Source organism: Diceros bicornis, chromosome 3, assembly GCF_020826845.1.
Source record: "Diceros bicornis minor isolate mBicDic1 chromosome 3, mDicBic1.mat.cur, whole genome shotgun sequence".
Lineage (NCBI taxonomy): Eukaryota > Metazoa > Chordata > Mammalia > Perissodactyla > Rhinocerotidae > Diceros > Diceros bicornis.
In genome coordinates, this window is record NC_080742.1 from 90,507,313 (window position 1) to 90,568,260 (window position 60,948).

At 43.0% G+C, this 60,948-nt stretch overlaps 4 protein-coding genes across 11 annotated transcripts; all 4 read left to right on the forward strand.

The window, feature by feature from the left end:
* Positions 1–1,193: 1,193 nt before the first annotated feature.
* Positions 1,194–2,162, forward strand: TAS2R40 (taste 2 receptor member 40). Its single transcript, XM_058569652.1, has one exon. The coding sequence runs from the start codon at positions 1,194–1,196 to the stop codon at positions 2,160–2,162; it is 969 nt and encodes a 322-aa protein (XP_058425635.1).
* A 21,721-nt stretch (positions 2,163–23,883) lies between these two features.
* GSTK1 (glutathione S-transferase kappa 1) lies at positions 23,884–30,465 on the forward strand. 3 transcript variants are annotated; one of them, XM_058531913.1, is made up of 8 exons: positions 23,884–24,004; positions 24,562–24,643; positions 24,864–24,992; positions 25,302–25,402; positions 25,579–25,614; positions 27,472–27,588; positions 27,947–28,040; positions 28,325–30,465. In XM_058531913.1, exons 1-8 carry the CDS (start codon positions 23,933–23,935, stop codon positions 28,372–28,374), a joined length of 681 nt encoding a protein of 226 aa, XP_058387896.1. In that variant the 5' UTR covers positions 23,884–23,932; the 3' UTR covers positions 28,375–30,465. The 3 variants fall into 3 exon arrangements, with proteins under 3 accessions (XP_058387896.1, XP_058387899.1, XP_058387901.1); XM_058531916.1 differs by lacking the exon at positions 25,579–25,614; XM_058531918.1 differs by lacking the exon at positions 24,864–24,992.
* An 11,978-nt stretch (positions 30,466–42,443) lies between these two features.
* Positions 42,444–44,838, forward strand: TMEM139 (transmembrane protein 139). The gene is made up of 2 exons (XM_058569665.1): positions 42,444–43,014; positions 43,226–44,838. The coding sequence occupies exons 1-2, from the start codon at positions 42,680–42,682 to the stop codon at positions 43,623–43,625; spliced, it is 735 nt and encodes a 244-aa protein (XP_058425648.1). The 5' UTR covers positions 42,444–42,679; the 3' UTR covers positions 43,626–44,838.
* Positions 44,839–45,161: 323 nt separating this feature from the next.
* CASP2 (caspase 2) lies at positions 45,162–60,373 on the forward strand. Of its 6 annotated transcripts, none has more exons than XM_058531941.1 (11): positions 45,166–45,297; positions 47,841–47,991; positions 48,295–48,462; positions 48,614–48,695; positions 49,294–49,388; positions 49,656–49,832; positions 53,854–53,982; positions 54,142–54,232; positions 57,489–57,638; positions 57,818–57,927; positions 59,882–60,373. In XM_058531941.1, exons 1-11 carry the CDS (start codon positions 45,224–45,226, stop codon positions 59,954–59,956), a joined length of 1,302 nt encoding a protein of 433 aa, XP_058387924.1. In that variant the 5' UTR covers positions 45,166–45,223; the 3' UTR covers positions 59,957–60,373. The 6 variants fall into 6 exon arrangements, with proteins under 6 accessions (XP_058387948.1, XP_058387924.1, XP_058387914.1 ...); XM_058531931.1 differs by having other exon boundaries at positions 45,167–45,297; positions 58,093–60,373; XM_058531965.1 differs by lacking the exons at positions 57,818–57,927; positions 59,882–60,373 and adding an exon at positions 54,318–54,378 and having other exon boundaries at positions 45,162–45,297; positions 57,489–57,553.
* Positions 60,374–60,948: the final 575 nt, after the last annotated feature.

Genomic DNA, 60,948 nt, shown 5'->3' on the forward strand with positions numbered 1-60,948 from the left:
GACACAATATTGCCAAATCTTCTAATTTTTCAAGAGAAGACAGATTTTTTATGCATACATGCAATCTCCTAAATTTAAGTGTTGGCCAATAAAAAAAATTAAGCACTAGTGGACTAATGATGTCCAACAATAGACAGTACAAGATAAAACACAACTGCAGGCCAGATTTGGCCCAAGACTCATTGGTCTCTAAGATTTGGTTCTCAATCCTGGCTATGAGCAATATGACCTTCTAGCTTTTTAAAAATACTACATGCCTGGTTTATCTCAGATTTTGTTTTACTAGGTTGGGAATGAGTCCTGAGCATCTATATATATATTTTTTAAGTGCCAGAGTTCATTCTGTTTCACAGCCAGTGTTAAGAATTAGGAAATTAAATTTCAAATTACAGTGTTTTGTCACATTTCCCAACTTTAACACCATGTTCAAAACACTCTGGAGCCTTCCCAGGCTAACTCTACCTGGTTCTGAGCTCAAATAGTGATGGGGATATCAGTAAATTATAACTGATGATATACACACAAACAATGAAAATGTGACTATCGAGTCTTTCTTGTCTCTAATTCACCCAAACAGTATCCAATTTTGGCTTTTCTGTGTACTGTTTGAGGACATCATAATAGCTGGCCTTTCTAGAAGAAATTGATTCTAAGTAAAAGATGTTCATATAGGAGCTGATGGAAATTTATTCACAAACATGCTAACTATACGAATAAAAACTCTCCCAAAATAAGAGAGACAACAAAGTAAGCAGGAGAAGGCAGATCAAAGAAGCCATATGCATTTTTACAGATAATTTAGCAGGTAACAGGTCTTATGAGACAAGCAGAAAGGCCAGGAGGACACTAAGATTCCTAACCTGGGACTCTTGCCCTGTTAGGTGAATATGGACTTAAAGTAAATAAGTTAGGAAGGTGCTGGGATAGGAACCTGTCTCAAATTTTTTCCAATGAGCTCCTGAAAGCCCAAGACAAATGAGTATGAAAAATGGAGATAGCCAGTAACCAGATCCTGTCATCATTTGCATTTCAAGCCTCTAACTTGTAGTCATGTGACAAGCTAATGAAGAAAAATTGGAAATAAACCATTAACTGGGGGAAAAAAGATTATAATAACATTGAGCAACGGCCAGAAGAATGCAGAGCAAGTACCAGTTCTCGGCATGGACATCTGAAAGTCAGGGTCAAAGAGAATGGCGATGGTGATCACAGATGCCACAGATAAAGACATGTCCAGGTTTAAAACTGTCTTCACCTTGGTAGCCTCCGGATTAGAGTGCATCACTGGCATCATTGGGAACGGCTTCATCACAGCCATCCATGGGGCCGAGTGGGCCAGAGGCAAAAGACTCCCTGTTGGTGACTGCATTCTCTTGATGCTGAGCTTTTCCAGGCTCTTGCTACAAATTTGGATAATGCTAGAGAATACTTACAGTCTACTATTCCAGGTCATTTATAAACAAAACACAGTGTATATACTTTTCAAAGTCATCATCATGTTTCTGAACTATTCCAACCTCTGGCTTGCTGCCTGGCTCAATGTCTTCTATTGTCTTAGAATTGCAAACTTTACTCACCCTTTGTTCTCCATGATGAAGAGGAAAATCATGGTGCTGATGCCTTGGCTTCTGAGGCTGTCACTGTTCATCTCCGTATGCTTCAGCTTTCCCTTCTTTAAAGATATCTTCAATGTGTACGTGAATAGTTCCATTCCTATGCCCTCCTCCAACTCCACTGAGAAGTACTTCACTGAGACCAATGTCTTCAACCTGCTTCTTCTCTATTACCTGGGGATCCTCATTCCTCTGATCATGTTCATCCTTGCAGCCACCCTGCTGATCATCTCTCTCAAGAGACACATCCTACACATGGAAAGCAATGCCACTGGCTTCAGAGACCCCAGCATGGAAGCTCACATGGGGGCCATCAAAGCTATCAGCTACTTTCTCATCCTCTACACTTTCAATGCAGTTGCTCTATTTCTTGCTATGTCCAACATCTTTGCTGTCAACAGTTCCTGGAATATTTTGTGCAAAATCATCGTGGCTGCCTACCCAGCTGGCCACTCAGTGCTACTGATCTTGGGAAATCCTAGGCTGAGAAGAGCCTGGAAGCGGTTTCAGCACCAAGTTCATCTTTACCTATATGGGCAGACTCTGTGATTGGAACCCACGGAATACCACAGGACCTGGTCCAGCCAGCTCTGCCTTTTCCTCCCTAGACCTCTCTCCTCACCCATCTTTTCTCCCCTAATCTTGCTCTGACACTTCTCCTTAGGTAACTGGATCCTTTCATGAATGTGAAGCTGAATTTTTAACTTGAGATCCTAAGCACTTCTGCTAAGCTAAGCAACTCTAAGACAGCTTTACAAAAGCTCTTTGATCTCTGCTCATTCGTATCCTGCCCTGAGCTCCTCTCTACTTCCTCCTCCCTGGAACCTTAAGGAGAGGGTGACCAGATGTCTCTGCTTGGCTAGGATGATCTCCGTTTGTGCCTGTTGTCATTGAGCACCTTTTAATTCTCAAGGATATCTTGATCTGGATGAACAATTGTATGGTCACCTGTATTTTTTTTTTTTTTTTGGCTTTTAGGTAATATGACAAATTTTTTAAATTATTTTATTTTTTAATTGAAGAATAGTTGACATACAATATCCTATTAGCCTCAGGTGTACATCATAGAGATTTGATATTTGATATTTATATACAACCTTCTTAAGGCACCCTACTAACCCACAGTTATGAAAAAAAGAGGGCTAGTGACGAATCCTACAGAGAAAAGAGATTCAGGAAAGAAAGTCTCGCCAAAATTACCAAGTGTTGCAGAGGTTTCAGGAAAATGAAAAATGAAGAGAGTCTTTGGACTTGACTAAAAGGAGACCACATGTCCTATTAGTGGAGTGATGGGTGGCATTCAGATTACAGGAGTTTCCAGAGAAGGTGATGAAGACAGTGAGGGAGTATGGAAAGGCCAATAATTTTGGGAGGTTGTTTGGAGATAAAGAAGAAATACAGGGTGGTAGGTGGATAAGTGGATGGTCAATTGAACGCTTTATTTTTCCAAATGAAAGGGGACAAAGTGACAAGAGAGGAAAGGAAGAATGAAGGAAAAAAAGTGACATGTGCAGGAAGCAGAAAGGATAGAAAGAAACCAGAGTAAAGGCACTTCTATTTTGCTTCGCTCCTGACTCTGTGACACTGCAAGTGGCACCTGTGCTTCTGGCTTTACCAGTTCTGGGTCACCTCAAAGTAACAAGTGAGGCAAGGTCAGGTTACCTGGGAGTGGCTCTTTGAGAAGAAGGAAAACATTGTCACTTCACTGTCACTCTTCAGAATGATACCGTCAGCACTGCCTCAAAGGGTGTTCAACAAATAAGACACCCCACCCCACCCCCAGATACCTTGGAACTAGAAAGTTAGGAATTTGGGGTTTTCTTGTATTTTGTATTTTTAAAATCAGAATTACTGAGGAAAATATGAAAAGAATGATACTGATCACACCAAGCTTAAGTAGCTTCCAGAAGAAAATGTAAGGTCAGCCGCACAGACTAAATTCTGAGCTCCTAGCTCTCTAGCACATACTTGAGAGACAGTCCCTTACATCCATAAACTGCAAAAAAATCACACACATGTGCACACACACCCACATACATCCCTTTATAGTTCAGACAGCTTGGGACTTATTTAACTGGAAAGGAATGTATTTATGAAAACACACTATTTTTATAGTTTTCCTAAGCAATATTTATTCATATGACTATTTAAGGTTGATGTAGTTGTTATAGTAAGACAAATTATATTTTGAGGTTTCATTCCAATTCCTAAAGAATAGACAAATATATATTTTTATCCAAATAATACATGCAAACATACCCACTGAGGGTGCTCTCATAGATCACAAAGAAAAACAGAAAATTGATTTAAAGTCACCATTTCATTAATGTGAACCATGCCAAGATAACTGGATAAACCCTCTCCATGCTTCTTATGAAGAAATACTCTCTCATTGTTTGCAACAGCCGAAGGCAGCAGAGGGCTAACAAGAGCTTCAAGGATGATGACACCCTTATCAATAATGTACGCTGCCCCACCTTCAACCAGAAAAAGTTCTCTCCAGTTCTCCCTTCCTCCCTCTCTCCCTTCCTTCCTTCCTTTCTTTTTCTTTTTGCATTAAAACCCACCTAAACTTCCAGAATGGGCTAGAATACCCTGTCTTCGAATTGGTTGTCTCTAGACAGAAATCAGAAATCCTAAAGAATCTGTTTTGCACATTCTATGTGACACCCTTGTCCCCTGAGAGAGGCTGAAAGTTATGGTGTGGAGGATTCCTTTATCCACAAAGTCACTCTGGCCACTCATCCTCCATGTGGCACAGCTAAGGGGATTTTGGTTGCCAAGGGACTCCAATCTGGAAGGCCCAGTACAGGGAGGGTGTCTCAAATCTGGGCGAGTCCTCACAAATGAAGACTAGACTAGCAGCCAGGGCCAACCTAAGGGCTGGGATTTGAGGGGCACCAGATTGTCACACAGTCCAACACCATCTTCCCCTTCCAACTGTGATCCCTGCTTTTCTTTGAGCTTTCTCTGCAGGAATTCTCTTTTAATATTCTCTCAGGAGTTCTTTACTTTGGGCTCCTAGTGCAGAAACATCTATTGAATAAGGGAAAAGAAACTATAAGTTCAATCAACCAACAAGGAGTTTTGAGTTGGGGGAGATGAGCAGAAACCAAGAGCAGACATCAGAAGCAATAATGGCAGGAAGGGAAGGAAGAGACACTGAGCAAGAGGGAGCCCTCCCATCCCACTGCCATTTCCCTCTTCCCTCTGGAGAGAAGTGGGATCCTTAGAGGAGAGGTGGGAGGAATGGAAATTTCTTACATACTCAGAGATTGGTTTGTGGAAGAAGGGAGGACAAACAAGCCGGGGAGCCAGTCCTCAATGTTTGAAGGCTGGGGGGCTCTCTAGGAGTTGATGCAGACTGTAATACAGGAGAGGTGAAAGTTGGAGGGAGATTCTTATCTTGGTGTCCTCTGGGAGGAAGTAATGTTACGCGGTTAGAAGTTTCTGTTGGTAGAAGGAGGAAGGAAGCATTTTGGAGCCTGGGACGTGGCCCAGGAGGGGCAGGCCTGGGCAGAAAGCAGCAGCACACAGCACAAAAGACGTGGGGTGGAAGGCTGGGCCAGAAAGGAGTGGGACAGGGAAGGTGTGAAGGTGTTGAGTGCTGAAGATAAATTTCGCCAATCTCAGTTGGGAGAAGCACTCTACTTACAGCTCCTGCCTGAGACTTTGGTGATTATCCCTGCGAGCAAGAAAACAAAAAGTCTCCCAAGAGCTCTCCAGAGGAACATCTCTGGGTGGGACCCTTCACAGTTCAGGGTGCCATATTGCAAAGGTGCTCTGTGTCTGCAAAGCTAACCTGTCAACCAGCCTCACTGAGGGAAAAAGTGGATTTTTTTTTTAAGTTTCTGGTTTGGCTGTCGTTTGGTTTTCCTTATTTTTTTAGTCAAGTGTCTTATGAACGTTCTGCCCTGTCTCAGTTGCATCAGAAGAAAATAAGAGAAAGGTGGTTTTGAAGACAGTCCAAAGAGAAAAAGAATCAACAATCCCCTAGGTCTGGTTTGGTTCGGTGTGGCAGCAGCAGTGATAAGGGATCCAAGGAAAGAATTCCGAGGTGGATGTTAATGGAAAAATCTCACCTCGGGCAGCTGCGCCCTCCTGCCCCGCCCCGCCCCGCCCCCTCTCTCCTGCCATGCAGCCCCTGGAGTCAAGATGACTTAAATGCAGGTCCTGGCTCTGCGACTTACTGGTGTGTGACACATGTTACTGCATCTCTCTGAACCTCAGTTTCTGTATCTGTAAAATGGGAATCACAATAATAATAATAACACCTTCCTCCTAGGATTATCTATCTCATCCTAAGAAATGAGTGAGACAAAACACACTGTCTGGCCCACAGTCAGCTCTCAGTAAATGTTAGCTGTTAATATTCTAAAGGTAAGGGATGTGAGGCTGAGAGGCAGGGTGTCTAGAATGAGGATATTCAAAGCAGGCCAGATGTGAAAAGGCCTGAGCTCAGATTGGGCCAGATGTACAGAGGGCTCCTACTGTAGACTCTGGGGCAGAATATGGCTCAATCTGTAGCAGCTCAATGATCTGAGGGGAGGAGGGGATGTGAGTAGGGGGTACCCTGAAGTATTCAGCTCCTGCACCCCTTCCTGGCAAAGTCAGAAAGACACTAGTATTCCAGGGTTTAACCTCCTGGAGATTATTCAAGTGCCTATTTTGAACAAAGCGGGGCACTAGGCCAGAGGTCAGCAAACTTCTGTCAAGAGCCACAGAGTAAATATTTTAAGCTTTGTGGGCCACATGCTGTCCCTGTCATAGGTACTCATCTCTTCTCTTGTGGTACAAAAGCCACCAGAGACAGCATGTAAATGAATGGATGTGGCTGTGTTTCAATAAAATTTTACTTATGGACACTGAAATATGAACTTCATATAATTTTCACACATCATGATATATTCTTTTGATTTTTTTCAACCATTTGAACATGTAAGAAGCATTCTTAACCCATGGGCTCTACAAAAACAGGCCATGGGTCAGATTTGACCCAAACTACAGTTTGCCGACCCTGCACTGGGTACTTTCTCCAGCCCACAGAGGCACTGAAACCCGCCACCAAACCCCAGTTACCGTCACTGTAAACCAGAGACGCTTACCATGACAACTCTTGCCATATTTCAAACATTGCAACTTCCTGAATATTTTTGCCGCTTTCAATTTCTCCAGGTTTTGTCCACCCCTTTGCAATCTCTGAAACACAATCCTTTAGTTCTTAGTAAAAAAAAAAAAACAACCATGCCCTAGTCCCCTCTCTCTCACCACCACAACGCTGTTAAGGACAGACACAGGGCTCCAAATGTGTTTTTATCTAAAGCTTTGAAAGATACCCCCAGAAGCAATTCAGTAGACAACAAGGAGTAAAAATTGGCAAAGAGTTTCCTACAAGGTCCTTGGGAATATTTTGAAGACGACGTCTCTAGCTCTGAAATGATCATGCTCCTCCTACAAACTCCTGCTGTCACAGTGGACACTAGGCTGCAGTTCTCTTCATGGATCTGACCCAGCAGGTGATGTTTACATTTTCGTGTTCTTTTCAGACGGCTAAGTAACTGGCTGGTTTATTACATGATGATGGGAAATGCCTAGAGTCATTGCAGCACATGAGAAGAACCTAGACTTTGGTGTCAAAGATCTAGATTTGAGTCCCCACTCTGGGTGACCTTTGGAAAGTCACTAAACCTCTCAGCCTCAGTTTCCCCATCTGGAAAACAGAAATGATGGTAATATCCACTTCACAGGGTTGTTTTGAGGTTCAAAGGAAATAATATATACGTGCATAATAAACTGTAAACCACCACACAAAGATGAGTGCATTTGTTCATTCAACAAAAGTATACTGAGCCAGTGGGCTAAGCACTGAACTAGATGCTGAGAACTCAAATGTTAACTCAACAAAAATTTCATGCTCCAAGAGCTCAGAGGCTGGAAGAGAATAACTCATTAAATTACAATGTGGAAAATACTTCAGTGGAGGTCTATGTACTGTTTGGTCAGAGATGTACCTCAAACCTCAAATGTTCACAATTAAAACTCCTTTCCAAAAAAAAAAAAAATTAAATCCTAATCTTCCTGCTTTATTTCCTTCTGGGTCAGAGAGAGGGGAACTCAGAACAGAACCCTTTCCTCTCAGTATCACTGGACCAGTTAAGAAAGATCAGGGTTGAGAGAAGAAATGTTCCACTGAGCATCCTTAGAGATCCCCATCGAAGCCTGAGTTGCAAAAGAGAAAAGGGTCCCATTACATTCAGCCTTCCCTAGGGAAAGCTGCTGTTTGCATCTCCTGCCTAGAGCCCTCAGAGACTGCAAATAAATCTGTGGTTTATTCAAACCAGATGCTAGATAATAAATTATGGCTGGTGGCCCTGAGTGCAGCTGGAACCATGAAGATAGATAGGCTTAGCAGGGAGGGGGTAGCAATTCGAGTCTCAGAGGACTGGAGACCACATAGGATCCCAGTCTGGTTTCTTGTCTCCACACACTTCTCAGTGGAACAGGACCCAACATTCACATTCTATTCAGAAACACAGTGGGTAAAATTTGCTCGCCTTTAGATTCAAAGGCCCAGAAAAATGCCTTGGAAAACTGAGACCAGCCCCTTGGAGGTTGTATCTATACAGGGCCCTGCAGCCACTCTCTGCCATTTCCTCACAGCCACGACCAGTCTTCCCAAGGAACAATGGCATATCTGCCAGGAAGATTCTATGGGGTCATGGATGAGCGAAACTGGATTTTGTATCCTATGCTGAGGTTGGAGCTAGGAGGAACCATGCCTTAGTTCCTGCCTCCACCTCCATATTCCCTGCCCTGCCGCCCCCGATTCCCTGCCCTCACAGCACTCCTATCCAGATTCCCCACCCCGCCTGAGCAGGTCCCAGCAGGCAGTGGCATCAAGAAGTAGAGCTGGGTGAAACGTGTTCTCTGCACTCATGGAATGTGTGGAGATAGCAACAGGGAATAAATAAAGTCACAGGTAAGCTCTGGCCAGAAAGTGACTGAGGTACAAGAAAGGAAAGGCCACGTGACTTTGCGGGTCTCTGGTGTATCTGGGCAGACAGGGCACCACTCCAGTGAATCAGTGCCCAGACAACCTCGGTGAGTAAACCCCAACGTCCCAGCTGCAAACCCGAGAGAATATACAGCCTGGGCTCTGCTCTCCAAGCTGTCTGATGCAGCTTCTGACAATAGAAAGGCACCCACTCTCATAGTGGAAGACTCTAGTTCATCTTTCTATTCCCCAGAATTCTTGGCCCAGGACCTCATTCACAGTGCAGCATAACAAATGCCAGGCGGACTCCATCCATCAGTTATGATCAGCAAGAGGAGCAAGTAGGGCAAATTTGCGTGCTCTGGAGGATATTAAGTTAGCTGTATGTTTATGTCTTATACTTTTGACTAAGATTTCTTCAACTTTATGTGAGATTTATCTTAATATAATAAAAATTAAATACCTCCAAATTCTGCAAGAGATTGCTTTAACCTTTTTGTGAATGAATCAAAATTTTTTTTGAGGGGGGGAGGAAGATCAGCCCTGAGCTAACACCCATGCCAATCCTCCCCTTTTTTGCTGAGGAAGACCGGCCCTGAGCTGACATCTATTGCCATTCCTCCTCCTTTTTTTTTTCCCCTTTTTCTTGCCAAAGCCCCAGTAGATAGTTGTATGTCATAGTTGCACATCCTTCTAGTTGTTGTATGTGGGACGCCGCCTCAGCATGGCCGGAGAAGCAGTGCGTCGGTGCGCGCCTGGGATCCCAATCGGGGCCGCCAGTAGCAGAGCGCGTGCACTTAACCGCTAAGCCACAGGGCCAGCCCTCAAATTGTTAAATGATGAAAATGCCTTTGCCTTTGCAGTTGACCTGTCCATGAGCTATTTTACTAATTAATCCCTACATCTGTAATTCTTATCTTTAAGAGTACTAATAGAATTTACATTTTTGGCACTGATTATTTTAATTGTACCTGATGGTAGAAGTCTTTGTTTCCAAAGGCTACGTAACTGAAGAAGATGTCTGGCAAGTCCTGATCTGAAGAAGTCATTCTCAAAATTCAGGTCCTATGGCCTGAGTCTCCATCCTCTCTGGTCCCACGTGGCATGGGGCACTGTTGACTACCCCCTCTTTACTCTCCACCTTTGGCTTCTGTATCTGCTCAGCTGCCTGGTTTTACTCCTGTTTCCTTATCCATCAAGCACCCTTCAAACACAGAACTTACTCACAATTTGTACACTCTATCCGTGGCCACCACTAAGGTGACGAACCATCCAGGTTTTAAAACTGAAAGTCCTGCATCTCAGAAAAACTCTCCGTCCTGGGCAACATGAGACAATTGGTCACCCTAGCGCCACCCACATAACTAAGGCTACATTCAGATTTCAAGCATTACTTCTCAACTACAGCCATAATATTCACTCCAGTTACATTCCTTTATGAGCAGACATACACACACTTGAATTTCGCACATGTACACACACAAATATACACGCGTGACCTGCTTAAATTCCTCCAATGGCTTCTGTTACCCATAGACCTTCAGCCGGGCATGAAAAGCCCTCCACACTGCATCTCAAGCCTACCTTTTCTGACAGATCTTGATGCTTTATTTTTTTCTCTCTACTGAATATAATAATTTAAAGGGCCTGATAGCTTGGTTCGCTTTGTAAATTTTAATTATGGAAAATTTCAAACACAGCACAAAATTAGAGAAAATAGTATAACGATTCCCATGTACCTCAGCCTCAACAACCATCAACATTTTGCCAGTACTGTCTATTGAAGGCTTTTGAGGAGGATTATTATAAGTTTCAAATATTTCTAGTAGCTTTAGCCCAAAAGATTTTGCAGGTTCTTTTGATTCAAGCTAAAGTTTTAGTTCCTGATAAGATTGATTAGGTTCCAATATACATCTTTGAAATACACATCTGAAATACACCAAAATATACATCATTCTGGTAAAGATCTATATATTTCTCCTAATTCAAATTTGATGATGTCTTAGCCATGGATCATCTGGATGCAGGAAACAGAAATCAACTCAAAGAGGCTAAAGTAAAAGGGAGAAATATTAAAATGATTCAGGGGCTCTCATGAAACCCCATTCAGGCATTTTCAGGAAATATGGCTGGTCTTCATGAAAACTAGAAAACCATCAGGGAGTGCCCCTTATCTCTTCTCCTCCCTCTTCTCTCCTTTCTCCTCCCTTCTCTCTCCCATTTCATCCAACAACTCTTTCGCTAAACAGCTCCTACCTCTGTGTCTCTCTGCACATCTGTTCCAAGCTCCTCTCTTCAAACCACCCTCCACTGGAAGGATGTTCACTAGTCCCTTATAATTCCAGCTTGCCTATAGTTTGAGATTGCCATGGCTCCAAATCTAAATGACCTTACAGTCCCATATGGAATACTCTGTTTTCTGTGTCTTTTAGTTCCAATTTCCAGATGATAATTTAGCACAGCTTGAGTCAGGGGTTGACCTCTGGTCTAAGGAATTATAGCTAGGGGATCAGATGATAGAAATTTTTGCCCCTATTCTTTCAGAAAGGACTATGGAGGCATTTCCCAAAAAAGCGGGGAGGACATGTGGGTTGGAACTCCAAATATATCTTTCCTACCATATTCTGTGATGAATAAATCTCAGGTGTGTTCTTACACATTGTAACATAAATGCAGGTTGATAGTAATTATGCTTGTAATAATAATATCCATTTCAGGTGTTGTTTCCTGAATGTAGTCAATAAGAATAAAGTTCTTCTTCCACTTAGGTGTGTGTGTGTGTGTGCGTGCCTGCACTCACATACAAAAATATTTAGGAAGTTGTAGCAACTTTGTGTCATTTCCCTTAAATAGCCATTGCCATTCTCAGTCTGTGATTTGATTCCTTTCAAACTGGCATACATGTGTTTGTTCTCTGAATTTTAGCTCTTCCAATTCTCCTTTGCCCATTTCAACAATCATTAAGTAGGTCTTGCTGTATTTAGCTTAAGTTCCTCTAAAAATGGTTCTGCTTGTTTTTCCTGACTCATCTGTCTCTTTGGCCATTTTTAACGTGTGCTTTGCAACATAAACCTTGCAACTGTTTTGTTTTCTTTCCTCAGAAAGCAGTTGAGCAACTTCACACTATTCTTAAACAAATCTTTCTTCATTTTAAGGAGTTCTACATTGGTCATAAACAACCTGTTTATGTCCTAATACAAAAAATCTAAAAGAAAAGTCTTAAGATCTCTCTATCCTACTTTTTTTTTGAGAAACTAGGTTTTAATTACTTTCCAAATCTCTCTTCTGACTTCACTAAGAAAGCTTAAGGCTGTGTCTCTGAATTCTCAGTCTTTCTCACCCAGGGTGTGTTGGCAAACTGGCTCTCTGGGGGAAAAAAAAAAGGAATTTTTGATTTCCATTGTGTAAATACTCCCACCGTGATGGAATTCGAACTACCAATGTGATGTCACTGAATGGAAGATGGGAAGAAATGCACATCATCCATGCTCTCTAGCTGGCAGGAGCCAACTCCAGCACACCACTCCCTCTTCCTCTCAGGCAAAATATCAATTCTAGAGCCACACAGTCTAGGTTTCAATACAGTATTAGCTCTGTGAACTTGGGCAAGTTGCTTAACTCCTCTGAGCCTCAATTTAATTTCTTCATATTTAAAATAGGGGTAATAAATAGATCTGTCTCATGGGGTTATTCTTATAATGTGCAAAACTCTTACAATAGTGCCTAGCATATGGCAAGCAAGACAGTGTTTCCTATTATTACTTAGGACTAAAGATCAAGCGGTGTTGTACGGATTTATTGCCACTAGATGGCATCCTCCTCATTTCTGTAGCACAAACCTTTTCTGCAGAGGTATTTGCAACTCAATATTCAACAAATCACTAATCTGAGTATATGAATTAACTGACATTTTTTCCTCTCTTTCATCTCTCGGTTTAAGCTCCATATTTTCCTTTGAAATTCCATTAGGAACCTAGCTAGTGACCCTTGTGTGTAACCACTTCTAAAGTTCCATGAAGAAGCTATTTCCAATCAAAACTTGCTAATCTTGTTCAGTAATTATAAGAATTAAAACTAAAGCCATGTTGACCCTGTTACAGAAGAGGTCAACTCCCTGATCTTGGCTCTCTTCATCTCTCTCCTCTCGCTCAAAAGAAGACAAGACAACTCCGAATGTGACTTTCATTATCACATCACTTGTTTCTCTGGCCAGTCACTGAAAGGAGAGCGTAAGTCAGTTCCACAATTGTTCAGTTCTATAAGTATTTATTGAGCTACCGTATATGTGAGATACTGTGCCAGGTAGAAAGGATATACAGGTAAATAAGAATCATATAGAAGCAAAAACTTTGCCTATCAATAAATCTACTAGATCTTTCCAGAAATAAAATATTAATTCTTTGATGAACCCAACACTTATTCTAAAAGAGAAGAATAACTGTCCTTGAATAGCTAATATTTCTACCAGATATTAAGGCATTCTACTAAGTTATAGTTATACTAACAGAAAAGGACAATGAGCACAAAAATAGACTCATTTAGGGGCTGGCCCCATGATCTAGTGGTTAAGTTCGGTGAGCTCTGCTATGGCAGCCTAGGTTCAGTTCCCGGGTGTGGACCTAGACCGCTCGTTGGCGGCCATGCTGTGGCAGCGGCTCACATACAAAATAGAGGAAGATTGACACAGATGTTTGCTCAGGGCAAATCTTCCTCAGCAAAAAAAAAATATATATATATATAGACTCATTTATCCATGAGGACTGAAGATATGACAAAAGTGAACTCATATGTAAAGTAGGCAAAGGATAGGTTATTTATTAAATGGTACTGAGAATGGGGCTCACTGAAGAAAAAGTTGGATCCCTTCCTCTTACTTTATACAAAGGTAAATCCAAATGGATAAAACACCTGAATGTAGAAGGTAAAGTTATAAAGTTAATAGAAAAAATATAGAATAACTGTGACTAAAGGGCAGGGAATGGATTATTAAACAAGCCCCCAAAAGCTCAAAAAGTAATTGGAGTTCCATTCTGTGAAAGGCAATGCTGACAGTCAGGGAGAAGACATTTACAACATCTAAAAGCTACCAGAGACCACTAGCTAGACTATACAAGGAAAATTGGCACACACAAACACATGCACACACACACACAAAGATACAAATAGGCAGAGGAAACAAATGGGCAATAAACAGAAGAAATGCTCACCCTCACTTGGAACCAGAAATATGCAATTTAAAACAATAAAATACTTTTTCACATTCATCAGAATAGCCCCAAATTACCAAGCGTTGCTGAGGATGTCGATGCTGCTGGCAGGAGTGCGAAATTATACCATCATTCTGGAGAACAATCTGTCAGTAATGGATGAAATAAAATATTTACATACACTTTGACTTAGAGATCCTCTCCTGGGTACGTCCCTAAGAGAAACTCTAGCACAGGTTCATGTGGGGACATAGATAAGGATGTTCCTTGCAGCATTGTTTGTGGAGGTAGCGAGTTGAAGATGCCTCAAACTAGGAGAAAGGGTCAGCACACTTATAGTGGATGCCCAGCGTAGATTACTACGCAGCAGTCAGAAGTGGTGAACTAGATGTTCGAACGGCACCGTGGAGAGGGTGTCAAGAGAAAACATAACAAGATCTACAGCCCAGCACCACTTAGGTATATGAAAAACACCTCACACACAGAACAGCACTGTCCATTTTAGGAGGTGACATTCATGTCCAGGGACATCATCAACCACAACAGCACGTGTGTCTGGGAGAGCGTAGAGCATAGTAGTTAAGAGCTCGGCTTCCGGAACCACACCACTTGGGTTCAAACCCTGGCTCTGCAGCTTACTTGCTCTGTTGCCTTGGGCAAGTCTCTTAACCTCTCTGTTTAATCATCTGAAAAATGGGAGATAATAATAGTAACTACTCTATGAGGTTGTTGTGAGGAGTAGCTGAATTAATATAAAGTACTTAAACAATGCCTGTCGGTAAGTGCTCACTAAGTGGTAGTGCTGTTACTATTATCCAAAATAATATGAGTGAGGGATCAAGAGTGGGAAGAGAAAAATAAAATTAAAAACAAACAAGAGTAGGGACTTGTATATATGATAATAGTGAGCTGTGAATTGACAGGAATGATTAACTCAACCCTCTCTGTACCTGAGGTTAAAATACACACACACACTCTTCCTCCTTGCAGAAGCTTACAGTATAGTGGGAGAGACTGAAAATTTCAATATACTACGGTAAGGAGCGTGATAAGAGAATGCACGGGGCAGCACAAAAGTCCAGAGAGGGCCACTTAGTTTAGCCTGCAAGTTCACAAAGGAATTCTGGAGGATGGGAGTCTTGGGGGGCAGGATGGTTTAGGGCTTAAGATTTGGGACCTGGGTTTGGATCACAGCTGTACCTCTTACTAGTCTGTGTGATTTTTGGCAAGTTACATTCCCAGAGTAATGACCTAGAAAACATCCATGTGCCTAGAACTAGAACTTGAAGACCCTAGCAGAACCGTGCCGTAACCTCAACTATGACTAAGCCTCTCTCAAGGTAGTTCATATCTCTTTAAGAACAATCCGCAAAATTACATATTGTCAATCACATATAAGTTAACCTAAAAGCCTACAGATGCATCTCCTCACGGGTTTGTGCAGAGCATGTCTTGTTCTTTTGTAATCCTCAGCAAAGCAAGAGTGCAGAGGGTGGTGATTACATCAAATCTTGGAAGCACAAGGGAGCAATGACTGTGCTGGCCTTTAAAATCAGGAGGAAGTAATTACCAGGCAGAGGCAAAGGGTCTTTTGAGCAATTGGCCCTAGCGCTGGAAAGTCGGCCCACATGCCATCGTTGGCCTATGCACTGGGGGCTACCAGCTGCTGCATTAAAGAGAAAACCACAGGCACACACATTGAATCCGTAGCTAGCATGTTATTTTGTCCTAAGAAGGTGGTTGTTGGTCCAAGAAAGGGGACTTGGTCACTGGAGAGTTTATAAATCCCAGTTGCAAAACACTCATTAGGTTTGTTCATTTTTCTCACGATAGGGGGAACAGAAAAATAAAAATACTCTTTTTTTTTGAGTGGCCTGAAACTTGCGTAGGGAATGACCTTGGAAGTAAAAAAAGAAAAGGATATCACAGACATTCCTTCAGGCACAATTCCCACAGATAGAGCTGAATAACATGTTCTCTAGCATTTTTTTTTTTTTCCTGAGGAAGATTTGCCCTGAGCTAACATCTGTTGTTAATCTTACTCTTTTTTTGCTTGAAGAAGATTAGCCCTGAGCTAACATCTGTGCCAGTCTTCCTCTATTTTGTATGTGGGTCGCCGCCACAACATGGCTGACAAGTGGTGTATGTCCGTGCCCCGGATCCAAACCCGAGAACCCAGGGCCCCTGAAGTGGAGCATGCCAAACTTAACTACTGCGCCACAGGGCTGGCCCCTCTAGCAGTTTTGAAACCAAAGTCAGGTAAGGGAAAGTAGACAAGGTTCATTCTTTGAAACTGAGAACAATCTCCAACCCAGGAAGTAGCCACTAAAGTTTAGTGTCAAGTTCACGGAGGCCAGCTCCAGACTGCACAGCTTCAATTCCCACCTCCACCACATACAGGCTTTCTGAACTTGTGCAAGTTTCTCAACCACTCCATGCCTCCATCAATACAATGGAGACCATGGTGATAACAGTACCTACCTGAACAGCCACTTTGGTGAACAGTTTGTCAGTTTCTTAAAAAGTAAAAGATAAACTTACCAGTAAACCCATAATTGCACTCCCAGGTATCTACTAAAGAGAAATGAAAACATACGTCCACACCAAGACTCATATGCAAATATTCATAGCAGCATTGTTCATCACAGCCAAGAACTGGAAATAATCCAAATGCCCATCAACTGGTGAGTGGATAAATCAAATGTGGCACATTGTGGCAAAAAACTGTGTATTATATGATTCCATTTATATGAAATCTCCAGAAAAGGCAAATCTGTGGAGACAGAAAGCAGATCAGTGGTTTCCTGGGACTAGGGGTGAGAGTGAGGCTGACTGCAAACTGGCATGAGGGAACCTGTTGAGGTGACGAAAATGTTCCAAGACTGGATGGTGGTGAGGGTTACACAACTCTCTAAATTTAATAAAAATCATTTAATGTTACACATGAATTTTATGATATGTAAATTATACCTCAATGAAGCTGCTAAAAATTCATACCTACCTTGTAGGGTTATTATGACGACTGAATGAGTTAATTGTTATAAAGCACCCAGGACACTGTCTGACAGGTAGTAAGCGCTTTGTGCTTTGTGTGTATTTGATATTTGTGGCTGTGTAATTCATCACATGGGTAAATTACTAACAGTTCTTGTATATTATTCTACACATCTTAAGCAACGGAATTACTTCTTTTCTTGTCACATGACCTGGCCTCTACCTGCCACCTCTCCAGCCTCATCTCTTGCCATTGCCTTCTTCCAGATCCTTCAGTGGACGAGAACTTCTCTCAGCTCCTCAAGACTCTGGACAACGGCACTTTGGTACCTGTTGCTGGCTCCGGGTGCGAATCCACCTGTTCTCCCACTCAATGATAGAACTCCTACCTATGCTTCAAGTCTTCGTTTAGGGTTGCTTTCTCTGGGATACTTTTTTCTGATTCTTTCTCACTGCCCCAACACCCCCCTACACACACACACACACACACACACACATACACTTTAATTGAATTTGCTAACCAACTTTTGGCCTTTGATTCCCACATCAAAGGACACAGTGAGTGCTTGTATCCCAGACACTCAGAACAGTACATGGGACATAAGGGGTCCTCAATAAACACTGGTGCTGTGGTTCTCACTCCTCCAGGGGTGATTCTGACTCCTTGTCCTGGTGACATCTAGCAATGCCATCTCCTCAAAATATTCCCTCATGCCAATTTTCAGTCAATCCCCACTCCCACTTCCAGCCTCAAGAGAAACCACTGATCTACTTTCTGTCTTCTCTGGAAATTTCATATAAATGAAATCATACAATATGGAGTCCTTTGCATCTGTTTTCTTTCACTTAGCGTAATATTTTGCTGTAACAACTGGGTTTGGGGATGCTACTGGCATCTAGGGGGTGGAGGCCAGAGACGCTGCTAAACATCCTACAGTGCACAGGACAGCCGCCCACAACAAAAATTATCCAGTCCAATACGTCCTTAGTGCTGAGAAATCCTGAACTCATGGAATTAAAGCATGAATTAATGGGCAAATAGATCATGTTTTAGACCTGAATTTAAGGATTGTTCTCACTATCCTTTCAAATTTATAAAGAAAGTCTCTAAAAATACTTCAATACCCCTTCCCTTTCCATAATTTGAACTTTATTTCTCTAATGACATTATTTTCAAAGAACTCTCCAGGATGGGAGAAATATCAAAATTATTATATATGGAATGTAGAGGAGGAAGACAACTCCTCTACCCACGCTGGGTCCTTTCTGGCCAGTCTAAGAATTAAATTGACATGACACAGAATAACAGAAGAAAATCAAATAAAGCTTTATAACATATATACATGGGAGAAACCCAGAAAGCTGAGTAACTCACCAGAATGGCCAAGATTGTCACCTTAAATACCATTTTCAACTAAAGACAAAGGAGGATGTTGGGAGTGGGAGGAGTCAATTACGGGAGATTACCAGAAAAAGCACAGTAAACAAGGATAAGGTTATTATTCAGATTTAAGTCCTTGCCTTCCCCATTGATAAGAGTTTCTAGAGATAAGGTCATCTCCCCTCTTCCTAGTACAGAGAGGGAGACATCTGTACAAATGGAGATTTCCCTTACAAATGTAAATGTCTCTTACAAAGGGTAACTTCTACTTGGTTTTCAGAGCTTCTTCAGTTTTTTAAAAAAAAAACAGCCTAAAATAATCCTCATGCCAAAGAGACACATCTTGAGGTGGCAAATTCTGCTCCCCTACAGGAACACTGTGATGCTCTGCACAGATCCCCCTTAAGCCATAACCCTCAGCTGGTGGGGTGCTGCCAGCAGACAGCCTGAAGCTGAGAAGTCACCCCAACCAAGGTCAGGCCGTCTTCCCAAGGCAGCCCACATCCTGTGATTGGCTTATGAGGGGCTGGGAAGGCCCAGCCAACTCATCCAACTCAGGGCAACTCTGAAGGGCCATACCAGCTTCAGAATTCCTATAGGGTTGGCTGAGTCCTCTGTGAAGATAGCACCACAGCCCAACGTCTCCCTCAGCCCCATGCCGTTTCCCTCTCTCCTCTCTCCTTCTCGCGCCCCTTCTCTTCCACAGGTGGTGATCATAAGAATCAATCCCTAATAAAGCTCCTCTTCTCTAATCTCAGGAGTCTGCCTCCCACTGTGACACCAGGAAACAATGGCTCTAGCTCCTAAAATTTATTTTAGAACATGAAGATTTTTAATGTATAAAAAGAAACATAATCTGGGGCCGGCCCGGTAGTGCAAGCGGTTAAGTGCGCACGTTCCGCTGTGGCGGCCCGGGGTTCGCCGGTTCGGATCCCGGGTGCGCACCGACGCACCACTTGTTAAGCCATGCTGTGGCGGCGTCCCATATAAAATAGAGGAAGATGGGCATGGATGTTAGCCCAGGGCCAGTCTTCCTCAGCAAAAAAGAGAAGGATTGGCATTGGATGTTAGCTCAGGGCTGGTCCTCCTCACAAAAAAAAAAAAAAAAAAAGAAACATAATCTAATAGTGACAAACAGATTAGTATAAATTAATCTATAGTGACAGCAGATCACTGGTTGCTTGGGATGGAGGGCAAGCCGGAGTGGGAGGGAGGGATGCCAAGGGACCCCAGGAAACTTTCCGAGATGCTGGATACGTTCACTATCTTGATTGTGGTTTTGAAGATGTACACATGTATCAAAACTTATTAAAGTGTATACTTCAAAATATGTGCACTTTATTGTATGTCAGTTGTACCTCAATAAAGCTATTATATAAAAAAGAAAAGAAAAACAAGACATTATCTAAGCCTTAAGGGGAGTCTGAGAAACTAAGAAAAATTGGGCATAATCCCTAATACTGCTATTTTCATTTTTTCTATTTTATTTTCTTTTTGTCCACATGCACACATATTTTATAAGGCATAATAGCAGAGTATATTATCTGTTCTTGGCAGCGATGTTGTCACACTGGTATGACCTGATCAACTGTGAGATGTTCCAACTAAATTTGTTATTAGTCATATTTAAAATAGCCCAGTTTGCCAAGGTTTATCTCCTTTAATATAGCATAGAATATCCAAGATTGGAACCATAATAATGCCAACTTCACTCTCATGCATTTTGGTATGGTTTCTTAAGTGAGAAAGCCGGCACACAGAATTTCACACAACCCTTGGTAAATCCTTAGGAAAATGTCAGGCATTGAGAATCAGTGATGTAAATACTCAGTTGTGTCTTGACAAAAGTTATATCTTAAAACTGTGTCACATATATTGCTACATGGACTTCATGATTGACATTTTCCTTAAATCAAAGCAAAATATACAAATGGTAATAAATCATGTAAATAAGTCTCCTTGCAATTCCCTCCTCCTTTTCCCAGTACTAGTTCCTAGAGGCAGCTTTCTCTCTTTCTTAATTTTTCTTCTTTCCTGCCTCTATCTATCCTTCTTTCCTTTCTTTCTGGGTAGAGATTAAATTCACGTGGGTCAAAAATCAAAGAAGTATTAAGTATTATATACAAAGAAAACTCTCCCTCCTACCCTGCCCTCAGTCACCTAGATTCCCTCCTCAAAAGCAATCAGTTTTATCGGTTTTTTGTCTCTCCATCCAGCAGTGTCAACAAGCACATATGCGTATGTGTACACCTACACACTTAGAGGGTATTTCAACCCTTAAAAAAAAGATAGCAAGTATTATGCACTGTTTTACATCTTGTTTTTTACTTATCAATATATTAGCCAATATTAATATATAAAGAGCTTCCACATTCTTTTTAAATTTGAAAATATTATACATATTGGTGTATTGAATTAGTCCCTACCAATGAATGTTTAGGTAGTTTCCAATCCTTTGCTATTACAAACGGTACTGTAATAAATAACCTCATAGCACATTATATTGAATGTAAGCAAGCATGTTTATAGTATAAATTCTTACAAATGGAATTGCTAGGTCAAAGGGTGTGTACGTTTGTAAAACAGAAAGATATTGCTAAACTGCCTTCCTTAGAGGTTGTTCCGTTTTATACTCCCACCAGTTACATAGGAAAACGACTTTCTACAAATCCTTGCCAACACCCTGAGTCATCAGACTTTTTGATCTTTGCCAACTTGACAGATGAAAACATATCAGAGTGTAATTTTTCACTCACAATTTAAATAAGTATGTACAAGCAGTTATTTTTATGTTTGAGAGTCATCTATATGCCCATTACTGTGAATGTTCTGTTTATTTCATTGGCCCATTTTTCCATTGGGCTTCTGTTCTTTTACTTTATTTATTTTTAGCTCTTTCTACATTAGGATAAATGGCTTTTTGATTGTGAAATGAACCCAAATATTTTTCCCAGTTATTTTTTGACTTATTGGATTTTTGCCAGATTTTTTTTTGAGTTTTATGTAATTTAAAGTATAAAATCTTTTCTTTTAAGGTTTCTGCATTTGGTTAGCAAGGCTGTCTCTACTCCCAGATATTTTTTTAAAAAAAGTTTTTCCATAAGTTTCTCAGGTACTTTATTAGTTTCTTTCTTTAACATTTAAATATTTGATCCATCTAGAGATGTTCCTTGTGTAAGGTGTGAGGTATGGGTCCAACTACATTTTGTTTAAACCTCCCAGTTGTCCCAATACCATTTATTGAATAATCTGTCTTACTGATTTGAAAAGACAACTTGTTTAAAGCATTTCAGGTTTCAAATATTTAATTCCAAATTCCATGATTAAAGCTCTAGCGATGCTTCGAATGTAGACTATCATTGACTTGTCTATGAAAGATGAGGATTCGGTTTACATACACTGCCCCTTCCCTCCCTCCTCCAAAGTTTGATAATTACATCATGTTTAGTTCCTCTATTAGTTACTTTTGCTACCTTAAATGACTTACACCACTATTTCTTGTTCCAACAACTCTAATCAGTACCCAGACACTTCTCTCAGCAATATGAAGATAACTGTGCATAGAAGTATACATATTTTTTGTTGTTGTTCCCACTCCATATTATCCACAACAGGGCCCAATCTAATAATAATAAAAATAAAAATAATAACAATAATAATAATAGTGTATGGAGGCGGGATGTAGAGACACATCAACGTTTTACCATTTTATGATTCTTAAAATAAGTACCCATGAGTCCCTACTGACATAAATAAATGATTCATTGAATGAATGAATGAATGAATAAATAAATAAATAAATAAATGGGACAATTCTCCTTTCAGAAGAATTCCAACTAACAAGTATAGAAAAAACAAGGGAAATAGAAAATCACCATTACAACATCACATAAATAACTGCTGCAGGTAAGACCCACTGATGAATGATAAAACTGGTGGGTGAAAGCTTAAGGGGGAACAGGACATTGCATAGCCTCCAAGTATCTCCCCGAAAATACTTCTTAATTACCATGGTGGTTTTAACATATGTCCACAAATTCTTGGCTATTCCTCCCTCCAGGAGGTGCCTTTAATTTACCTAACCCCTACCTCTACCCCCAGAGTGGGCTGCACTTAGTGACTCCCTTCCAAAGAACAGAGTATGGAAAGGGGGAAATAGTGAGTTTACAGTCAAGAAGCTTGACAGTTTCTCCATCTTAACCAAGTGGTCAAGGTTAACATCACCAGTAACATGTCATGTTGATAACAGGAACCCCCTGACACAGTTCTAGAAGGGCACTTCACCTCTGTGGTATATTTCCCCAAAACCCATAACCCCAGCCTAGACATGAGAAAACAACAAACCGAAACTGAGGGACATTCTACAAAATACCTGACCAATAATCTTCAATAGTGTCAAAGTCATGAAACACAAAAAAAGGTCAAGAAACTTTCATAGACAGGAGGAGACCAAAGAGACATAACAACTTAATGCTATATGGTGTCCTGGACTGGATCTTGGAACAGAAAAGGGACATTAGTAGGAAAACTGGTGAAAGATGTTCGTGTTATGTAACATGTTCACATTAGGGGAAGCTGGATGAAGGGTATGCAGAAACTCTTTGTACTGTCTTTACAACTCTTCTGTAAGTCTAAAATTATTTCCAAATATAAAGGTTTTTAAAAATAAGTGATGATCTACTTTTAAAATAAAATCTTATATTACCCGGCTAAATTAGCTCTTGGATACTTTTAAGCTAATATTAGTGGAGAAAAACAAAGTATAATTTTTCAGTTTCAGTGATGGTCAAACAATCAGTTTAATTTGCAAGTGGGTGAAGATAATATCATTTCTCATTCCATTTTATATGTTGTGCCCTATGTAAAGGTTTACATTGTGTCTCGGTATTCTAATGGCCTATGGTCGTTTTTTCAACTAATACAAATGAGAAGTGGAATCTTTATTGCTACGGTTTTTCATTAATAAAATTACTAATATTAAAAACAATTTTAATAAAATGAAGTAGAATTTTTAAAAGTCTGTTTATTTGCAGTAAATGTAATCTCAATATAAGACAACATGACATATTTGCAAATGTAAATAGGGCAGACCATTCCCCCTTATCCCTCCAATTATCGGTTGCAGTGAGGCCTCTCTCTCTCCTTCACTCGCTCACAAAACATGTATTGATTGTCAAATATGTTCCAGCATTGTGCTAAACTCTCAGAAAAACAAAAAATGTATAATTTGGGCACTTCTTACTCTGCACCAGTCCCAGGAAGTTCATGCAATTGCCAAGTAACACTAATAACTACAAGTATCAGAGTCCTTTCATCCCTCACAAGTCTATATGAGGTAAGGGTTGTCGTTATGTATTCCCCATTTTTATTAGGGACGAGCAAACCGAGGTTCAGAGAGGTCAAGTGGCTTGCCAAAGGCGCACAGCTAAACGAGAAGCACGGCATGCATCTCAAACCACTTCCTTTTGGCCCCGACTCCACCCCGGGGAGAATAGCGTCTGCGAGGAGCGCGGGTCACCACACCGGCGCGCTCCCCACCCTCCCCGGCTCCCCGCAGGCGCAGCCGCCCCGCCCGCCGGACTCTGCCCGGGGCGGTTTTCCTCCGCTAGGCTGCGCGGCGGAGGCGGGGGCGGGCCTCCCTGCAGGCCGGAAGTTGGGGCCGGGCCGCCGCGCTCCGGTAAAAGGAAACGCGCGCCGTCGCTCGGCCGCAGGCCTGCTCGCTTCGCCTGCCCCGGGCTGCGGCATGGAGCGCCTGCCGCGGACCCTGGAGCTCTTCTATGATGTGCTGTCCCCCTACTCCTGGCTGGGCTTCGAGGTGACGCCGGGGGAGCCTCCTCGGCCGGGGCTTGGAGGGCGAGGGCAGAGGGCAGAGCGAGCGCAGGGCCCAGGGCGCAAGGCCCGCCGTCTCGTGAAATTCCTGGCACAGCCCGATGCGGTTTAGGACAAGCAGATAGAGGGCCAGGGCTGAAGGGCACTTTGTGTTTCTAAACGGGACACGGTCCCTGGCTCTAGGTCGAGTCCTAATATCCTAAGGCAGTGGTTTCCCACGGTGTTTGGAAGAAGAGGGGTAACTCCAAAGAATCCCGGAGAAATCCGTGGCACCGACACCTCTTAGCCCTCCCATGTCAGTTTTAGGAGGTGGAGTGCACAACAGATGGAAACCGTCCCCAGAGCAGAGATTCTGGGGTCAACTTCTAGGAGTGGAGAGTTTTGCAATTTCAAACCAGACAACTTTGGGTATGCGCATAACCCCTGCTCTGCGCTTAGAGCCTCTGGCTAATGCGCTGCCCTGAACACCCTTGTGTTCCCTCAGCGGTTTTCACTCTTTCCGTCTTACACACTGAGTCTAGATCTTCACCTCTGCTCCTGCAGATCCTGTGCCGGTATAAGAACATCTGGAACGTCAACCTGCAGTTGCGCCCCACCCTGATTGCAGGGATCATGCAAGACAGTGGTACGAAGGCAGGTGCTGGGGGGGAGCACCCCATAATGGGGCAGGGATTTGGGGGCGGGGGGCTGATTTCAAAGGCCCAGGGGGGCTGCCCTCAACTGGATTTTTACATTGGCACCAGCAGCTAGTAATTTGCCCTCTGCCCAAAACCCGGGTTGGGGGTCCCCCAAGCCTGGGACCCATAGATCGTCTCTCAGTACCGTGCCCAGCTTTCCACTTGCAGGAAACAAGCCACCAGCTCTGCTTCCCCGCAAAGCCAAATACATGGAAAGTGACGTTAGGCTCCTGGGACAGCATCTCCAGGTTCCCATCCGATTCCCCAAGGAGTTCTTCTCTGTGATCCTTGAAAAAGGTGAAGAGAGTGGAATACAGATGGGGTATCAAGTGGAAGGCAGCGAAGTTGGAGATTGTAGGGCCAGAAAGGAGGGGCTGGGCAACTACATTAAATGAAACAAACCTTGGGAAAACACAAGATCCGAGTTGAATGAGCAGAAGGTTGTGGGGACATAAGAGGAGGAAGAGCAGGACAAATTGGCTATAAACACTTGGGTGGGAGGCTGAGGGCCATGGAGCTCTGGGGGATGTCAGAAGCAGGACAGAGCCCGTGCTCCGTGGGAAACAAGCTAGAGGAGCCCTACCTCTGAGTGCATCTGCCCCACAGGAAGTTTGTTGGCCATGCGATTCCTCACCGCCGTGAACTTGGAGCACCCCGAGGTGCTGGAGAAAGCGTCCAGGGAACTATGGATGCGCGTCTGGTCACGGGTGAGGGCAGGGCTCTGGGAACCCACTTGGGACACTCTGCATGACTTGGTGACCCTTCCCTAGGCCCATTGCCAGAGTCTTGGTTCTGCCCTCCGCTAATGTTCACTGACCTGCTGTCCTCCATCATCCCCCACATGTCACCACCCCCTTCCTGCTGCGTGTCCTCTTCTTCCCAGGATGAAGACATCACGGAGCCCCGGAGCATCCTGGCTGTGAGTGTCCTGGCTCTGCCCCCACTGTTCCATAGAGAATCAGAACAGTTGGCATTTGGGGGTGGAGAGGACATAGGTTCCTTATTTGACGGAAGAGGTCATAGTTACTTGGGGAGAAAGGATGCCTGTGTTTGAGGGGCCAAATTACCGAAAAGTTGAAATTAAGAGGACTCTCGAATATCTCTTGGTTGAAAGGGAAAGTGCAAAATTCTACATGGGTAGATTTTATTTGAGGAAAGAAGTCAGTGAGAGAGAGATGATATGTTGGCACCCCAGAGGGGGAGAGTTGAAGTATTGGCAAGTCTTGGCCCCAAAGACTCCAACACAAACCTCACCTACACATGCAGAGTAGAAAGCAGGAGACTTTAAAAACAGGCTTTAAAAAGACAAAAAGAGATAACTGACTCAAGCCAGAATTCTACAGAAGCCTGAGTGAGAACAAAAGGAAATAGTTCAAAACATTAAAATGTGTGCCAGCCATAGGCGGGGGTATAAAAAGTAAGTTTTTCTTCAGGATTAAATCAGGAAATTCAAAACAATATTTTCCCTTTAGTTTACGAAAGATAGTTGAAGCATATTCAAATTTAACATATAAAATGGCAAATTACAAAAAAAGTTACACATACAGAAGGGCCAACATATCCTCCAGTGTTTTTATTCCTGTAAAGTATATGCATAGGCTTGCCTTTTCTCTTAATATTTAACAGTCATTTTCCATGCCATTTTAAGCTCTTTGAAAGTATAATTCTTAGTTTCTACATAGCATTCCATTCAGTGGACCTATTTTTGTTTACTTAACCAATCCCCTACTGTTGAAGATTTGGTGTGGGACACAATCCTCTCATTTAGCCAAGTCAAAGACATTGTTTCATCAGAATGCATTGCATGACTTTGTGTTTCCCCTCCAGGTCGAGGAGGTCAGGTTGCCATGGTTCTCAACTTTGGCTGTATATTAAAAACACTTGGAGACCTGGACGTGGGCTCTGTCTCTCAGACATTCTGATGTAATTGTTCTAGGGAGTAGCCTGTGAATTGGGATTTTTACAAGCTCCTCCAGGACATTCTAATGTGCAGCCAAAGTTGAGAACCACTGATCCCACACTGTACCAACCATCCCCAAACTGACGCTTTTATCATTCTCTTGAAGCCAGGCAGGTGGCCGTAGCTGTGTGCCCTACTCAAAAGTCCTCAGGAAATTCCATCAGAATTAGAGCTTAGCCCTTGATTCAAAAAAAGCACGAGATTTTCCAGAATTCTGAGAAGTAGGAAGGCAAGAGCCACAGCCTTAACTTCAGGGGACTTGAATTCTGGCATTGGCTCTGCTACTAACAATGCTGACCAAGTCATGTACTCCCTTTGGACTTCAGTCTCCTCACTGGTTAATGAAGAAGTGGGGAAGATGGTCTCTAAGATGCCCTCTGGCATTGAATTTCTGTAACTGTGACTCTTGGCCACCTGCTCTTTCCACCAATCTCAAGATTTTAAAGGAAGAAAATAGCCCCTCTTGGCAAGGATAGACCTCCACTCGTGGTGGGTAATGGCACTGCCAGGAAAACTTGGGGGCAGAAAATAAAAAGACCGGAGTTTTGGAGGCCGGCCCAGTGGCACAGTGGTTAAGTTCACGCCCCCTGCTTCAGCGGCCTGGGGTTTGTGGGTTCGGATACTGGGTGCGGACCTACACACCGCTCATCAAGCCATGCTGTGGTGGCGTCCCACATACAAAATAGAGGAAGATGGGCACAGATGTTAGCTCAGGGCCAATCTTTCTCACCAAAAAAATAAAAAGACCAGGGTTTTCTCCTGGGATCCCCACCCTTGCTAATGCAGACAGTTGTGTTCCCTATCACATCCCCTCAGGCTGCAGAGAAGGCTGGCATGTCCACGGAACAAGCCCGAGGACTTCTGGAAAAGATCTCAACACCACGGGTGAAGAACCAGCTCCAGGAGACCACCCAGGCAGCCTGCAAATATGGGGTGAGCCACTCTCTCTGTGTGTCCCTAATCCCAGTGCTGAGACACAGTCTGAGAATCTCTGCTGGGTCCCCACACTCCTGTGCAAAGTCTGCTCCCCAACATGAGTCCCCCCAAGCTCTCCAGACAGCCCTCATCCTCTCTCTTCCTGTCCCAGAACTCAAGGAAAGGAAAGGAGGGAGATAGATGGTGAGAGACAGAAACAGAAAACTCTCCTTAGAACCGTGGAGCCTCTTATCAAACACCTCTGGCTGCTTTGCATCTGTGACCTCAGACAAGTGTTGACTCGCAGCCTTCAACCCTGGCCTAATAAACACCTGCTCCGTCACCTTCCTCCTTGCACTGTAACTGCTTTCTCCAGGCTTTTGGGCTGCCCGTCACTGTGGTCCACCTGGGTGACCAAACCCACATGTTGTTTGGCTCTGACCGGATGGAGTTGCTGGCATACCTGCTGGGTGAGTTACAGGTTCATGGTGAGCTGCCCTTGACCCCAGCCCTACCTGCATTATATCAGTTGACCAGAAGTACAGATTCAGAGCAAACTATGTTCTAGGCATTTCCCAACAATGAAGCCTCATACAGACACAGGGGTGCTCGAGATTGAATGGGAAGGGGCCACCTTCATCCCCATAGGAGAGAAGGAAACCTTCTGTACCTTGAAGCCAAGCAGAGCTCGTCCTAGAAAACCGTTGGGGGCTTGTGGGGCCAGCTTCTGACGTATGTGTGTTTCTCTATCCAGGAGAGAAGTGGATGGGCCCTGTGCCTCCAGCCATGAATGCCAGACTTTAAGGATGCCCAGAGGAAGCAAAATTATTGGTATAAAAAAGCAGACCAGGGGCCGGCCCGGTGGCGTAGCAGTTAATTGCGTGCGCTCTGCTTTGATGGCCCGGGGTTCACAGGTTTGGATCCCTGGCGCACACCGATGCACTGCTCGTCAAGCCATGCTGTGGTGGCATCCCATATAAAATAGAGGAAGATGGGCATGAATGTTAGCCCAGGGCCAGTCTTCCTCAGCAAAAAGAGGAGGATTGGCATCAGACGTTAGCTCAGGGCTGATCTTCCTCACAAAGAAAAAAAAAAAAGCAGACCATCTCTGTACCCCTCTTCCACTGTGGGGCACTGGGACTCTTTCCTTGTCTAATAGAGATGCTTCTGTGGCCCTGGGGGATGCCCAGAGGGCTGAGTGGTACATCTACTGTTACTCTCATGGCTGCTCTTACTTCTGTGCTTCACAAGTGCCTTTCAAGAGCCCCAAACTCTGCTTTCCCACAAAATAAACCTAATGCCATTAGCTGTAATATTCTTGGGTCTGTGTCTTCCCTGGTATTTGTGTGTTCTTGTTCCTGCAGTCACATCCTGTCCACTCTAGGTGTTTGAGAAGAACAGCTCTTTCCGTACTCCCAGCCCGTGGGCGACTTGCATGGAAGGAGCAGGAAACTGTCCCTCTTTCTTTTCTACAGAAACTCCCTAGATCCCTCTGTCAGGGACAGAGACTAAGCCAGATGGATTTTGCAACTAAGTAGTTTGGCACTTACTGTCTTCTGACCAGCCACGGTGCCTGAGATGGGACTGGGACTAGAGGCCCAGTGGGAGTGAAGACTGGGCATGACTGAGCTTGTGCCCAGGTATTTAAACCAAGTCCAGCTACACTGACCAGCAGAACCAGGGCAAGGTGGTGCAGGGAGAGCAGCTGGTGTTGCCATAGCCTGGAGGAGGGGCTCATCCCCTCATCCATGGTGCAGATCCTGAGAAAGGCCCAGGCCTCTCCCTGGCCTAGAATAACCCCTGATCCTCCCACACAAACCCATAGCTCTCCCACTCCCCCAATTATTTATCCAAAGTCCTGCCTCCATCTGCTCCCACTGTGCAATCATCAGAATACCTGGTGTTTCAATAGTATTTGGACTTCTTTGAGAACTCTCTTTATTCAGAAGCTGAAACCACACTTGGACGCTTGTTGGGAACCAGGTGTGGAGCCTTCAATGGCTCGAGGGGCTTTGGGAGGGGATGCCATCTTCCCTTTGCTCCCTCTCTCTGGCTCTTTCTCATCTCATATCCCATTTTCCCCTTTTGTCCCCCATCACCTCCTGTCTTCCTCCTCTCTTCCATGATTCCAGGATTTCAAATCATCCTGACCAGGTTCATCTGTGATATAATACCAGAAGTACTTCTCCAAATAACCACTCTCTCCTTCAAAGGAGATGTTGTGACGTGTACAGCTAATATAAAAATATAGGAAAATGTCCAACCTGAAGAAATATAAGGGCAAGTTAAAACAAATTGTAACTTCTCATATATCAAAGCTGCCCAGCGTGTGGTGAGTAGAGACAAAGTTTTATGAATAAAGATGCTTGTCTCAGCATTATTTGTGACATCAGATAACTTAAATATCTAAGAGTAGGAGGATGCTTGAATAAATTATGGTACATCCAGGATATAATGTTTCCTAGCCATCAAAAATTGTATTTGTGGTTCCGACCTGGTGGCACAGTGGTTAAGTTTGCACGCTCCACTTTAGCAGCCCAGGGTTTGCAGGTTTGGATCCCGGGCACGGACCTATGCACCGCTCATCAAGCCATGCTGTGGTGGCATCCCACATACAAAATAGAGGAAGATGAGCGCAGATGTTAGTTTAGGGCTAATCTTCCTCAGCAAAAAAAAAGGAAGATTGGCAGCAGATGTTAGCTCAGGGTCAATCTTCCTCACTAAAAAAAAAAAAGTGTGAAAAATTTTAAAGAACATTGGAAATTCTTAGGATATAATATTGATGCAAAAAAGATGAAACTATGTATAGTATGATCTCAATTATATCTTGATGTATAAAAATATATTACACTACAGAGGACATTAGTATATTAATCCTGGAATAAAATATGTCAAAATGTTTCCATTTTATTTGTATACTTTTTTAAATGATCATTTATTCTCGTAAACAAACATATATGTCAATAAGAAAATACAAGGATTTGTAGATTCACATTTGGGTACAATTGTGCGTCCTTCCCATTGTTTTCTAAACGTATCAATTGCTTGACTTAATCCTAAATCTTATCCCAGGCTAATGTGGGATAATCTCTTATTGTAGTTGCATATTTCCCAGCTCTGCCTTGTCTTCTTCAAAGACTCTAGCATCCTATTTTCCTAATCCAATAGCAGAATTTAATCGTGTCTGGAGGGATGAGACAATTTCTGAACTAATCCTTACATACATGATCTAGATCATAATCTCTGAACTCCTTCTGCTAGATAGAATCCAAAATGAGTATATTAGTGAGGGTTTTCCAAAGAAATGGAACAAATAAGATATTTATAGATACAGACAGAAATCAGAAAGATTATAAGGGATTGGCTTACATGATTATGGAGGCTGAGGCATCCCAGATCTGCTGTCTGCAAGATGGGGGCCCAGGAAAGCCAGTGGTGGGTGCTATATTTCCAGTCCAAGTCCAAAGGCCTAAGAACCAGGAGCTCTGATGTCTGAGGCAGAATATGGATGTCTCACTTAGAGCAGAGAGAGCAAATGCAGCCTTCCTCTGCCTTTTTCTATTCCAGCCTTCAATGGATTAAATGATGCCCACTCACTCAGTCCACCTTGCAAATGCTAATCTTCTGGAAATGCCCTCACAGATACACGCAGTTAATGTTTTATCAGCTGTCTAGGCATCCCTTAGCTCAGTGAAGTTGACACATAAAATTAAGCATCACATCAAGAAAGGAAAAAGCCCCCAAATGCAGCTGTATTTTTTAAAATAAAGGAACACTCTCTCTTCTAATCCAAAGAGAGTCTCATACTTATTCTTAGTTTCTTCCTCTTCTCCCCTTCTGATCAACAGTTGTAAGGTGATATAAAATTTGCAATTATATCCAGACTCAGAATTCAATCCTGAACCACTTGCTTACAGTGTAATTCAAATTCCAAGCTTAAAAAATAACATTATGCTTCCAAAACACAACCTTGGGTAAAATTCCTAGAAGTGGTTTTTTTTCTTACAGTGCCAAAACACAAGTGGTAATTAACAACAACAAAAAAGTAATGCATGCACGTGGTCAAACAAACAAAACAAAAACAGAAAAACAGAGCAAGGTGTCAAGTGAAAAGTGAAGTCTCCCCCTTCCCACTCCCATTCCTACTCTCCAGTTTTTTGTGTGCTCCCAGAAATGTCTATATTTTCTAACACGCAGATGTCAGACATAATGCACAGAGATACTGTACACGTTTCATCCAGTTTCCCCAGTGATAACATCTTGCATAACTATGCTGCACTAACACCACCAGGAAATTGACATTGATACCATCCATCAACCTTGTTCAGACCTCACTAGTTTTATATGCACTCATTTGTGTGTCTGTATTTAGTTCCATAAAATTTTATCACCTGTAGACTCCTGTGACAACCACCACAGTCAAGACACAGAACATTTCCAGCATAAGGATCCTTCATGCCACCCTTTTGTAGCTATAGCCACCTCCCTCCCTCCTCACTTCCCTAACCCCTGGCAACCACTAATCTGCTCTTCATCTAGTTTATCATTTCAAGAATGCTGTATTAATGGAATTAGATTGGCTTGTTTTCACTCGGCATAATTCCCTTGAGATGCGCCCAAGGTCCTTCGTGTATTGGTCCTTTGTTCTTTTTATTGCTGAGTAGTGTTTCATGGCATGGAGGTGCCACAGTTTGTTTAACCTGTCAAAGGACATTTAGGTTGTTTCCACTTTGGGCTATTCCAAATAAAGCTGCTATGAACATTCATGTATAGGTTTTTATGTGCAAATAAATTTTCATTTCCCTGGGGTAAATGCCCAGGAGTGCAGTTGCTGGGCCATATGGTAAGTGCCTGTTTAGTTTTGTAAGAAACTGCTATACTTTTCCAGAGTGGCCATACCATTTTACCTTCCTACTAGCAATGCATGAGTGATCCAGTTTCTCCACATCCTCACCAGCATTTGGTGTTATTACCATCTTTTATTTTGTCCTTTCTGATAGATGTGTAGTGATGTCTTATTTTGACTTGAATTTGCATTTCCCTAAGGGCTAATGATGTTGAACATCTTTTTTCTTGCTTATGTGCCATCTGTGCATCCTGTTTGTGAAATATCTGTTCATGTCTTTTGCTCATTTTCTAATTAGATTGTTTTGAGAAGTTTCCATATTGTTTTTAATAACAGATTTTAAAAGAATGTACAAATTGTAAGAACACATTTTTGAGACACTTGGGGGATAGTAACATGGACTGGGTATTAGGCGATATTAAGCAATTAATGTTCATTTCATTAAGTGTGATAATGGCAGGGTGGCTGTGCACAAAAAAGTTCTCATCAGTTGGAATTGCACTCTGAAATATTTAGGGTAGAAGTGGCATGATGCCTTTTAAAAGGTGGCAGAGGTGGAAGGAATAGACGAAACAAGAGTGGCAACCGTTGATAGTTCTTGAAGCTGTGTGATAGGTACATGGGGAGTTCATTATACTATCCTTTCTTCTTTTACATGTTTTGGGATAATCCCCTAATAGAAATGTTTTTAAAAGAGAACGTACTAGGGGCCAGCCCAGTGGTGTAGTGGTTAAGTTCACACACTCCACTTCAGCAGCCCAGGGTTCACGGGTTCAGATCCCAGCTGTGGACCTACACACCACTCAACAAGCCATGCTGTGGTGGTGTCCCACATAGAAAATGGAGGATGATTGGCATATGCTAGCTCAGGGCCAATCTTCCTCACCAAAAAATAAAAAATAAAGAGAATGTACTGAGATTGTGATTCTGTGATATTACATATTTTCACCATATCCCCACAGTACTGTGCACACAAGGTTGGCTTCATGGACTTGCAACCCACGTACTCACACAGGGCCTCACAACTGGTTTAATGCTCTGCTATCACTCCTCAAAATTCTTAATAATTTTGAACAAGGGGCCCCGCATTTTCATTTTGCACTGGACTCCACAAATTATATAGCTGTAGCTGATCCTGTAAGCACATAGCACATGCTAAGTAAATGCTTATCAAATGAATGGAACAAAGAAAAGAGAAGGAAGTGAGTGATAGAAGGGAAAAAGGAGATGGAGGTGGTGCCAGGGAAGGGGAAATTCCCCCCTTCTACCCTTCTTGTGTTCTGATGGCTGGACTAATGATAAAATTGACAAAAGACCAGATTAACAGGAGAAAAACCGAGTTTAATATGTCTGTATCAGAGATCATAGAGAAATGATGCTCAAAGAGTGAATAAAGCAGGCAGTATATATATCTTTTACACAAAGAAACTACATTTGTGAGGAACAACAGGACAAAGAAACTTAGACTTGGGGTATGTAATAAGTGGGGAATTTAAGCAGAGTTTAGGCTTGAGGCAGTAAATTAGCAAGGTTTGTTTACGCAGGTTCTTGGCCCCGAATTCCCTAGCTCTGCTGATAAGGATGAGCACCTTTCATATGAGAGATTTATTTCCTGCTTTCAGGGGGAAAAGACACAGGCTCTTTTTACTTCTGAAGTAACTTTAATTCAAAATAATCAATATGTCCCTGTGGAATATTTTGGGGTAGCCTGCCCTGAACCCCAACAGTAGCAAAAAGGAGAAGGAGATAACAAGGTCAAAGGAGAGATGGATGAAGTTACAAAGTAGAAAAGTTGAATGGAGAATCCAGGAAATGATGGTGCTGGGGAGACAGAGAGGTTCAGAGAGACAGCAGGAGTCCAGATGGAGGAGTTTGGGCCCATTAGTCATTATTCTGCTTCTCAGAGGAAACACAGCCCTTCATCTGACTACAATTCCCAGGTATAAGCAAAAGTAGAAGCAGGAAGAGGTAGCCACTTGGACCCCAGGGTAAAAGAGGATTGGAGGCTGGGAAGCCAATTGGACCACTGCTCCTGGCTTGTCCCAGGCCCTGAATCCCAGCCTAGAGAGTTCCTTCAAGGTCTTCACTGGGGGTGGGGAAAATTAAAACCCTTGGCTTGAGTCAGACCCACTCCCTCTTCCGCCAAGACCATGTTCAAGGCCATGGCTGGCTCTAACTGATGCCAGACTGGAAATGGCCAGAAAAGGGCGTGTGGGGGCAGGGTGAGGCAACTGACGGAGGATCCAGGGATCAAAAGATCATGAATCATTAAATCAGCAAGTATTCACTAATTACTAGTCAATGATACAAGTATGTACTGTCTACTCCATGCCTAATAATGAGATGGATGTAAAAGCAGTGTAAACAAATCCCACTCTTATCCATGATGCATTCCTAATCCCTACCCTTCTCAGCATGAAGTCTCTCCTCTGAACCCCAGCAGCACTTAGTACCTTGTCTCACACTTTGTACCTTGTCTCATGGTTAGTTATGGACATGTCTTTCCTCTTCTGGGCAGTAACTCCTTGAAAGTGAGATTCCTGTTGGATCTACTACATACCTGAGAGTGTCCCACACAGCAAGTAAACAATAAAAAATTTATTGAATCCAAGTTTGATAACCCACTGTCGATCAGGGTTTGAGGAAACAGGTACTCCTGCAAGGTGGGTGGGAGTGTGAATTTTTGCAACTTTCAAGAGCAATTTGGCAATATCTATGAAAACTTCACTTTTAGGAATTTTTCCAATTTATACGTGTGAATATAGAAATATATTAATTGCAAAATCCTGGAAACAATCTAAATGGTTATCAGTTGGAAAGTCATTAAATAAATTAATGGTTGTTCCATAAAATAGAAACCATTCTTTTAAAAATGTATAATAGATGGAAACAAATCAAAACAATAGGGGCCTATGGAGTGGACTGGGAAGGGGCATGATGGAACTTTCTGGGTGATAGTAATGTTTCATATCTTGATTGGCGTTTGGGTTACATCAGTGTAAGATTTTATCCAAACTCATGGAATGGTCCACTTAAAATCTCTGTTTCATTGTACTCAAATTTTACTTCAAAAGAAAAAAGTTAACTGTAAACTATTTAACTCTAGTTACTTTTATGCATGCTGAAGTAGTTAGGTGGAAGTGTACTGATGTCTGCATCTTGCTTTGAACTGTATCAAAAAAATAAGATATACGGCCGGCCCGGTGGTGCAGCAGTTAGGTTCACGCATGGTGCAGCAGTTAGGTTCACGCATTCCACGTCAGCGGCCTGATTCACCAGTTCAGATTCTGGGTGTGGACCTGCTCACGGCTCATCAAGCCATGCTGAGGTGGCGTCCCACATAGTAGAGCTACAACTCTACAACTATGATATACAACTATGCATTGGGGCTTTGGGGAGAAAAAAGGAAAAAAAAAAAAGGAAGATTGGCAACAGATGTTAGCGCAGGGCCAAACTTCCTCAAACAAAAAAAATTAATAAGTTATATTGATGGATGGGTAAAGCGATAGATAGATGGATAGATATGTAATAAAGCAAGTATGGTGAAATAGTAATTGTAGAATATAGGTGTACATGGGTGTTCACTGTAAAATTCTTTTCTGTATGTTATTAAGAATTCACAATAAAATGGTCTATACACGCAGACCTATACATATTGATAAGGAACAGTCTCCAACATATGTTGTTAGATAGAAAAAGCAAAATATAACACAATACCTCTGGCATGCTCCCATGTGTATAAAGAAAGGGAGCCTGACTGTAATACATTTGCATAATCAAGGTCTCTGGGAGATATCCAGAAAAAGTTGGGAAACTGTAGTTGTCTTGAGGAAAGGGGGCTGAGAGACTGAGGTTTTGTGGTGTAAAGAAGACTTACTTTTTACTATAATATTTTTTAACTGTTGAAATTTATACCATGAATATAGATTATTTTTTAATTAATAAATAGTTTTAGTAATCATTATCTTTAATTTTTGTTTTTAAAAATTTGTTAATATCCACACATTGATACTGTCTCAGATACTGTCCTTAATCATTATTTAATTCTTTCATATGGGTGTCATCTCTCTATCCACCTCAGAAAATCCTGGAGACCAAAATCAAAAGTGTTACATTTCCTGGGGCCAGCCTGGTGGCGCAAACGGTTAAGTGCGCATGTTCCGCTGCGGCGGCCCGGGGTTCGCCGGTTCGGGTCCCGGGTGCGCACTAACGCCCCGCTTGTTAAGCCATGCTGTGGCGGCGTTCCATATAAAGTGGAGGAAGATGGGCATGGATGTTAGCCCAGGGCCAGTCTTCCTCAGCAAAAAAGAGGAGGATTGGCATTGGATGTTAGCTCAGGGCTGGTCCTCCTCACAAAAAAAAAAAAAAAAAAAAAAAAGTGTTACGTTTCCTGGGTGGAGAACCTTAGAGATTAGCACAGGGCTATGTACAATGTACAGCAGTCCCCCCTTATCTGCAGTTTTGCTTTCCGAGGTTTCAGTTACCCATGGTCAATTTCGATCTGAAAATATTAAATGGAAAATTCCAGAAATAAACAATTCATAAGTTTTAAATTACATGCCATTCTGAGTAGTGTGATGAAATCTCATGCCATCCAGCTCTGCCCCACCCAGGACATGAATCATCCCTCTGTCCAGTGTATCCATACTGTATACACTACCCACCCGTTAGTCACTTAGTAGCCATCTGGGTTATCAGATCGACTGTAGAGGTATCGCAGTGCTTGTGTTCAAGTAACCCTTATTTTACTTAATAATGGCCCCAAAACACAAGAATGGTGATGCTGGCAATTCAGGTATGCCAAACAGAACCCATTAAAGTGCTTCCTCTAAGCGAAAAGGTGAAAGTTTTGGACTTAATAAGAAAGAAAATGCTGAGGTTGCTAACATCTATGGTAACTTTTATTACAGTATATTGTTATCATTGTCCTATTTTATTATTAGTTATTATTGTTAATCTCTTATTGTGCCTAATTTATAAATTAAACTTTATCATAGGTATGTATGTATAGGAAAAAACATAGTATATATGGGGTTCGGTACTACGTGCAGCTTCAGGAATCCAGTGGGGGTTTTGGAACATATCGCCCTCAGATAAGTGGACACTACTGTAAGTTACAAACAAATGCTCCACAGTGAAATCAAGGCCCAGTGACAGGATGGTGGCCCTGCTGGTCCCACACACATGTATCCGTTACATTCAGACCTTGACTCTGGCTTTGGCTGCAGCTCACGGGTCATAACCAGGCTGGAGGAGCAGGGGGAGAAGGGCTGATAAGCTTGGGCTTCTTTTCACCAAGTTACAAATTAGGAAATGAAGCTCAGAAAGGTTAAGTACTTACCCGACATCACACAGTAAGTGGCAGAACTGAGATTTAAAATCTGGTTTGGCCATCTCCAAAAGATATGTGATTAACCACAATGCCTCCCTGTTTTCTCCTATTTAGGTCTCATATTCATGTGGGACCCTGTTGCCACTATCTGTAGACATTTCTAATAAACACAATGCTCTTTTTGTCACTCAGCAACAACCATGCTCAGTTTCTCAAATTCCAGAATCACTTTCTGTGGTTTAGTGCTGAATATCTGAGCAAGAGGGACAGCTTGAACCCCTCTGTTCACTCAGCGTTCCCAGTGAGCTTTATACAATATTACAGCTAGTTGCTGAGGGTGATAACATGTACTTTGTCTTACATACTTGAGGATTTATGATTCTTTGGAAGCCTTTCCATCCCAGAAATATCAACGTTGCTGACCTACTTCGTGTCAAATCATGTATCCACCTTCCCTACACATTTGGAGGATCTGTGAGTAAGTAACTAACACAGAGGAAAACACTCTGAACTGAGTTAAAAGGTCAAGATTCTGAGTTTGGTTCTAGTTAAATAAACCATGTGCTTTCTCTGAGCTGGTTTCCTCTTCTGTAACATAAAAATGAGAATCAGACTTACCCCATGTCATTGCTATTAAGGAACAAATGAGCTCATGGACATGGGCAAACTGTTTCTACACACATATATGTTACCACCAACACCCTTTTAGAAGTAGTCACTGGCACACTGGGATTCTAGAGATGTTCAAAGTATTACCTTTTATAATTAGCCTTATTTAGCTCATATAAGATAAGCATCCTGATACAGAGCCTGAAATCCTAACTTCTCAACCTTGCCTTATCTTCTGATATTACTTTTTGCTGCCTTTGCTGTCTGAAGATCAGCCTTTTCGAGATGCCAGTCGGTGGGGGAAAACAGCATCTAACTACTTCTCCAGGGAAGCCCAGAGTAATGATCTAAGAATGTCACAGGTGTTTTGCTAAATTATCATTACTCTGACAGCCAAAAGAGGGTTTAGAGTGGGATGACATAGTGGTTAAGAGCCAGGCTTCTGGACTGCGACTGCGGGTTCAAATCTTGACCCCAACCTTGATTAGCTCTACATTTTCCTCAAGTTTCTGACCTCACCTGTAAAATGGACATAATAATAGTAACTACCTCTTATTATATTATAGGTATTTTCAATTACTTAATTTGTGTAAAGTATTTAGCACAGTGAGAAGTATACACAAAACACTCCACATGTATTGGTTACAACTATAAAGCAGACCTCGATTCAGAAACACCAAATCACAGAAGTACAGAGACATAGAGAAGCACACGGTGGGAGACATCCATCACCCTTCACCAGAAGTCTGTCAACTATCTCTGCTTCTCCCTTTTCCCCCTGACCTCCCAATGCCCTTCACCATCATCCCCTGAAGTGAGCTGGGAATAGCAGGCCGAGAGGGGTGATCCAACCTCTAGCAAGATTTGTCAAAGGCAAGCCAGTAGAAAGTGGAGTGACAATTGAATTAAATGGTGCATTCATATTTTGCTAAGGATACTAAATTGATGAAGAAAAAGGGAGACTAAAACCTTTGGGAAGCAGTTTGGCAACGTGTATTCAAGGTAATAAAAACATTCACATTGCTTGTCTCATTAATAACATCTTAGAATTTAACTGGAGGAAATAATCAAAAAAATAGGAAAAACTACACATAAGAAGATGTTCACTGTAGCATTATTTTTAAAATAGCCTTAGGGAGGTATAATTCAACTTTTTAAAGTATACAAGTCAGTGGGGTTTCTTTCGGTATATTCACAGAGTTGTGCAAGCATCACCACCACCTAATTTAAAAATATTTTTATTACCCCAAAAAGAAATCTATTAGTAGTTACTCCCCATTCCTCCCTCTCTCTGACCCCTAGCAACCCCTAATCTACTTTCTATCTTTTGAAGTATTATGTTTGATGACCAAAACAAATTTGAATAAAATAAACTCAATGTTATTAAGTAACACAACATAAAGGTATGTTAATCAAATTATGGTATAGCTATTCAATAAAATATTATGTGGCTGTTAGAAATCACAACAAAGACTATATCAAAGGTGAACCTTATACGATACAATATTTAAAATTTTTAAAGATATGAAATGGTGAATAGACTCTGATCTCAATCAGAGTATATTCTGGTTTGTATGTGGACAGACTGAAAGAAATGTGCAGAAATTTTAAATGGCCATGTTAGGATAAATGAGATTGTGGATGACTTTTTTCTTTAACTTGTAAATATTTTGTAACATTTTATATTTTTTTAACAAACAGAATTTTTAGAAAATCTATTTAAAATTATTGGAATAGAGACTATATTGAAGGGCACAGCTAGCCAGCAATCTAGCCATTCTGACTTGAATCCAGTTCTTATCTCAATTAATGGGTCTCTCTAGTGCACACTCCTGGCAACCAAGAGCCTTAAGCTACAAAGGCGCCACCTCCACCAGACTGCAAAACCTTTCACTGTAGACAGTCAGACATTTGGCCTTTGGCCTTCTTGCCTCTCAGCCTATACCCACCACCCGCAATCTAGAACTCACTCTTTAACAAAGCCCTCTTACTTATCATACACACCAACAACTCTTAGCTAATTTCCTTCTATTAATATATTAACTGTAGATCAAAATCCTTCTGATCCCAGCCGTACTTTCCCCACATGAGCTGAACAGTAAGGAATTTGGTGGAAACAAAATAACAACAAGCTCTCCTCCCTCTCCATTCCCACTGCCTGTCCAGACACACCTCATTTACGCATCTCCTCTCTCCCCTCTCTATCAGTCTGGCTCAGAGAATCATCATTGACATCCCACCACTGCGCACACACACACCCATACACGCACACACACACACACGCACCACTCCAGGCACACTCATCTTCATCCTCTGCCCCTCCCTCCCCCCACCCTTTCTCTCTCACACACTCCCCGCCACTTACTCTGCTGCAGCAGCCCTGGCTGTGGCCCACGACTGTCCTTGGGATTGTATTTGCCTACTGGTGACCCTCTGAAGGCACGAAGCCCAGCCTGTCTATCCTTCTCTAGGTCTCAAGGACAAAGTATGCCTCCAGCCACTCAGCACCTCCCAGCACCAGCCTCACCCAGACCTACTGCCTGACCCACAACTGAAAAGAGTGGGTGCTGGCCCTACAGTGTGTGGTGAGGCCAGGCAATCTGGGAGCCTTCTAATAAGACCATCCAACTCTAAGTGAGCACTGACTGTGTCAGGACACATATGTGTTAGTTTCAGGGATTCAGAGATGATTGAAACTAATCGCTCACCTTGAGAAGCTCACAGTGGAAGAAAAGTAAGTAAACAGAAAATTACTATATAAACAGGTAAAGGCTGGGACAGGGTGGGAAGGAATACTGCGGATACATGTGGAGACAGCCTCTGCAGCAGGCACCACCTTGGGGGTGGATTTTGAAGAATCAAAAGTTAACTGGGCCATGAAGCATATACACAAACACGTCCTACAGGTCTGCAGAAAACAAAGAATTCATAGAAAACATACTTTGGCAGCGGAAGCAGGACACATCATTCCATGGCCACAGCAGTGCTCACAGTGTGCAAAACACCACGTGATCTAGAGAGAGTAAATAAGCCTCGGTCTCTGCTCCCAGGCACAAAATATATTACCTAAATATGAGGCAAACTACTCAGAATACAATGCACATTGAGAAGAAGGGAGAAGGAAAGGTGAATTTAACTCTGGTCCTAAGTACAAAGAGCACTGGGTATGAGGGTGGGGAGTACTCTCATTAAGGCACTACCTGGGGTGGGTGCAGTGAGTAAAATCCAGAAAAATCAAGGTGGGGCAATCACAGGTCAGCCTTCAGCAGAAGAGGGGAGGAGGAAGTCTGAGCAGGAACTGAGGGATTCCTGCAGAAGAGAGGTGGGGCCAGTGGGCTCCGCCTCCTCCCCCTCTCTCACTCCCCCCACAACCTACTTGTGTCCAGTCTGGCCGAGACAGGTGAGGGCGGAACTCCTAAGGCCGGTGAGAGGGCGGGAGGGTCATGGGATTGGGGCAGGGGTGGAAGGAGGGTGTCTGGTCCCTTTGTAGAGTCCACCACTTCTTCCTATACAGAGTTCGGAGAGCTCCTCACAGGCTGGTTTTGGTGTACGGGCTGCCTAGGTATTGCTGCTGGTTGCAGAGGAAAGACAAGGCTTCTCCCCACCAGCCTCCCAGCCCCTGTGGTAACTCCAGGCAGGAAACTTGAAATCTGACTTTACCAGGTTAGGGCAGGTAGAGGGTGGGGGACCCTGGCAGATATGGCGTATAGAGAGGTCAGGTGTTACCTGGGCCTCTGTCTACTGCCTGGGCCTTTGTCTGTCAGATTCTCTCCCACGTAGTTGTGTCCCCATGGCTTTGTTGTGTCTCTCTGCACTTTCTGCCTCCAACCAGAGCATGGGCTGACTGAGGAAATGGAAAGACAGGGTCAGATGGGGTAAGTGGTGCTCCTTTCCCCCTTCTCTTCCTAACAGGGTCAGACTGAGGGCCTCTGACTGGAGGGTGGGGGTTGGAGGTTCAGTGCGAGCAGTGGAGTGAAAAAAGGCAGGGCCTGCCCAGCACCTGGATTCCAGAGATGCCGGTGAGCACCGAGGTTCCAGGCAGTGGACCCCAGGACTGGCTCCTGGATGGTGTAGAAACATAGAGCTGGAAGGCAGACAGCAGGGAAGAAGGAAAAAGAAAGGTAGCAGGGCCATGACACTGTAAACTCGCACAGGGCTGGGAGTCAGAACTCCTAGGCTGGTTTCCTGGCTATTCCACACACACTGATACCCTGGGACAACAGTGTGATCCTAGAGAGAATCACAGAGCTGGAGGGAACCCTGCAGATCATTTATTTTGGCCATTTATTTGATTTGAGATTGAAGAACCTGAAACTCAAAGTATGTCTAATATGGTTACTTTGCAATCTGACCCAGCCATGATGCCAATTGCTAGTGTAGACACAACAGCTGTGTGTCTTTTTACAGGAATCTGGGGAGGGGCCATGGTGCCAAGCCAGTTGTGGGGGCGACTGAAGAACCTGCTTCTCTTCCTGTGCTGCGCCTCCCTCCTCCTGGGGCTGGTTTTGCTGGGCATACGGCTGGACATCGCCCCTGTTGCTTATTTCTTTCTGACCTTGGGTGGCTTCTTCTTGTTTGCCTGCCTCCTGGTCTGTTTTTTGGAATGTGGGTTCCAATCAGTGCAGACCCAGAGCCCGGGGGCCTCAGGCAATGCACGGTGAATTAAGGGGCGGGCAGGAATGGAGGCACACCAGGGACCCATTCTCCCCGCGTCCCTCTAGTCTCTCGGGCACACAGTCTCCGCTTTCCTGTCACTGGTATCAGTGAGAGGAGGGATCAGGGGCTAGTGGAGGGGTCTTCTGTCAGTAGAAGTTAGGAAAAGGGGTCCTTTCAGGAAGCCACCAATGACCTTACTTCTCCTCCCTCAGGGACAATGAAGCCTTTGAAGTGCCAACCTATTTAGAGTCCGTGGTGTTAGAATCACACCCCCAAGAGTTGGATCAACCACCCCCCTACAGCAGTGTTGTAATCCCCCCAGGACTTGAGGAGGGACAGTCTAGCCATCCAGATGGGCCCATGAGAGCCAGACTGGAAAGGCGAGTGGGCTCAGAGGGGTCCATAATCACAAGAAGCCCTGGAAGAGCTCCACTCAACCTTCGGCTTCGGGGAACACGAGTCGTGTCCACTGTTCCTGATCTGCAGAGCTTGGGGACCCTACAGAAGCTCCCCAGATTGGAGCCTCTTACTCCACCCCCTGCCTATGATGTCAGCTTTGGTCACCCTGATGATGATAATGTTTTCTATGAAGACAACTGGACACCCCCCTAAAAGACTTTCCCAGGATATATCAGCTCTCTGCACCAGACCCACTCATTCATTTGACCAATATTTCCCAGTGCCTGCCACGTGTCAGGAACTGTGTTTCCGCCTGGACATCACAAATGGGGACTTTAACCCAGAGGGGAGTCAGGCTATGGTAAGTCCTTCCCAGTTGAGATGTAGGTGGTACAATTTGAGTCTTCAGGCAACATTCAGTGACCTACTCCATGTCCTCTATTTCCAGAGTTAGATTGAGGGTGAAATGAAGAGGTGATCCAGAGAACCTGGAGGAGGAAGAAAAGAAACAATATCTGAGAGACAGCCATGTTGCTTCTGTTTTGGGTGCACTGCCTCTATTAGATCACTTAGGCTTCTTGGCCTTGTAAAGTATTATTACCCTTATCTGAAAAATGAGGATTCCAAGGGTAAGAGAAGTCTGATAATTTGCACAGGCGCACACTTCTAGTAAATAGCATAAAAATGACTTGAACTCTGCTCTTCCGATCCCAAAATCCATTGTGTTTTCAATACAAGGTAACAGAAGCCTCTCAATCTCTGTCTTGGACAGTTGCTGGTGAGGGGTGTAAAACTTCACATAGACATAATGGGGGACCAGTTGTGTCCACAGAAAGGGTGGGCTGAGTGTGACCAGGAATGCGCCCAGCCCCCTAGAGAAGCAAAGCTAATCAAAGTTGTGATAGCCCCTGCTCCACTGGGGAGCAGTCCCCAATGCAGTATCCCCATCCTATCGGAAAGCAGTGGAGTAAACTGCCCCAGGGGATGTTGAGAATGGGTGGGTAGGTGGGTCAGAAAGAAAAAACGTCAGCATCTGGGCGACGGGTGGCAGAGTATCTAAGGATCCCTCTTCAATCACCTATTGTGAAGAGCTGGAGCCACTTGCACTGTGCCTCGAATCACTTCAGCCTCACCCATGCGCTCCGACCGCTAGGGTTTTACCCCGACGCCCCGCCCTACTTCCCAGTTAGAACATCAGATCCCAACAGAACACCAGATATTCTTGAGTCATGTGCTGTGGCTGTGATGTAGGTTTTAGCCACTGGGTGCTGCTCAACCATCGCTGATCCACCCTCCTCGGGGTGCGCTCCCCTCTCCGGCCTTCATTCATCGCGCGGGGATCTGTCTAGCGCCGTTTAGTGTCTCCACCGTCTCCTCACCCCGCTGCCAACCGTTCAACTTCAATAAAGTGAAAAGTCCGACCACATCCGTCTGCATAAGGTTCTTGCAAGAGGCGGGTGAGGAGGGGTGGGGCCGGGGAGGGCGCCGTGATTTCCGCGGGAACCGGCGACCAATCGGATTCCCGCGCAGGACGGGGCGGCTCCGCGGTCTCCCCCCGGCTCCTTCCCTTTCCGCCGAGCGCGCTCTCTCACCAATGGACGGCGCTTCCACCGCGAGGGCTCTGCGCCTGCGCGCGCACCGGCGCAGGCGGCGGCTGGGGGGCGGGGCCGGCCTCGCGTCGGGGTGGAGCTAAGAGGGAGGCGCGCAGGCGCGCTGTGCGCTGGCTGACGAGGGAGGGATGCGGCGGACGCGACGGCTTTTGGTTTGTTTGGGTTGTGGGCGGTGCGTGCACAGCCCGGGAAAAGCGGGAAATGGCGGCGCCGAGCGCGGGCTCTCTGCCTGCCCTCCAGCAAAAGGGGCTGATGGCTGCTGACAGGGGGCGCAGGTGAGTGGGGGAGGGCCCCAGGGCAGGGGAAGGCGGGTCTCAGGCGTGAGGCCCTGGCGCCCCCTCCCCTCGGAGCCCCTGGAAGCAGCTTTCTGCAAGGGTGGGAGGCCGGGCTGAGCCCCTGAGGGGCGCGCGGGCCGCAGGCCTTTTCTCAGCCTTGTCCCTCGTAAGCAAAGACTGCCTCAGCCTCCCTTCGTCCAACCCCGGCAGATCTGAACAAGAGGAACCGTTTCCAGTCCTGCCAAATCTCGGCTTCTCTTAAAGATTCTCCATCTTTTGTTTCCCCTGCTTGCCTTATGAGCATCTGTACTCTGCCCCCTTAAAAACCGATGAGACCTGCAGACCTCGGAATTCTGCCTGATGTGCACTTGATCGGATTGAACATAATCATGACCCATATTGCTTTGGATATAATGACCAGATTTGCAAAGCAGTCAGCACAGGCTTTGGGGTTTGAGTGCTTTGAAAGGAAGGGAGGTTCCCGAGGCCGCATATGTGTCTCTCCCTCTGCCACAGTTATGTCATTTCATGGCAGACATCACCCAGGATAACATTATTTTAATGCCTCCTGGTCCGGACCAGAAGATTAATTTAGGACTTCGGAGCTGGAACTTGCAGAAGGACACAGAATCAAGACTTAAGAACTCCCTTTGTGTCCTTTTCTTCACCCCATCTTTCCATTCTAGGCATGTCCTAAATTTCTAGGTGATTGCACTTACATTTGGAAAGTCCACGTTTGAGACTCCACATATTATGGAATACAGGAAGGAGCAGGTGTGTGGAGAAGGGATAATGCTTCAGATTAAGCCTAATGAGTTATTGATTGAAAATTTAAGTCTAGAACTTGAAAGAGTTAAGAACTGGGAGTCAATTAGTGAATTGTGAGTATGGATGAGATTGAATAGGGAGAGGCTCTTTGAGAGGGGGTTCCTAATGGAATATCAGCATTTAAGGGCAGGCCAAAAGTCCTGTGAAGGAAACAGGAACATTAGGCAGAGAAAGGACCTGGAGAGAATGGTGTCATGGAAACTAAGGGAGGAGAAAGTTAAGGAGAAAATGCTCTGGTAAACTAGGAAGAAACCTGAGTAAACTTGCTCCACCATTGATATTAATCCTAAGGAAATACCCAGCATCCGGCTGCGACGTTACTTGTGGTTGGCCTATTAACACTTACTTTTACTACAGTAAGTATATGTCATCATTGTTACTGTTTTGATGTGTTCTAAGGTGATTCTTAAATGGAGTTTTTAATTTCTCTAGATTGTGTTGTAGCAGGTTTGTGCTGAAGGTTTAGGGTAAAAAGAGTATTACAACAGAAGAGACACAAAAAGTTAAAATGGAGTTTCAAACATCACTCTCTCATACCCAAAATTGAATCAAAGTTGGCTGCTTCCAAACCTGGGAATGTTTTACTGACCTTTTCCTATGCCTTTAGATTCTTTGTGCTATCTTCTTGGGCCTCTCTCAGCTCTTCTAAGACTCTGCATTTCCCTCTAACTATAAATCTCTAACTTAAAGTCAAACCAAGTACATGGTAGATGTATGCTATTTCACTGATTCTAAGATGCACATTTTTCCCCCCACATTTTAACATCTTTGAAATCAGGATGCATTTTTAAATAGGTTTTCAAGTTATAAACTGAAGCTGTTACCATATCCTTTCTCACTGCCATCAGGCCCTTACTGTCATGTATTTGGAAACTGTGACTAAGTAGGCTGGCAAGCTCTAGGTTTATATAAACTAGGCACGTAGATGTTATATACTGGAAATGAGATTCTTTTAGTTCATAAACAGAGGCTGATCTCTTTTCAAACTTACAGCAAAACTAAGGAATCCTTGAAATAAAGACATCCCTAGTAAATGATTTAGCCTTTACATAATTTAACTTGTTAAGTGATTTCAAGTTATGTTGATTGTGTTCATTATTGGCATTTATCTATTGTGACTTTTCGTCGTCTTTCTACTCACTCAATTCTTACAGGATTCTAATCATAAAAGCCATAGTTGTAATTGGTGTAAGTAGGCTAGAGAGAGAGTATGTATGTGTCTGTCTGTCTTATTTTTTCTTCTATTAAAGCTGGCCATTGGCTTGAGTTTTTGCCATTGTATTAAATTATTTTATTCCTCACTGAGAATCATTTTAAACTTAAATCACTTTCAGCAGTCTAGATAAATAATGTAAAATGTTTTCTGAAATAATCCTTGATTAAAATTGGTCTGTCAGAAGAATATTCTTTCTCATGAATATGTGTGCCTGTGTGTGTGTTATTTTTGTCAAGTTAGGTATTTCCCTTGGTCAGACCATTCATCTCAGAAGATGGTCTCAGTTGAACATTCTCCATAAAGAATTATACATCATTTCCTTATGACCAATGTGTTACTGCTTAATACTTCTTTAGTTTTAACCAGATTCAATAAAATATATCTAATCTTGGCGATCATAGGTCCTGTTCTTTTTGCTCTTCCTACCCACACCTCTTCCACTCCACTCTTCTGTGCCAAATCTTGTACTTGACAGCCTTTTGTCTGCCTTTATCTGTAGGATACTGGGAGTATGTGGCATGCATCCTGACCATCAGGAAGCTCTAAAAAAGAACCGAGTGGTGCTGGCCAAACAGCTGTTGCTGAGCGAACTGTTAGAACACCTCCTGGAGAAGGACATCATCACCTTGGAAATGAGGGAGCTCATTCAGGTATCTGGAGGCAAAAGAGAAAAGCCAAGAAAATAAATTGGTTGTAGGAGTAGGAACAGAGCGTGATAAAGTGTGGCAAGGATGTAGAACCTTACTAAGGAAATGAAAATGCCCTTCTTTGCTAGAGCATTTAACAGAAAAGATATATAATTCAAGAGTAATGGGAAGGACTTCACTCGTACATATTTTTCTTGTAAAAGGAATTCTTGAGATGGATGATGACACTACCAGGAAGCTCATCTGGAGAAATAGAATTATAGCTTGATACGTAAATATGATGTATGGTTTATTCTTATATCTTAGGCCAAAGTGGGCAATTTCAGCCAGAATGTGGAACTCCTCAACTTGCTGCCCAAGAGGGGTCCCCAGGCTTTTGAGGCCTTCTGTGCGGCCCTGAGGGAGACCAAGCAGGGTCACCTGGAGGATCTGTTACTCACAACCCTCTCTGGTCTTCAGCACGTACTCCCACCGGTATGGAGCCCTAGAAATGTGGTGTGTTGAGAAGGGTTAGTTTGGCGAGAAAGGATTATTTGAGATGGCGGGTGGGGAGACTAGATTTTTGTTTTATTTGGACTGGACCATCTCCCTAAGGCCTGGCCTGGTGGGTCCTGATTTCTTACAGTTGAGCTGTGACTACGACTTGAGTTTCCCTTTCCCGGTGTGTGAGTCCTGTCCCCCTCACAAGCAGCTCCGCCTGTCTACAGGTGAGAATTGATGGGATAAAACGGGTCCCACAGATTGACTTTTTTGTTGACTGGTATCTGACTTTGCCCTAGCACAGTACCTGTTTTCATTCATACTGGGAAGAGTTCCCTCAGTGAATTTTTTAGGGGCTAACAGGACAGTTTAGTTGGGGTAATAGTTGGGCCTATTTCCCTTCCATCACAGATGATAGTTTTTATGGTAATTGGCGCTTGGAGCAACTTGTACAGGTAGGAAATTCGTACACATGATTGGCCTGTCTCCTCTATGAAGCGGAGTTATTTTAGAATGGGAAAAGACTACATTTTGGGCTACTACCCTGCTGATGGAGTAGCCTGGTGATTAGAACAAGGCTTTTATCAGATACCCCATTCAGTCATTCAGTGAGTTGAGTACCTACTATATGCAGGCTAAGTGTAGATGATCCAGTGGTGAGCGAAAGCAGACAGGGTCTCTGCCCTCATGGATCTTACAAATTAGGGGAGTGAGCAAGACCAGTATTTATCAAAACTCCAGTTCAGAAGGGTGCCTGAAGTTATAAAGAAATAGTAGGATTGACACATAGATTCTATGCTAGTTTTTTGGCTCTCTATGGTACAGATACTGTGGAACACTCCCTAGACAACGGAGATGGTCCTCCCTGCCTTCAGGTGAAGCCTTGCACTCCTGAGTTTTATCAAACACACTTCCAGCTGGTGAGTCTTTCAGAAGGGCAAGAGTTGGGAAATGAGATACCCTCCCTGGGCATCTGAGCTTAGTTTGCATATACATTTCCTTCCTGCTTTATCAGTCAGAAAGTCATTGCTGACTGAATGTCTTCAGTGGGCATTTTTCTATTTTGTTCTGGTGGGGTTAAGAAGAAGAATATGATGTCTTTGTTTTCTTGAAATGTCTCGTCTAGACAGGGAAGCATAGTTTCTGTCCTCAAGAAGCTCGTGGTCTAATTGGCCTCCCCTCCCCAGGCCTATAGGTTGCGGTCTCGGCCTCGTGGCCTGGCACTGGTGCTGAGCAATGTGCACTTCACTGGAGAGAAAGACCTGGAATTTCGCTCTGGAGGGGATGTGGACCACAGCACTCTAGTGGCCCTCTTCAAGCTTTTGGGCTACAACGTCCATATTCTACTTGACCAGACTGCAAAGGTACCCAAGGCAGGAAACGCTGCTGTGTAAATTAGAGAATAATTAAGTATTTGCTATACTTTTGGTAAGGCCAGTTTCATCAGTAGGTACTTGAGTGTTCTTCTTGACATGCTGCTTTTGCCAGCTTCCCAATAATAGCGCATGCAAAGAAGCTAACCCACCTTTGTTTCAAAGCTATGGCTGGAACAGCTTCTCTAGTCATCAGGTATTTAAGCAGGTTATACGCTTTCCTGAGAAGTCTGCTGGGCGTGAAGGGATAAGGGTAGGATGTCAGCCATCGTTCCTAGAGGGAATCCTATTAGAAAGTCACGTAACAAAATGAATGCTGTTTATGTTGCATAGGTTTTGGCCTAGCCATTCCTTTTACTAGGAATTTATGTCATGGTTTTCCAAATTTTATGCATTAGATAAGGGATTTTACATACTTGGTTGTTAAAAATACGGTCTTGAATCACCAAGTTGGCTATATACTGCTGTGTTTCAGAAACATTCAGTAGATAACGATGGGCCCATGAGCCTGCTTCACAAATACCATTCCCACTTATGTTAAACCTGATGCAAATTCAAAGACCTGTTGGATTCTAATTCTCTGGTTACGTTGTTCTATAATAAGTGGAATTGCAGTTGAGTTAAACTTTGAGTTCCTTAAAATGTGGGGGAACTGTGTTAGCTATGTTAGCTGTCTAACTATGTTATATTTTTAAAATGTGGACCTTGAGTTTAAGGTACCTCAGTTAGATAAGGGAGTCTTGGCATCACGAAAAAGGGAAGTGTATCCCTTATGTTCCTAAGGACCAAACAAGATGAGAGACAGTGTCTTCTGCAGTAGTTAAAAGGAAGAAACAGTCACCTGGGTCCATATGGTCAGATGGAGAAATGGAAGATATGAGACGAGCCGGCCTTGAAGGATAGAAGCTACTAACGCAGAGAGGAGTGGTAAAGGGATCCTAGACAGGGAGAACAGCATATAGACCAGAAATGTGTATCTGATTTTAGGGACCTAGTGGGTAAACCAAATAAATGCCTAGGGCAGAGGAGTGCCAAAAAGAAGAAAGGAGATAAAGGGACCAGAATGCACAGGGCCTTGAATGTCTTCCCAAAGGAATTGGACTTCCTTGTCTTAATATTAGAACATCATTAGTAATTTTTGAACAGAAAGGTGGTGCATTCATAGTGATGATTCAGGAAGATTAATATGATACTATTGTAAAGAATGAAGTACAGACTACTGGCAGGGAATCCAGTTTGGAAAGGAATTGAGGGACTAAATGAAGTCAGAACCAAATTTGGATGGTGAATTTGGGAATGACTTGTGTGGGAAAAATGCTTTAAGTAATGAAAGAGTGTGAGATCTTTGAGGAAGAGATAAGAGTAACAGGTACAGAAGGCTTAGGACTGCACCTTGGGCTCTAGCCCTCCACGTAGCCTAATCTTCAGCTCTGGAGATTCAGAAACGTGAGGAGGACGTTGCAGAATCAAAATTGACAGTGGCCAAACTCTCAGATACAGTTAAAATCAGGTAGTTACATTGGGTATGATAAACTGGTACATTGGGCATCTGCACAAAATACTTTCCTCCTGGTAGGACCTCTCAGGAGACTCAGCTCTTTTATATCATTATTTGACAAGCAAAGAAACAGAACCAAAAAAATGAACATCCTCTCTTTTTTTCTCCCCATTACACCTTTTTGACTTGAGAGATAATTCCATTCATTTAAAAATTGGAAATAGTATGGTCTTAGAGAATCCTCTTCCCTTCACAGTGCTGGAGAGCACACTGGTATTCTCACTGCTCATGTAGGTTTTCAGTTTTTTTCTTTATCATTGAGTCAAAAGTCTTTTCTCATTGAGTCTCCCTCATGAGGTTGCTAGTTCTAGAATAATAATTTATCCTATAGCATTAGGAAATGAGATACATTTTAAGTGGGAAATTTCCTTTTACCATATGCTGTTGGTTTTCAACTTGCGTTTGGGTCAGAGACTGCTTTGAGAATGTAGGGACAAGCTATGGGTCATTCCAGGAAAATTGGAGCTACCCATAAAATTTTATACATAATTTCAGAGGTTCACAGGTTATTCTCTTCTCCTGTGTCCCCCACCCCTCCAGCCAAAAACACACACAAGAGTTAAGACTATTCTATTTATAGAAGTACTGTCATTTTATCAGAAATAAATCTACAGATCCTATTTTAAGCTATGCTACTTTTGGAAAAATTCTTCCAATGACTAATCCTCATTTATTGAATGGTTTAGTCTTATTAAATTCAGTTACAAAGTGTGTGTTCTCACTTTGGGCTTTGTTCTCTATTTACTGACCTAATAATCTCACTTAAGTTCAAAATACATGTAAGTGCCAAGCATATGTTTTTATAACCTTCTTTGAGCAAAATTAACTACTCTATGTTAAATTCTATTATGGTCAACTCCAGAGGAGCAGTCATCCTTATGTATTCTCTTGAGATTATATGTTCTTGAAATAAATGAATTTTGGATATCTTTTATTATCTTCAGATTTATAATATTATGATTGGCTTCTGTTTGCCCAGAAATATACATACTTTTTCAAAAGAGCCAATTTCTCCATTTCCAGTTAAGTTGCAGACTTTCAAGTTTTTTTGTATCATTGTCTCAATTATCTGTAAGCAGAAGTATTCCAAACAGAGAGATCAGTAGTTCTCAAACTTTAGCACATCAGAATCACCTGGAGGGCTTGTTAAACTGATTACTGGGGCCCAAGACTTTGCATTTCTTAAAAGTTTCCAGATGATGCTGATGCTGCCATTTTAGGAACCACACTTTGAGAGGCACTGCAGTATATTATACAAATGTGCTTTTCATTGGGGGCTGTATATGGTAGCTGTTAGATATATGTGTACTGTAACTGTTCTGCCTAGAGAGCATATTCATCATTGTAGTTCATTCAAATGCATAATAAAATGAACTTGTTTTCTCTCTCCTCTCAGGTGGGAGAGACGACCCAAACATCTTGAACTGTAGAGGGAGACATAGGTTTAACAATTTGTATCAGATTATTATACATTAGATATAGTATAACTTTCCCTTGGATGGGCCAAATGCTTAAGGTAGAGTGGTATTCATGTATAGCAACTTAATGCAAGATAAACAAGATTCTTAAGTTGGACTACAAGATTGACCAATACTAGGTTCCTTTGAAAAAATGATAAGATCGTTACCCTTCGGTAGACATACACATTATAATAGTGGCATATCTTTGCAATATGTGCCAGACATAGTTATAAGTCCTTTCTATTTAATATCTCATTTAATCTTAACAAACTTGGAGAAAACTACTGTTAATTATCTTCCTTGAAAATGGGTATTAGAGCCTTGAGAGGCTAAATAACTTGTTCTAGTTTATGAACCCAGGGGTCAAACCTAGGTCTGTGTGATCCCGTAGCCCATGTATGTAGTCATGGCCCTGCACAGAATCTTCCATACAGTGTGCTCTTCCCTGAACAAAGCATCTTATACAGACATCACTGTCTCTGGGAACTTACAATCTCACATAGAAAACAGCCTAGAAGTACTACTGCTGTTCTCTATTATCATGATCCTATTAGCCCTTTGTCACAGAGCAGGTTATTTTCCTATAGCTGAAGAGGTATAGTACTTACTCATTCACAGCTCACCTGGTGGTCCCCCTTGTGCCATGTATATACAAGGGCATTTGCTCTGAAAAAGGATCTGGTTGATGATTGGGGAATGGATAAAGTTAATTAGCTCATGATTAGCCTCATTAGTAACTTGCTGTAATCCAGGAGTTCTTAACATATGTCAGTGAGTGCAAAATTATATTTGGAATTCTGTGTCTGAAGTCATGTATTTTTCTGGTGAGTCCATAGCTTTCCTTAGCTTCTCAAAGGGTCTCTGACTTCACTTATTGACCGCAGGAATATACAGAAAACGTTTTAATCTAATAGCTTAGAGTTTCAGACACCAAAGAAAAGTTTACAGTGGTGCTGACTCCAGTGAACAACACTAAAAGGTGTCTTTCTTCTAGGAAATGCAAGAGAAACTCCAGAACTTTGCCCAGTTACCTGCTCACCGTCTCACTGACTCCTGCATAGTGGCACTCCTGTCTCATGGCGTAGAGGGTGGCATCTATGGTGTGGATGGCAAACTGCTTCAGGTGTGTGCTGTCTGGTGGACGACAGCTGTTGAGGCTAGGTGGCTTCCCCTCCCCTGCCTGCCTGTCTGTCTTTCTAGTGATGGCAACTGTTGTATACATAGGACTCAGGAGGTCCTACTGACTACTTAACCTCCCTTCTCCCTTATTTCTTTCTGGCAGCTACAAGAGGTTTTTCGGCTCTTTGACAATGCCAACTGCCCAAGCCTACAGAACAAGCCGAAAATGTTCTTCATCCAGGCCTGCCGTGGAGGTGAGTGCCCTGGCAGACCAGCACCTGGGTGGTGGCTCCTGGGCAGCCTCCCACCAGCTCTCACTTTCCTGTTTGCTCCTCTCAGGTGCTATTGGACCCCTTGGGCACCTCCTTCTGTTCACTGCTGCCACCGCCTCTCTTGCTCTGTAAGTGTCTCCCAATGCATGGGGTGTGCTGGGACTTGGGCAGCCCATGGCTCTCAGGTTGGTCAGCTCTCTGTGCACCACCATATCCTGTTCTCAAGACTCTCTTTATATCTGTGTCTTTGCCTTCTTTCCTGAGAAGTCTTACTTTTTTCTGTGCTTATTAATAACCCTGATGCACTTTTTTTTGTCATTCCAGCTAAGGATTTTCTGTCTCTTCTTCCTGTCCCTCTCACTTTATCCCTTTCCTCTTCTCCTATCTCCATCTCTCTTCCTCCTTTCCACTTTCTCCTTTCTTCTCTTTTCACCTACACTGCCATTCTTGCCTCCTTTCTTCTCTTTATCATTTATGTACCATGCAGGATAGCAGTGCAGAAGCCCCGTGTCAGCCTGTGGCTCTTATTCTTCCATGAGCTGCTTCCATCCCTCTTCTTTCTTGCATGCGGTCTGTTGTACCTCTTTAAGAGCCAGGACCCCGTGACTAGGCTCAGAAGACATGCGAGCATGCTTCTCATCCTGGAGGAAACCAGTAATAGTTAAAAGCTGTAACTTTGGAGTCAAATTCTGCCTCTACCACTGACTAGTTATATCAAGTTAGAGAAGTTAACTTGGTGTCCCTCCACCTTAGTTTACTCTGTGTAAAATGTAGATAATCATCAGACCTACTTAAGGTGGTTGTTATGATTAAATGAAATCATATGTATGAAGTGCTTACTTAGCACAGTACCTGGCTCATAGTAAATCCACAGAAAATGCAGCTGTGACTGTTATAACATGATTAGTGCCCTCAACGGACTTATTGTTTGGTTTAAAGGTCACTTTGTCCAAACATTCAAATAATTTTTTTATCTATTGTGTATTCAACAAATGTAAATGGTTAATATTGTTATTATCCTCCTAATATCACCAAAGAATATAATTTCTTAAAGTCCTATGATATGACTAGGACTATACAAAAGCGAAAGAAAATGTTTTCTGTCTCTAAAGAGCCCACTATTTCTGGGGAAATAAAGCAAATAAACATGAAGTAGCTTGAGCATAGTCCAAAGGCCTCAAGTAAGCAAGGGTAAAATTAATGAGGTGCAAACATTTTAAGACAGTTGGAAGAGATTTTGTGGGTAGGATAAGACTTTAATTTGGACCCAGAATGATAAGCTTTACATAGGTGTGGAGTAGCAGATAGAGCCTGTCAGAGGAAAAGAGAGAGTACAATATGAGAAGCACACCAAGATTAAAAGACCCCCCCAAAAAATGGTATGCTGAGCCAGAAGTATGCCTAGATCTAATTAAAAAACTGAGCATCTGTGTAAGTATGTTGTGAGATGTGGCTGGCCACATGAGGTAGATACAGCTGATTATAAACCTTTAGTCACGGCTGAGATTTTGGACTTTAACAGATAGTAATATGGAGCTGTTGCAAGCTTAAGTAAGAAATAATGTGGTGAATTTTTTTCCAGGACAATTTCCATGACAGGGAGCTGCACTAAGAAGAGTATGTGAGGGCAGGAACTTATTTTTTATTCACCTGCTGTATCCCTAAGCCCAGAGCACTGCCTGATACCTGGCAGCACTTAATAAACATCAAATGAATGGGTGAAAATTAATTTGCCTAAAAAGTTGTAGCAATAATGTAGAAAACAGGTATGAGGCTGTTGTGAAGAAAGAACCAATAACATTCATTGATTAATAGATGTTAAGACTTGAAGGCAAGAGAGGTTTCCCTTCTCTTGAGGGACACATTCACCTTGGCCTGTTTCCTTTAGGAGGTATCACCAGCAAAATAAAGTGAAGTAAGGACATTCATGATCATTTTCTCCTCCTATTTTCAGAGATATATACAGTATAGATCTGGATTGGGAGAAACTGCTCTTTTCTGGGGTAATTTGAGTCTTCTCTCTAAAATTAAATCCTTCAAGGGATGAGCAGTATTCTTTGAAAATTTGAGCTCCCCGGTCTTTTGTTGTTTTAGTTAATATTATTGATGTCTGTAAGAATTACCCCGTGCCCCCTGCTCCTAAACTGAAGTGGAAGCTCCATCAGAGCGGGAGTCTTTTCTTCACATCCCTAGGGCTCAAAACAAAAACAGTGTCTGGCATACGGGAGTTGCTCAATAAATTTTTATTGGATCAGTGAATCTTGGTCATTTTTGCCATAGTTCTTCCAAGCTTCACTCCGCTTTTAGGCTCTCTTGAATGTTGCGTGGAGCTGGAAATATTGTAAAAGAGCATACTCTTATCCTTGGTATGTTGAGCTGTGTGTCCTCCCTGTCTCTTTCCTACCTACAGCACCCCCAAAATAAAACAACATCAAAATAAGAATATGTGTGGGGATAGATAAGGCCTAGGTCAAGAGGTAGGTTAGGCATGTACTCAGGGTATGTTGAGAAACTACTGCTAAAATTGAAGAATAGTATTCTTTTTCAATCATATAGAAGAAAATAGTCAAATTATCCAAATTTTAAGTTTTTCCTCTTTTAAATTTATCTTAAATCTTGGATACCTGCTACAATTTGGCTTATGAAATTAATAAACAAGTAGTAGGTGATTTAAAAATACCAAAAACACCTTGGAAACAGCTTATTATGCTTAGTTTTATAATTTTTTTATTGATACATAGATTTTAGGTTGTGATTTTATAGAGCATGCATGTAGTAATCATTTTTAGTTTATTAACTTTTTCTTTTTTATATAATAAAACAAAATCAGTATTTTGTTGTGTTGCAAGAAAAAGCACTGTGACTTCCAGGTATATTGCTAATTGAACAAGTGAATCATGGACATAGATGATTGTTAGTTCTGTTTACAAGGAGTATTGGATTCAGCACTTTCCCTGTCTTACACAGAATGGACAAAGCTCAGACCATGTATATGTGCATATACATGAGCACGGTGCCTGGCCCACAATGGGCACCCCCTGAGGAATGGATGCTTGCTGGGAGAGAAATGAGTAACATTTTTTGTTTTTGTTTTAATTTCGTCAGCCGTAGGTTGGAGGCAGCAGCTGGAAATGGCTCTTCCCAGTCAAGATTGTAGGGAACTTGGGCTTGCCTCTCATGGGCCCAAGAGAGATGGGAGAAAATAACGTCTTTGTCCATTCTTTCTGCCTTTTTACAGATGAAACAGATCGTGGGGTTGACCAGCAAGACGGAAAGAACCACGCGAAACCCCCCGAGTGCGAGGAGAGTGATGCTGGGAAAGAGGGGTTGCTGAAGATGCGACTGCCCACTCGCTCAGACATGATATGTGGCTATGCCTGCCTCAAAGGTATTTTGAGTTCCAAAAGAATAATCCAAAAGATTACACTGTCTTAGACATGCACTTTTTCCTGCTGGCTCTCTGACTAGGGAAGGTACAAGGTGCCATGGAAGTCTAGTTTGGGATGTCCAGCTTTGTGAGGGTATTCCATGACCTTCTAACTGTGGTTAATACTGTCCTGTTTGCAGGGACTGCTGCCATGCGTAACACCAAACGAGGTTCCTGGTACATTGAGGCCCTCACTCAAGTGTTCTCTGAGAGGGCTTGTGACATGCACGTGGCCGACATGCTTGTTAAGGTAAGTCGACTCAGTTTGGCTCCATGAACCTTTTGCATCTCCGCAGTGTTCTACCTTCCTCCTCCCTTGCACTATTTTTCATAGTCTCTCTACCCTTCCGGTTGTGCTGGTATCATGAAAACACCAGCTTCTCAGACTTTGGACCATTGGTTTCTGCCTTTCCAGGTGAATGCACTTATCAAGGAGCGTGAAGGCTATGCCCCTGGCACAGAGTTCCACCGATGCAAGGAGATGTCTGAGTACTGTAGCACTTTGTGCCGTCATCTCTATCTGTTCCCAGGACACCCTCCCACGTGATGCCACCTCCCCATCATCCATGCCAGATGGAGGCCACTGGACCACAGGAGGCATGATAGAGCCTTTTCTCTTCAAGATGCACGGTTTCTGTTCTTCCCCCTCAGGGATTGAGAATCTCACAGACTTGTTTCACATGCCCGTCGTCTCTGCGTTTGAGTATGGGACTACATGCCAGCTTCTCCTGTGTAAAGGCTTCTCCCTGTAGAGCTGGCTCTGGCTCGACTTGTTGCCAGGAGTGTTTGGTTGCAGTAGAGGAGCCTGGCAAATGATGTTTTGAACACAGTGTCTTGATGGGGAGAAGGCACGTGGATTTCCTCGATGTTTGTGTTCAGTTCCTGCCCCCAGGGTTTTGTAGTAGCACTTTCGTAATTGCTTTTATTACATTAGTTAAGATGTTTCCAGAGATCATCTCCTATCTTTTCCTTCTTTCATATCCCAACCACGTTTCTCCCAGAGTGAGAGTTTGGAAGGTGTCCTGATTTAATGTAGGCATTTTTCATTTGGCTTCAAAAGGGCAAACAGAACTAGAGACATACTCAGTTGCTGTGTCTGCAGAAATGACCTGTGCATTCCCTTCAGAACTGCAAGGCCACCCAGCGGAAAGACAGTCTTCTGAACTCAAGGAATTCAGCCTTTCAGCAGAGCTTAGGGTTTGGATGCCTTATATCTGTAACTTCGTGATCTTTGCCCATGGAAGTTTCAAAGATCTTTTAATCAGTTGGCTCTCTCTCTGAGCTTTGTTACTGAAATGAGCCTTGCAGACAATGTCAGCAGATAAGAGTGGTTTGTACTCTGTAACCTGTCACCATATCTTCTCTTTTCTTCCTATGAAATGTCCCTTTCTATAGAAGCTTCCTAGTTGTTATCTCCTTTCTTCCTGTTTCTCCTCTCTTTACCTTTATTTCATCCTGTTTATTGCTGCCCCCAAATCTGCTTAAGATACTGCTTAATTGGATCATTGGCTGCTCAAGGATGTAATGCAGTATCTTGTTCCTGCTTTCAGCTTCAGTATTAAATACTCTTTTGATATTATATGGCCTGTTTCCCCTTCCCATTATGTCTCTCCATTTCAAGGAGGGCACTTTTATGTGTTATTTGGTTACCCTAGAAGCCTTATTTGTGCTCTAGTGAAACTTTCCTGTTCTTTAAGGCCTTCTCTTTTGCTTCCATTCTTGCCCCCTCCAATCTAATCTCTATGTGACAGATTTTGGGTTTTGATTTTTAAATATAAGCCTGATCATGTCACTCCCCTGCTTGGAACCCTTTGGTTTCCTAGTACACCTCAAATAAAATCCAGACTTCTTACCTTGGCCTACAGGGCCCTTGCCCTCCCTTTGAAACCTCATTAAGTACTGATTTCCCTCTAAACGACAGCCCCAGTGACTTCCTCAGTTTCGTAAACATTCTGAGCTCTTTCCTGTTCTGGACCATCACAGACATTCTTCTGGGGTCTACCGCTCTTGGCCTTCTTCATTCTTCAAGTCTCAGCTTAAACGCCACCCTCTTGTGGAGACTTTCCCAGGCCGTTCTGTCGGTAAACAGTCTTCTCCTGTGCTTCTTTATTACTGCGTCCTGTTTAATTCCTTCATTGCACATGTCACAATCTATAATCATATATTTACTTACTTCACCTGTTCATTTCTGTCTCCCCTACTAGGTTGTAAGCTCCATGAGAGCAGAAACCTTGTCTCTCTTGTTCACCCATGCCTGGCACATGGTAGGTCTTCAATAAATGTTTGTTGAATGAAGGAAGGAAGAAAGCAACCCTAGCTAGAATCCTACTTTTTGACAAAATTTCCCTTTTGACAATATACACAGCTGAGCATTTGTACTATTTTTCCATGTGTTTTGTTTTATCCACTGGTATTATTAGCTTCTGAAGACAGATGTCACGTGTGAGACAGATGTCAGTGTGAGACGACTTCCTCCACTTCTCCCATGATGCCTGGCACAGTGCCCGGCCTACAGAAGTTCAGGTGCTCAATAAATACTTGTTCTGTGAGCCAGATGGTTTGGAGACTTGCTGCCAAGTCCTGCCCTTGGGTCACTATTGTATGGAAGTATTTGGGTGATAGAACCTTTCCACTTCCCACTGCCAGGATGTTATATTGCCATCAGGTGCCAAATAAACGCTCATATTTATTACTGATGTCTGTGTGTCTGTAGATACTCAATCTTATGAATCCCACATATTTTCATTTCCTTAGCCCCTTACAGCATTCCTCACCACCTCACAAGGCATACCCAGAGCTGAACACCCCTTATGTTGCTGCTAGATCTTTTTTATATGTGCAGGTCCACACTTGAGATGAGTCCATCTCAGTTGTCACGGCCACAGATAGCTGCTGAAAATATGGCTAGCACTGGGATTTCTCACAGAAGAGATGGAACAGTCATTAGCAAGCAGTGTTGGTTCTGGATGATTCAGATTATGAGATGGAGGTTGGAAAAACAGATTGGGCTGGATATAGGAGGATGATGGGGATTGTAACATTCCATTTCTCACATGGTCCAATTTGGATTTGAGTTTTTCTAGGGTGGGCATAGATTGTAAGAGAGGACCCTAGGGCAGCATGGAAGAGATCTAAGCAGTGGGCTGCGCAAAAGTTGGAGGATTCTTGGGGTGCAGTGTATTTAAAGTGTGTGCCTAGAGATGCAAGTGGGCAAGTGCAGATGGGCTATGGAGGTTTAGCAAGAGATGGGAAATTCTGTAGGAGCATTTGG

Excerpts from the sequence above, each read along its gene's own strand:
- TAS2R40 (XM_058569652.1), top strand. The coding sequence starts at position 1,194 with ATGGCGATGGTGATCACAGATGCCACAGATAAAGACATGTCCAGGTTT.
- TMEM139 (XM_058569665.1), top strand. The coding sequence starts at position 42,680 with ATGTCTAATATGGTTACTTTGCAATCTGACCCAGCCATGATGCCAATT. Across the intron at positions 43,015-43,225 it reads GGGGCCTCAGGCAATGCACG|GGACAATGAAGCCTTTGAAG; the intron begins GTGAATTAAGGG and ends CTCCTCCCTCAG.
- CASP2 (XM_058531931.1), top strand. The coding sequence starts at position 45,224 with ATGGCGGCGCCGAGCGCGGGCTCTCTGCCTGCCCTCCAGCAAAAGGGG. Across the intron at positions 47,992-48,294 it reads AAATGAGGGAGCTCATTCAG|GCCAAAGTGGGCAATTTCAG; the intron begins GTATCTGGAGGC and ends CTTATATCTTAG. Across the intron at positions 54,233-57,488 it reads CATCCAGGCCTGCCGTGGAG|ATGAAACAGATCGTGGGGTT; the intron begins GTGAGTGCCCTG and ends GCCTTTTTACAG.
- GSTK1 (XM_058531913.1), top strand. The coding sequence starts at position 23,933 with ATGGAGCGCCTGCCGCGGACCCTGGAGCTCTTCTATGATGTGCTGTCC. Across the intron at positions 24,005-24,561 it reads ACTCCTGGCTGGGCTTCGAG|ATCCTGTGCCGGTATAAGAA; the intron begins GTGACGCCGGGG and ends CTGCTCCTGCAG. Across the intron at positions 25,615-27,471 it reads AGCCCCGGAGCATCCTGGCT|GCTGCAGAGAAGGCTGGCAT; the intron begins GTGAGTGTCCTG and ends ACATCCCCTCAG.